Source organism: Schistocerca serialis, chromosome 7, assembly GCF_023864345.2.
Source record: "Schistocerca serialis cubense isolate TAMUIC-IGC-003099 chromosome 7, iqSchSeri2.2, whole genome shotgun sequence".
In the NCBI taxonomy this organism is placed as follows: domain Eukaryota; kingdom Metazoa; phylum Arthropoda; class Insecta; order Orthoptera; family Acrididae; genus Schistocerca; species Schistocerca serialis.
Genome location: NC_064644.1, coordinates 582,838,604 through 582,910,692, shown reverse-complemented (window position 1 = coordinate 582,910,692; position 72,089 = coordinate 582,838,604).

Sequence of the window (72,089 nt, the reverse complement as noted above, 5' to 3'; positions counted from 1 at the left end):
TCTGAGAGTTCCAAAGAATAAGTAGGTAACAGAATATGATTATAACTCTCTCCTAGAGATCCAAATGATTAAGTAGCCCACTTCCCTATCTGAAACGTCAACGATTTGGGTCTTAAAAACAAAATTGAAAACAAAACACAAAAAAACATTTTCAAGAGCTCCTGTTTATAACATGCATCTCATGAATGAAAATGTTTCGTGTATGATGCTACAGTCTAAAAATATTACGGCAGAGATCTTTCCTCTCAGTCTGCTGTGGCTGAGGATTCGACCACAGAGAAATACTTGTGACAAGCAGGATTATGAAGATGACTGCTGCTAGTTACATTCCCAGTAATTTGTGTTTTTAGATTCCTGTCTAACCGCATACTCGGAAATCGCTAAGGTCACTGTCGGTTGTTTTACTCAGAGCAATTTCATCTCCAACAATTTCATATTTCCTATTTTAAACACAAAGAAATCACGAAAACATTACTGAGGAAGTGTGCTCTAACATGTAAGTAATAACGAATATTGCAGAAAAATCTTAACTTACACGAATAACAATGTCTCAGAACGTGTTGCATATAAGAAGTAGAAAAAAAATTTTTGCTTCCACCCATGCGCGAACCCTTGCCCTCTCGTATCGCATTCGCGCGCGCTAACCACTTTTTCAATAATCTCATTTTGTTCTATATTGTTCTTTGAATTTGTTCAGGGTGGACATCCGATGACACCCGTTCAGGTGCTTTGTTGGTCCGTTCACTCAGTTTTTTTCTTACAGAGGGCAGCTAACCCTCTGACCGAACTGGCCACGCCAAACAACACACAGGCAGAGCGCAATCCTTGTGTTATTGTATAGAGGAACGTAGGCTGACTAGGTTGGCAAACGGTGCTGCGCAGGTCATAAATGCGTGATAGTTTGGAACGTTTCCAATATCATGCTTCACATAATTGCTTTCCATTGTTACTTGAAAGTTGTAAACACTTTTTGATAATTACTAACTAACCTATTTGTGGGAGAAAGTAGACAAAGGCACTAAGAACGTCAGTTCACACTCATGTAATATACGTAAGCAGAGCCGATGTCTTGATATTTATTTGCATAAAAATAACACGTATTTTGAGAGAATATTGACCGAAAACGTCTTTTCATGGATGTAGTCATTCACAGTATAAACGTAACTTAACCATATTTCTAACAAACGAAAATTATTATGAACTCACTTTCCAACCCGATGCGTCCTCTGGTGATTCTTTAGTAACACAAGCACTAAATCCAAAGTTAAAACCGCTAAATATGTTTAAAAGAAGAAGTAATAGGTGTACATAAACCACTGCTCACCGACCGACGGGACGAGACCGAAATCCAAAACCTCTCGGTACAATTGTCGTAAAATCGGTGGGAGGACCGTTCGGTAAAAAGTCTCAGAAGCTTCCTGAATAGGATATTTCGATAAAGAACCGAAAATGGCGTCACTACCGAGACTAACCTACTACACCGATCGGTATGAACGATACAGAATAGGGCCCCAGACCGCATTCAGAGGAGGGTGGTGGGTGTGGAGAGGGGGTGAGGTAAGATTGCCCGTTTGGCCATCCCAATTTATTTTTGCCGTGGTTTCCCTCTCCATCCATCAGCAATCCACTGTGATGTGTGTGACAACGACACTTCTCGTTGTACTACACATTTTTTGTTTATTTATTTATGACATACTCTATTACAGTTTTTGTAATATTAAATTATGTACTGTGTCTCTGTGTGTGGAGTGTAGTGTAGGGTTTGTGTTGTATGACGATGATGATGATGATGATGATGATGATGATGGTGGTGATAATGACGATGATGAGAGAAGGGAGAGGCTGAAACCCAGTGCCAATACTCGGCCTGCTGCTCGCGAATACTCCGAAGGGTGCCGCCAAGCTTAACGTCCCCACCTGACATACCGGTCACCATCAACAGTGTGACGTGCCCTCACTTAACATGAGCCACTGCAGAGAGGTTTGGTATTTAAATCAGGACACTGGCGCGAAGTCTGCTGATCAGAAACTTCACGCCACCACCTCTCCTTTCCTTGCCGACCAAAAACTGGTGGTGAAAATTTTTTACACCACCAGGATTCGAACCAGTTTACCCCAGGTCGAACGCCACCGTACAAACATGTATTAGTAACTTTTTTTTCGGATCTCACTTTGCTCATTATTGTTCGTTGCATTTGTTCGGGGCACCCAACCTTTTGACCAAACACTGCGCTACCGCGGCAGGGTGATATATCACATATGAGTGTTCTTACAGTACCATCCGCGAACGGATCGATGGAGGAAGACTTAATAACAATAAAATTCAGATATATATACTCAAGGAAGAGACCAATAATGCGCAAGCAACTAGAAGTAGCGACAAGATGGGAACCTCAGTGAAATACTTAGGGATAGCTTTGATCAAGATTCTAACATAGACTCCCCACACTGAAAGAAAAAGGAGGTAAACGAAGAAAGTAGTTGGAGCACTTGATCCATTCTTTTTAAGTAAGGGCAAAAGTACACTCGAACAAAGGCAGTGTGCAATTTAAGTGTTTTCTTTCTTTATGTATTTATTTTTAATTTTTTGACACTGGTTGATGATCTGCACGTGTTCTGTATTTCATGAGTCGCACGAGGCTGAATTTGCTTTCCACTTGTTTAAATTTTTCGTATTTGTTTTCCTGCGAATTTAGAAGTTCTCAAGTCTGATTTCAAGATTATTGACTAGGGATAAAAATGCCTTAAAAATATAAAGCGTCTACAAGTACTACACTAAATGTCTCGCGTGAACCATGAACGCCCCTACTTGGACGGGATGAATATTCTTTGTCCATTAACAAATGACACAATTAGTCTGACGAATCGATAGTTGCATCGCTTATTCACAGACAAGGAATGTTCTGTCCTGTCCATGTCTCAATGTATCTAACATGATGATGTGGATTCTCAGCTACGAAACCGGTCGTTAAGCAAATTTCTTACAAGAGCAGCCAAGCGGATATTATTCAAGATATGAACAGATAGCTACAGTAGGTTCGGAACATCGGACCTGCGAAATGGCACAAATGGGTACCACGAGCAGTATCTGAGGCACTACCAGAAAATTAATGTATAGGTTACAGCTAGACCCATTCAGCCTTACATAAGATCTAAAACTGAATCAAAATATCCATTAAAAACGACGTAGGAAAACAGATTCACAGAGGGGAAAGAGGACCTGAACGAGAGTCCAAATCGCCGGAGCTGTGCATAAGGTAGTGGCTTACTGCTGAAATTTCGAACGAGCACTTCCCAGGAAGCGTCGGACAACGTATTACTTCCTCCCACATACATCTCGCGAAGTGACCACTACAAGAAAATTCGAGAAATGACCGCTAATGCAGAGAGTTACTGACAATTATTCCTCCCACGCGCGATTCGCGAGTGGAACAGGAAAGGAGCTACCATTTAGTGTGCCAGAAGTACCATCCGCCACGCCCGTTTGTTGGGTTGCGGAGTATGATGTTGATCCACCTGAAAGTGTTGTAACAGAGAGAAAATTTAAATCTTAGGTTGTTCGACCCTAGAAGAACAGACCACTGAAGGGAACAAATATTCAGACACAAGTAAAAGCTTGTAATTCCTCTGATGTAGTACCTGCAGACCCTTTGGAGTTGTAGTACATTCCAAGATTTCGCCCTCAACACTCGCTACTGAAACGGTCTAAGTCTGCTTTCGCGGGAGACTTGAAGTTCATTTTCAAGTGTCCGTCATTTCTGGTTTTTCAGCATTTTTGTGACACACTCCCGCGATTCAAATAAACCTGTGAACAGTCGTGACGTCCCTCTTTGTATACATTCAGTATTCCCAGTTAGTGCGGATCGCGCACATTCGAGCATTGTTATAGGATCGATGGTGGTTTGTAAGTAATCTCCTTTCTAGTTTGGCTGCACTTTTCTTATACTGTAGCTACGACTGAGCCCATGCGATCGTTCTATTTCATATCCTCACAACTTGTTACAAACAGCCATTTGTTTTGGTTCAGTAGTACCAGTTGTTACTTATCGGTGTTGTACTCATAGGCTACTATTATTTGCCTCTTGTGAAGTGCACAAGTTCATATTTCCAAACCTTTTTGGAAGTAGTCAGTAATTACACTACTTTCAACTACTCTCAAGATCTCACCGAATATTTATGCAGATTATTTTCAGATATTAGATGATTATAGATAAATGGCCATCTCCATGAGGTCTGAATCTGCTAATAAAACTGTCTGGAATGAAATTAATATACAACATGAACAATAAATTCCCCGACAGTCTTCCCTGTTTCTTGCTGAATTTTCTTCTATATGTAACGATGGCTCTCCATCCAAGATAACTAACACAGATGGCGGAATGGTTCCTTTCAAAAGGACACCGCCGATTTCCTTCCCCATTTCGAGCTTATGCCGCTTCTCTTCTGACGTCTCAGACGGGACGTTAAATCCGAGTCATCTATCCTCTCTTTCTTAGAAACATCAATAAACAGCTTCCAGTAAGTTGGTCTGTGTTTTCATTTTGTCGCGTTGAACATCTTTATGAAATCGTTTTCTTGAATAGAAAAATGAGTTCAGCTTTTTCCTCTAGTACGATAGAATAAAACTTTTTTCCACAGCCATGGGACTCATTGTCACCCAGTCAGAATCATACATCAAGTGGCTTTTGTGATATCGCTAGTGCAGAACATAGACGAGAAAAAACATGGCTTATGAAAGAAGAACTAAAGGAAGGATGTGAGCTGGGAATATCAGGTACATGGTGAGTGTAGCACGGTCGCGCTAATTAAGGTTTCCTATAATGTAAGAGAAGAACAATGTTCCGTCATACAATGAAGGCTTTCACGACCCTATGGTACTGTTGTTGATAATTCTTCCGGGTTATATGGCCGTGGTGCATGGAATACTTCTATTCCTAACGTTTCGTCCAATACTACGTTGGACATCCTCAGAGGTATGGCTGGTCCTGCTGAGTCCTGCAGGACCAGCTATACCTCTGCGGATGTCCAACGTAGTATTGGACGAAACGTTAGGAACAGAAGAATTCTGTGGACCACGGCCATATAACCCGGAAGAATTATCAACAACAATGTTCCGTCAGTTATGCAGAAGAGAGAAAATCGTCGTGGAATGTGACGCTTAGATAAAGTTCTACTGAGTTCCGGGAAAAGATCAGAGATGAACTAGTGTTTGAATAGGAAAATTTTCTATACAATTTTCAGACCTTACCGAGTACAAAAGATTGTACACTATAACATGGCGGAATTGGGAATATTACAGAGTCATAAAACAATAGGAAAATATCATACTTTGCACATTAAAATGTTTAACGAATAAAAAGTAACAGAAAATAGAACCGAGACGTAATATTTAATCTCCAGTCGGGTATAGCGAAGAAGCGATAGTATTAACGTGAGATAATCCTATGAATCAAAGTAAACATATAGTTAAAGGAGAAGTTTTATATGGCATAAGCAACACTAGTGACAGAAAGGATCAAGAAGATGGTGCAGAAGCTAGAAAGAAGAGGTACACTGGACATATCGTTGACCGTAGTTGTTCTGATGCAGAGAAGGGTATTGAAGCCTAATTTTTGTAAGTACCCAGATGCAACGACGCAATGAGCTAGAAGCCATGGTAGTTGATGAGTTGTTGAAACTTCCTTCTTTAAATGAGTGTGGCTGTACTTAAATTGCTGAATGACTGAGACACTCACAATATCCTAGCGCAAGGCAATCTAACTGGAAAAAACAGATAATTAATTAATAAGAATAAACCTGACTAAAAAGAAATCCTAACAAACAATAACCTATACATTTCATTTAGCACTTACCTCACAAAAATCTTCACTACGCGAACTACTGCAATACAGCGAGCGTCAATACTGCCAGCTAAATAAAGGATTCTAACTATTAATGCCACTAACTACTAATAGGCATGTGGTTAGCAAAGCAAAGATTTTGTTGCAAACCAAATAACGTATTTTTTTTACCTTAACAATGTGACATCCAGTTCAGACACGAATATAAATCCTCATTGACATCTAGTACAAAGCTATATAATCATGAATAATATTCAGTCTCCAAGTCGAACATGTACCGATCGTTAGCGTACCCTAACACTTCAGACATCTAACATCCATCACTGCTGGCCGTTCACCTCCAACTGCCCAACGGTAATTACATCACTGCTGGCGACTAACTTACAACTGCCCAACACTACTAGCGATTAACTTCCAACAACGAGTCCAACCAGCCCCAGAGTCTCTTACAAAGAAAGCGCAGTCAGAGATCCAATTCAAAGCGCTACACAGCGCTGCCAACACAGAAACAGCCCACTTATATCTTTAGCAGACGTGAAGAGACGTTGCGCAGTTAGGTTTCGCCACACGCGAAGGGACGCTACACAGTCAGAGTTTCAGCAGAGGCAGAGCGACGCTGTCACATGCGGGAGATTTTATGTGCCATAAATGATGTATGTAAATATATATAAGTTCGATACAATGATTTATATTAGTATTTTTTGAGATAATGAGAGTACGATGTAATGATCTGAATTTTATAGACGAAATGAGCAATGGAAAGACTGAGTCGACCGCAATGCGTAAAGTCTGACGTAAAAGCATTATGTGGCCACAGTAGTTTAGAGTTGAGGAATAAAAGCAGATAACTGGGAGTGAACTGTTAAATATTGGTGGATTTCCCTTTTACAGCGTAATGTGCGAAAGCAAAAGATAACTGCATGAGGAACTGAAGCATTAACATGACCTTCTCCGAGTTCCCAACCAACTGAATCCTACACCATATTTGAAAACTTATAAAGCAACCATGGTATATTGAAAACAAGATATAAAGAAAAGCTAAAAATAAAGTTGTTATATGGAAGAACTAAATAATGAAAGAACCAGAATGAATAATTATGTGATGTCATGTAAATGAATTTTAACTGAATAATTAGTTACCTTCATTTCATTGGAAATAATCTTGATACAAGAGTAATAGTTTGAATAAATGTGATTGAATCTAAACGTATGTGATGAAAAGAGAGAGTAGCAGTTTGAGTAATTGTGATTGGTTCTTAATGTAACCTGAGGAAAAGGCAAAGTAGCAAGCTGATCACGCTGATACTAATCGTGAATGTTCAGGAGAGAGAATTGTATATCTATATGTATATGTATCTATGCAAACTGTGCCAATGATGATTGCCTTGTAAAGTTGTTCTGAGAGTGCTCAAACCGCGCGAGAGCCAGAGGTACGAGAAGAAACACAGACAGGCGATGGCACAGATTACTGGATGGGAGTTGAACCGGCAGCAGGCGCGTGCAGCTCACACCAAAACTGGGTCAGTATGCCGCACGCATGTGGCATGCGGCTGCAGTTTGTCACTCGGACCCGCTACCCAAGGGAGACCTGTGTGCCAATTGATCAGGTCGAGTACGGTGGATGGAGAGGCTTGGGATGCTGACCGCTGGGCTGGTGCGAGTCACCTGGAGGACTCCCCCCCACCTGCTGTCGGTGACGTGGGGAGCCTTGCGGCTTCGCCTCCACACAGACGAGCTGGCTGGTAGCTACGGCAGTGTCATTCACAGACGCACTTTTTGCAATGCCAAGGGACACTTAAGGTAGCCTGTTAACCACCTACTGAATGTTGCCCAGACCAAGTTCAGCCGTGCGTGGCTCGTGTTCCCACCATCATGTATTTTACACTCTGTTTTTAACGTACTTCCACCTCACAACGTTAATTTAAGTTACTTCTGTCACTGAGTTGCTGCTTTCCCTGACCTTGACCGGCGCTAGCAGCGCGTATCGATATATCCCCTCTCGTAGTAGCTTTGCTCGACTGCTATTACTTTCCGGTCTTTGTCTGTCGTAAGGCAGTTCAGGTTTCGAGTTTGGGCTGCCAGTCAGTTGGAACGTGTCTGGAGTGCAGTCCGGACCTGTCAGTCAGAGAGTTGCAATGCGGCACTAGTGCAGTCGGGTTGGAGCAGTCAGGTCTGCACCACATCGCTCGCCCGACCATTGCCGCCACGCATCACTTGAGCCTGGCCACGGTGTTGGTGGATCGTCGGTCTGTCGTCCTACCGGACGACGCGTTTTGGCTCGCCGATCGTTCATGAGTCGGCTGTGTGTGTGCGCATCGACTCCCGATCTATCTTCGTGCGTGCCTAGTTACTGTTGGGTATCGTTCAGGTCTTCGTGCAACTGTTTGTCAGGTTGTGTGTGTAGTTGGCGTTATTTCCACTCACGACTATTTTAGATGTTGTCGGCATTCTGAGGGCAGTCGGTCGGTTGCTGCGGACCAGGGAAGTGATCTCCACACGGTGCAGTCGGCTGGGTCCGCTCGCGGTCCCTGGGCAGTGTCGGAGCGTGTGTGGAGCTGTCCGATCACTACGAGCTTCGTGGTTCACCGACCCAGGACGTCAAAGTTGTGTAGTGGTTTCAACTACCCAAGCCACGGCCATTCATGTTGCATGGTTCGTTTCAGTGGTTCGCTGTTGGGGAGGTTATTCTGTGAGCAAAACCGAGTGTTTCTATTGCTAAAATTTAGCCGGCATGCGGAGCAATTAACTATACTGGTTGACTACAATCCAAGTCCACCAGCGGAATTTTCTGTCTTGTGGCCGTTAGTGTTCTGGTTACCTGCCCTGGCCGCTAACGTAATTTCAGGCAGCGTCCTTTCCTCACCTGTTGTCGCCATCCAACATGGTCTGTAGTTTAGACAGCTAATACATATTTCATTGTGGTTAATCACGTTAGTAACTTTTTGTGTTTGATTTCTCATGTAGCGATAGGTGGCAAGAAAGTCGCTTCTCGGGCGGTCTGTGGCTGTCCCTGGTTGGGTTCCGACGGATCAAGTGTAGTTGGGCTCACCACCTAAGTGAACGAGCGCAGACCGACCTCCCTGGAGGCCGCTGAGTGCCTTTCTCTTTATAGCTCTTCTGACCAGTGTTTGTCTGTTTATAATCTATCGTAGCCAATGATTTAAAAATTTATTGTTTTTACTGTATTTTATGTATTTTTGAATTTTGGAAAATCAATTGTGGGCCTTAAGCCGCTTAAAACCTTATTCTTGAAATTACCCTTTAACCAATAACATTGCGGCCTTGTACCTTAAAAGATTAACATAAGATATTTTAAAATTTTCAAAATTTAATTGGGGCCCTCAGCCGCTAGTATTGCACCTTGCATATGTTTATTCTATCTACTTTTGCCTTGAGGCTTTTCGGCCTAGCTGTGATACCATATATATTTTAATTATTTTATTGCTATTTTAACTGCATTTTTGTTTTTTTTTTTACTTTTAAGATTTCTTTTTGGAGGCCCCCCAGCCGTGAAATAATTGCCTTTTGAAACTCGTAGTTCTAAAGGTTTGGCTATGTGCCGTTTTGGTTTAAAGGTGCTATTAAACTATAATACTATACAATTCTGAGTGAACCTGAGCGACACCTTATTTGGCCCTTTTCACAATCCTAATCACCTGTTCTGAGGTCCGGGTTTAGCGGGCGTCTATATTTCATGCTGAAGAACAATACAGCTCTTTATAATGTCACACCAGTGAACTTATAAACTGTTGCTGGGTGAGAGCAGATTCCTGACCGCTTTGTTGTATCGGCTCTGGTCGCAGCCCACAACGTTAATGCAGAAGGACACGAGTCCTTCAATATTAAAAGACTTTGTCTAATTCACTTAGCGCCTGCCACTCCAAAATTCAGTGCACACAGCTGTGATCTGATCATAGACTTCAACTTACGTAACCAAATGAAGGTCACAAACACAGTGGGCAATTTAATTTTGACTAATAACGAAGGAAAAACGTTACACTGTATATTTTCATGTACCGCAACCAGACTGCCTTGTTTCAAACAGCCAAATGCAACAATAAAGTGAATAGACTTGCAATGAACAGGGATCACTGACCTTAAGCGTGTATCTCTCGTAGCCATACTGCAACATTGTGCTTCTCATATGACAGGTTAATTGTGCCACGAATTAGCTTAGTTTTTTTTCTTTTGGTGTGGCGATTCTTCAGGGATAAAGCTCTTATTTTGAACATGTCAGATAGATTTTTTTTTGGAGCAGACTGACTTGTATGTCTTACAAACCAATATTAGTAATGATTTACTAATTGCGTTATAATTTTATTTTGATAGTTACGATTTTTCTTTGAAGAACTGCTTAATGGATATGCTAAAGTCAACCAAACAATAACTAAAAGATGTAAATACTGAATGAAATGTTATTTACAGATTTTTACATTAATTCATTCTCAGTGACACAAGGTTTCTGCTATGTACAGTCGTGATTTGACTGTTATGGTGAACAGACATTATTTTTCACGACATTCCTGTTCGATGGAGATTTTACTGTGTGTAAATATTCTCTTATTTGCCTGTTTAACAAAACGATTTTTTGTGATGATTTATGCTTGAAGCTTTAGAAACTTTGTACAGCCAGTCTTATCTTGTCTATATGTTATCTTATGCTATGTGATAAAGTGTTAAAAGCCATCATGGTTGTTGTTGAGGTCTTCAGTGCGGAAACTGGTTTCATGCAGGTCTCCAAGCTAATCTATCCTGTGGAAGCTTCATCTCCCAGTACCTACTGCAACCTATATCCTTCTGATTTGTTTAGTGTATTCATCTCATGCTCTCCCTCTACGATTTTTATCGTCCACGCTGCCCTCTAATACCAAATTGGTGATCCCTTGATGCCTCAGAATATTCTCTAACAACCGATCCCTTCTTTTAGTCAAGTTGTGCCACAAATTCTATTCAATACCTCCTCATTGTGTGATCTACCCATCTAAGCTTCAGCATTCTTCTGTAGCACCACATATCGAAAGCTTCTATTCTCTTCTTGTCCAGACTATTTATCGTCCACGTTTCACTTCCATACATGGCTACACTCTATAGAAATACTTTCAGAAACGACTTCCTGACACTTAAATCTATAGTCGATGTTAACAAATTAATCTTCTTCAGAAACGCTTTCCTTGCCATTCCAGTCTACATCTTATATCCTCTCTACGTCGACCATCAACAGTTATTTTGCTCCCCAAACAGCAAAACTCATTTACTACTTTAAGTGTCTCATTTCGTAATCCAATTCCCGCAGCATCACCCGATTTAATTCGACTACATTCCATTATCCATCACAGTATCAGATATTATATTTTTCGTGGTAGTACGAACGATGTAAAGATCATACTGTTTGAAGTGTAAATGTTTAATAGGATCGAATGAATGAGTTTGTGTTTCAGTCCATCGATGTGTGAATGAGGGGACATCATACGGTTTATAAAGTCTTTTGATAGGAATGTGGATTAACCTAGGACCAGTTCGAACACAGATTTTGAAAAAGCATGAATGAGTAGTAGCTGGTGCAGCAATGTGAAGTATAAGTTCAGTTCACCAAAAAAGTTGTTGGATGAATGATGGATGGTATGAAGAGTTAAGTAGGATTGAAATTATAAAATATTAAACATGTTATCTTGGTAATATTCATGTCCCCAACAATGTCTGAATCAAGGTGGTGTTACGTGCCAATTTGTTCGTAAAGAGGCACATATAAAATGCAGATTCAAAATGAGAGACCCATTTGATCGTAAAATTTAAAAATTTCCACTTCTCAAATTTGATAGACAGCATACTACTGACTGTCGGTAACTGACTAATGTAACCTTTCCCTTTATTTCCTCTTGTTTAGGATTTGCATGTCTTATAGGACTGATAGAACACTGAAAGCACTCTGGACTGTGAAAGAACAGTAAAAGTCGGCACCACCCCTAAAGCCATTCCGCAGAAGGCCCCCTGAGGGCGATGTGAGAGTCATGGCCCATGCCCAGGCAGTTCTTTGTGACACTGATTTGGGGTGTCTAAAGCTTCGTATATACATAGATAGAATCTCCTTAACGAGAGCTCCCACTATCAACATTTTAAAACCCAGAAAGAGAGAAATGTTTTAACAGAAAGCACCAGTTTCTCTGAACATCACCGGACGCCACATATAAACATTTCGATGATTGAATGCCAGCCCATAGCTTTGGGCCTCTGAAGGCGTCAGACACAGCTACACGTATTGTCCACAAAAATAAATATTTACTTGATACAAGAATTGCAGGGTTTTGCTCACTTAAATAAACCGCATTTTAGAGAGAGAAGTTCAGCTGTGATGACAAAGATCGCATCATTGATCACACACACACACAAATACACTCACATAGACACACACACACACACACACACACACACACACACACACACACACACACACACACACACAAACACACACGTGCGCGCGCGCGTGTGCAGTAGCGAGAAGTTGAGCTGTGATGACAAAGATCGCATCATTGATCACACACACACAAACACTCATACGCACACACACACACACACACACACACACACAAACACAAACACACACGTGCGCGCGCGCGCGTGCAGTAGCGTGTGCAGAGAGAGAGAGAGAGAGAGAGAGAGAGAGAGAGAACCTAAATTATCCTAAGGACAAACAGACACATCCATGCCCGAGGGAGGACTCGAACCTCCGTCGGGACCAGCCGCACAGTCCATGACTGCAGCGCCCCAGAGCGCTCGGCTAATCCCGCGCGGCAGAGAGAGAGAGAGAGAGAGAGAGAGAGAGAGAGAGAGAGAGCGTCAAGCGACTGTTTCCTGTGTAAGATCGTACGTCGAACGTTATAGGCTAATCAAACTGAGAGAGAGAGAAGGAAACTAGCATGTTTTATCGACAATTTTATCGGTCGTCTCTTGGAAGATCTGGAGCCCAGATAATCTGGATTCAGTAATACACGAGTAAACGCGGCAGTACAAGGTTCGATCAGAGATCACATCTTCTCCTTTATCATCAGCTTCACCTGGGGCGTTGTCAGCACCGAGTGCATCCACCAGAGCTCATGTACTGAGGCACTCAAGAGACTTCGAGACTTTGCCGTTGGAGACGTTGTTGGTGCCTCCAATGACTGATTTTGCAGCGACTTCAACTTCCACCTACAACACTGCACTGAGATTGAGCCACAAGCGTGAGGCAATAAATAAAGAAAATAAATCAATTTTTTAAAATTTCGAACACTTCAAGCTTCAATTTGAAAGACCTTAATTTCGAACCAATAAACAGTTTTTTTTCAACGGCAATCAAAGGTGTAATCCCAGTTCTGTGGTACTATCTGTATCCAATTAACATCACGACCATAATTAGGCATTTTGCGATTGAAATGGGATTGATCTGTGCAATTATTAGTATGTTTTCCCCTGATCCCTACGTCAGATTGCCAAGGCCTTCTTATTTTATTGTTGGCATTGTTTGTCATTTGTTTCATTACTAATTTTATAGAAATTTATCAAAGTAATTGTGATTCGTGTCTAATTTAGAAGAAAGAAGTTTCCTCATTCATTATTTTGGAGGGAAGCCTAAATTTTGCGACGCCTGCCGGGCTTACAACTCATTTAAACTCGGGTCACCGGGCTATAGTTACCAGGCAGCCAGAAAGAATGCCCTGGCTGACGAAATTGTCTACACAGCTCTATTGGCTAATCGATTTTTAGAGGGCACAATCCACAAGAAAACCTTTTCAGTAAAACACTAGTGAGCCGTGGCGGCTCATATCGATAGTGCCACTCTGGTGGTTTATCTTTCCTGCCACGGTCAGGGCGGTAAGCAGCGTCCTCTGGGGCCTACGCGTGGAGTAACGAGGCGAGGTCCTGTGGGGGATGTGCTCCGGGACGTGGTGGAAGACGGTTTGTCGGGTTGACACAGCGAGTGTGGGACCGGACCTATCGCATGGAGATATACTAGTTGGCTCTGAACGGTAGGCGCCGTAGCAAGCAGCGGGTAGCGGGCGTCCTGTAATTTGTGTGAAGGAGTAACGATTTTTGCATTGGATGTCCCAGTGGTTCCCGAGAGTTGCTGTGGCTGATTTCGGAGAAGAGAAATGGTAAGAGCTCGTGTCTACGCTCTTTTCCGTACAATGTTGCTGCCTGCCGTTATAAACGGGTGAAAATCAGGCGCTTGTACTGACTATACGGGAACTGGTGATGTAAAATTACATTTGTGACTGAGTCTCACTTGTACTGTGACAATTTAGAGGCGAAAACTGTGGTGGTTTCGTTAGGTCTGGTTCGTTGCTGTGCAACTAAGGGAATCAGTTATTTGGGGTAGCTGAGGGAGCACCATTATGTTGGTCTAAGTGATACGTTCTCTACTTTTTGTCTATGGCTTTGCGAATCGAAATCGTGGGGGAGTAAACGTGCGAGTAATTTGCTACTGTATTGATGGTTACGTTGTAAAGACTGTTCTCTGGTGTGTTAAATCACGCGCTGATTTGTAGCCAATACAAGCAGAAGTTACCACTGCTACTTGCTTACGTGCTACTGTCCTTATGATTGGCGTTGTTTGTCTTTTGATTGTCGGTGTGCTCACGTTTAAAAAATAAATTACGGCTACTATTCATAAGGGTTGTCTACTAAGGAAATTGCTTAAGCTTTTATCATATGCTGGTCTGTTTGCCTATCACATTGGCTTTCTATGCAGTAACTGATGGAATGTGTATGGTGGTTCAAGATTGTAGGTTGACTAGTATTTGAACTGGTGTTGAGGTTAAGGGCGAGATCAGCATCCCGCAAACCCGCACGCTGCGCGTGGTTAAACGCGTGGTTAAATGTCCCACTATTGGGGAGCCGGCTCTCTGTTCTTGGATTTTGTAAGGATACGTGACGAGTGCATCGCTGTAGTTTTTCGCGTGCTAAATTGCGGGGTATCGGTGCCGTCCTAGGGCTAGACTTGTGATATATGTTATGTTGACAGGGAATTAACTGTACCAAACTTAAGAGAGCTTTTAGTTTGTTTCAGGTCTGTACATGGAATGATGTTGATATTTTGTCGATTGCTGAGGATTATGTAATTAATTTTGATCGCTGGTTCCTTAAAGGAAGTATTTCGTTTTAAAACATGTGTTCGGTCAGAGCCTATTTAAATATGATTTTAACTCATCATTCAAATTTTCTAGTCTTGCTTTCTTAAAAGACTTTCAGTTAAATGATTGCTATTTGCCTGTTTAAATGTTTGAGCGACTTAAAGGAAAAGAATATTATTTTGTAATTAGTACTGATTGTTCCCTTTTGGGTAATACCTGACTTATGTGTTCAATAAATGAGTGTCTAGTGAATGCTGATGCACTGTTCTATTGCTAGCCTACCCCTTCCACTCCACAGCCTATTGAGATGCTTTGTGTCGAAATTGTGTTCAGAACACCCCTCTGACATGACACCTCAATTTCTGTACTTGGCCCCCTCGAGTAATATCCAGAAGTATAATTAAGAAACATGAATAAAAGGAACGAACAAACAAGGTGCTTTTTATGTACACCATGTGATCAAATGTATCCGGACACCTGGCTGAAAATGACTTGGAAGTTCGTTACACCCTCCTTCGATAATGCTGGAATTCAATATGGTGTTGGCCCACCCTTAGCCTTGATGACAGCTCCCACGCTCGCAGGCATACTTTCAATCAGGTGCTGGAAGGTTTCTTGGGGAATGGCAGCCCATTCTTACGGAACGTTGCAGTGAGGGGAGGTATCGGTGTCGGTCGGTGAGGCCTGGCATGAAGTCGGCGTTCCAAAACATCCCAAAGGTGTTGAATAGGATTCAGGTCAGGACTTTGTGCAGGCCAGTGCATTACAGGGATATTATTGTCGTGTAACCACTCCGCCACAGGCCGTGCATTATGAACAGATGCTCGATCGTGTTGAAAAATGCAATCTCCATCCCCGCATTGCTCTTCAACACTGGGAAGCAAGAAGGTGATTAAAACATCAATGTACGACCGTGCTGTGGCAGTGCGACGCAAACCAACAACGGGTGCAAGCCGCTCCATGAAAATAACGACCACACCGTAACACCACCACCTCCGAATTTTAGTGTTGCACTACACACGCTGGCAACTGACGTTCCCCGGGCATTCGCCATACCCATAATCTGCCATCGGATCGCCACATTGTGTACCGTGATTCGTCACTCCACACAAAGTTCTTCCACTGTTCAACTGTCCAATGTTCACGCTCGACCATGAAATCCAAGTTTTCTCACCTGCCTCCTAACTATCATAGTACTTGCAGTGGATACTGATGCAGTTTGGAATTGCTGTGTGGTGGTCTGGATAGATGGCTGCTTATTACACATTAGACCCTCTTCAACTGTCGGCGGTCTCGGTCAGTCAACAGACGAGGTTGTCCTGTACGCTTTTATGGTGTACGTGTCCCTTCAAGTTTCCACTTCACTATCACAACAGAAACAGTGGACCTAGGGATGTTTAGGAGTGTGGAAATCTAGCGTGCAAACGTCTGACACAAGTGACACCCAATCACCTGACCACATTCGATGTCCCTGAGTTCCACGGAGTGCCGCATTCTGCTCTCTCAAGATGTCCAATAAGTACTCAGGCTGCTGATACGGAGTACCTGGCAGTAGGTGGTAGCACAGTGCACCTAATGTGAAAAATGTATGTTTTTGGAGGTGTCCAGATTCTTTTGATCAAATAGTGTAAGTGCTGTTTCCAGCGTTATATGGAAAATGATATCGCAGAGGCAGGCTAGGGGACGCACAGTCAAAATAAAGCTATTAGCTCATCGTAATAATCGATATTCTGTTAATTTAAATGTTTCTTCTTTATTTTTATGTCCGTGAAGCGTCCCCCAAAAATTAATTTATGAAGATAAAGAGATTTGTTAAAAAAAATAAAGCGATGTTACCAAAGCTACATTTCCCTTTTTCTAACTAACAGTAGTTGCTCACAGAATGAAATCTTCACTCTGCTGCAGGTTGTGCGCTGATATGAAACTTCCTGGCAGGTTAAAACTCTGTGCCACCATGAGACTCCAACTCGGGACATTTGCCTTTCGCGCGCAAGTGCTCTGCCAGCGTTTTCTTCTTTGAAAATCTCAGTTTGTTCATTATTACTCGTTGTACCCGTTGGGGCCGTTCTCCCACGAAACCCTTTCAAGTTCATCTTTGATCTACACACTCAGTTTTTTTTGTTACTAAGCCTCTGACCGAACACGGTGAGCTACCGTGCCGGCAACTACTTGAGCTACCGAAGCACGACTCACGCCCCGTCCTCACAGATTTACATCCACCAGTACATCGTCTTCTACCTTCCAAACCTCACAGAAGCTCTCCTGCGAAATTTGCGGAACTAGCACTCCCGGAAGAAAGGATATTGCGGAGACGTTGCTTAGCCACAGCCTTGGCGATGCTTCCACAATGAAATTTTCACTCTGCAGCGGTGTGTGCGCTGATATGACACTTCCTGGCAGATTATAACAGTGTGCCGGACCGAGAAGGTAGGAGACGAGGTACTGGCGGAAGTAAAGTTGATGAGGACGGGTCGTGAGCCGTGCTTGGGTAGCTCAGGTGGTAGAGCACTTGCCTGCGAAAAGCAAAGGTTCGAGTCTACTTCCGTTACATTGCCGGCACGGTAGCTCAGCGTGTTCGGTCTGAGAGGAGACTGGTCTCTGTAATAAAAAAAAAACTGAGTGCAGGGATCAACAACGAACTTCAACGGATGACATGTCACGTCCGCTACGACCGAATACAACGGACAAATTTAAAAAAAAATAAATAAAAAAAGTCTACATCCGACCGACAGTGTTAATCTGCCAGGAAGTTTCAGTAGTTGCTCAATTCACGAAATGCGTGATTAGAATTTTTTTACAGAAATATGTAGCTATTTAAGATTGATGAGTAACGCTAATTAATACCGTTTTTAACACATACACTGTAGTGAATAAGCATACAAGCGACCATACTTTTCAGGAAGCTATCTGAGGTACACTAAGTTTCGTTATCTTTTTCCAAAGAGTCTAAAAAAGGCAAACTGTTGCGGTGCCTAGTGCCTTTCAAAGCAGAAAAGGCACTATTCCCATGTATTTAGAGGCACACTATCCTGGCTAAGTTACACTACCTTGCTGTCTTTCCGGAATTGCAGAGCAGATGATTATCGGTCGGTTGAAAGCAGGTGTGGCCGGCCGCTGTGGCGATTTTAGGCGCTTCAGTCCGGAACCGAGCTGCTGCTACGGTCGCAATTTCGAATCCTGCCTCGGGCATGGATGTGTGTGATGTCCTTAGGTTAGTTAGGTTTAAGTACGAGGGCAGTTCAATAAGTAATGCAACACATTTTTTTTTCTCGGCCAATTTTGGTTGAAAAAACCGGAAATTTCTTGTGGAATATTTTCAGACATTCCCGCTTCGTCTCGTATAGTTTCATTGACTTCCGACAGGTGGCAGCGCTGTACGGAGCTGTTAAAATGGCGTCTGTAACGGATGTGCGTTGCAAAACAACGGGCAGTGGTCGAGTTTCTTTTGGCGGAAAACCAGGGCATCTCAGATATTCATAGGCGCTTGCAGAATGTCTACGGTGATCTGACAGTGGACAAAAGCACGGTGAGTCGTTGGGCAAAGCGTGTGTCATCATCGCCGCAAGGTCAAGCAAGACTGTCTGATCTCCCGCGTGCGGGCCGGCCGTTCACAGCTGTGACTCCTGCAATGGCGGAGCGTGCGAACACACTCGTTCGAGATGATCGACGGATCACCATCAAACAACTCAGTGCTCAACTTGACATCTCTGTTGGTAGTGCTGTCACAATTGTTCACCAGTTGGGATATTCAAAGGTTTGTTCCCGCTGAGTCCCTTGTTGTCTAACCGAACACCATAAAGAGCAAAGGAGAACCATCTGTGTGGAATTGCTTGCTCGTCATGTGGCTGAGGGTGACAATTTCTTGTCAAAGATTGTTACAGGCGATGAAACATGGGTTCATCACTTCGAACCTGAAACAAAACGGCAATCAATGGAGTGGCGCCACATCCACTCTCCTACCAAGAAAAAGTTTAAAGCCATACCCTCAGCCGGTAAAGTCATGGTTACAGTCTTCTGGGACGCTGAAGGGGTTATTCTGTTCGATGTCCTTCCCCATGGTCAAACGATCAACTCTGAAGTGTATTGTGCTACTCTTCAGAAATTGAAGAAACGACTTCAGCGTGTTCGTAGGCACAAAAATCTGAACGAACTTCTCCTTCTTCATGACAACGCAAGACCTCACACAAGTCTTCGCACCCGAGAGGAGCTCACAAAACTTCAGTGGACTGTTCTTCCTCATGCACCCTACAGCCCCGATCTCCCACCGTCGGATTTCCATGTGTTTGGCCCAATGAAGGACGCAATCCGTGGGAGGCACTACGCGGATGATGAAGAAGTTATTGATGCAGTACGACGTTGGCTCCGACATCGACCAGTGGAATGGTACCGTGCAGGCATACAGGCCCTCATTTCAAGGTGGCGTAAAGCCGTAGCACTGAATGGAGATAACGTTGAAAAATAGTGTTGTGTAGCTAAAAGATTGGGAAATAACCTGGTGTATTTCAATGCTGAATAAAACAACTCCTGTTTCAGAAAAAAAATGTGTTGCATTACTTATTGAACTGCCCTCGTAATTCTAAGTCTAGGGGACTGATGACCTCACATGTTAAGTCCCATAGTGGTTAGAGCCATTTGAACCATCTGAAAGCAGGTGTAACAGAGGCGGGAGTCAGAGATTCAATCCTGGCTGTTTTCTGCAGCTACGCTAGTGTCTATCCCTGCTGTATCGATAGTTGTGTCATGAATGCTCCACAAATCATCTACTGCAGTAACCGGTGACTGTACTTGTGATTCTCCGAATTCAGGCGCCTTCAGTGTCTGATTCTTCTATGAAATGGCACTGAACGTTCTAACAGTTGTAGTTACTGCCATGGGATATGGAAAATGGAGCCGCTTGAAGCGACGATCTAGAATCGTGTACAATGACTACGGTTTGGTCTTCTCAGTGTTCCGAAAGGGTCTTGGGTATTATTCTTGCAGATTCTGGGCCAAAGCGTTCCTACGTTACTCGATGAATACTACGGAACAGTCGGACTTCTTTCTGTAATCATTCCATAGACAGTAAATCAACACTCAACATGTTTTACAACAACAAGAGAAAATTGAAATACGAGTAATTAATCTTAGGCATAATCGATTATCTAAAATTAATTGTTTTGATGGAAATATAGAAATATACGTAATTAATTACCAGAACGATCTCGATTAATTGATTAATTGGGAGAAATCGCCCATTATTAAGACATATGACGCGCTGCCTCGTTCGTCGGACTCCGGTAGAAGGAGTATCTGCTTTAGACGAACTTGAGGAGGCTGGAGATGCCACCATGAGACGTCTGAGGAAATCGTTGCACAATTCAACTTTGCTTCAGACTGGATTGTCAGTAGCATTTGGGCACAGAGTTGTGCATACATTCAAACTGCAGGCTCACAAAATAAAAGTATTGCGGCAACTGATCAGTTCAGATACTGTCAACGTAAATGTTTAATGTGTATGATTCTGCATACACATCCGTACTCTGAAAACAACTGTGAAGTGCATGGCAGATATTATTTCCCGTCTTACTAGTTTTATGGCTTCTTCCTGTTGCACTCAAGTATAGAGCGCGGGGTGAATGACTGCTTAAACGCCCATGGGCTGCGATTAGTCTAATCTTGTCCTTTGGGGTGACAATTAAGCAGTTATAGTACATTCCTAGGTTCACCACTTAAAGCTGCATCTTCTATGCAGGCTTTTTCGGAATAATTTGTATCTGTCCTCAAGCTTGTGCTGTTTCAGTTTCTTCAGAATTTCCACGACACTTTCCTGGAAGTCAAGCAAACATCTGACATTGATGCTGCACTTTTTTGTGTACTTTCAGTACTCTCTGTTAATCTTATTTGGTATGTATCATACATGCGTCAATAGCGTTATAGCGTATGTATTTTGTGAGAAACCTTCTTTACAGACTGTTTACATTTCCACAGAATTCTATTAAAAAACCTGCTTTACTGACAACTGAGGTTCAGTGACCGCCCATTTCATTTATCCCCGTGTAAGAGTTGACTAATTCCATTAGTGACTCGTTAATACTGTAATTATAGATCATTTTTCTCATTTTGTGGAGTGCACAGTTTTAAATTCCAGAACATTTAAAGCAAACTGATAATCTTTGCACCAATTTGAAATTTTATTAAGATCGGACTGAATATTTGTTTAGCATTCCTTATGCAAAGTGAACCGTGTTCTCTCCCAACTGTGCATTTTCGTGAACTTGGCTGTCTATCTATGTTTGGTTTCCCGCCCTTCTTGAAGTTACGCCGTGGTTCTTCTTCCTTCTACGTGTGGCAGCAGCGATGTGTATCGATATTTGCACCGTGTACCATCTTTGGTTTTGTGCATATAGTTTCCGGCTAGGGACTCTGCAGGCAGTCGGTCGGTTGCTGCGGACCAGGGAAGTTACCTCCACACAGTGCAATCAGCTGGGTCCGCTGGCGGTCCCTGCGCAGTGTCGGAGCGTTTGTGGAGCTGTCCGAGCGGTACGAGCTTCGTGGTTCACCGCCCCAGGACGTCAAAGTTGAACAGTGGTTGCAAGTACCCAAGCACGACCATTCATGTTGTGTGGTTCGTTTTGGTGGTTCGCAGTTACGGAGGTTTTCCTGTGAGCAACACCGAGTGTTTGTACTGCCGACATTTAGCCGCCATGCGGCGGAATTAACAATATTGGCTGATTACAATTCAAGTATGCCAGCGGAATTTTCTGCCTTGTGGCCGTTAGTGTTCCGGTTACCTGCCCTGACCACTAACGTAATTTCAGACAGTGTCCTTTCCTCACTTGTTGTCACTGTCCAACAAGGTGTGTAGTTTTGACATCTTAATACACATACACATCTGATTGTGGATAATCATGCCCGTAACATTTGGTGTTTGAATTCTCATGTACCGATTGGTGGCAAGCAAGTCGTTTGTTGGTCGGTCTGTGGCTGTCCCTTGGTTGGGTTCCAACAGATCAAGTGTAGTTGGGCTCACCATCTGTCTCAACTAAGTGAACGAGGGCAGACTGACCCCCTGGAGGCTTCTGAGTGCTGTTGTCTTTACTGTCTTTCTCACCCGTGTTTAATTGTCTGTTTATAATCTATAGTAGCCAATGATAAACGAAAAATTCTTGTTTTACTCTGTTTTATGTAAGTAAGTTTGAATTCCGGCAAGTGGATATTTTTCTTTTAGTCTGGTTTAAGCTACTTAAAACTTACGGCTTATGGCTATATTTTTTTTTTAAATTTTGGAAACTTAACTGTATGCCTTCAGCCTTGAAACCTTATTCTTAAAATTACCCCTTAAGCAAAACATTGTGGCCTTCTGCCTTTGAAAGATTATGATAATTTATTTGAAAATCTTGAAAATTTTATTGTGGGCCTTGAGCTGTTTGTATTGCATCTTGTTAATGTTTGCCTATCCACTTTTGCCTTGAGGCTTTGGCCGGCCGAAGTGGCCGTGCGGTTAAAGGCGCTTCAGTCTGGAACCGCAAGACCGCTACGGTCGCAGGTTCGAATCCTGCCTCGGGCATGGATGTTTGTGATGTCCTTAGGTTAGTTAGGTTTAAGTAGTTCTAAGTTCTAGGAGACTAATGACCTCAGCAGTTGAGTCCCATAGTGCTCAGAGCCATTTGAACCATTTGAACCTTGAGGCTTTCCACACACACACACACACACACACACACACACATATATATATATATATATATATATATATATATATATATATATATATAATTTTTTATTTTAACTGCATTTTTATCTCGTTGATTAAGATTTCTTGTTTGGAGGCCTTCAGCCATGAAACAATTCGATTTTGAAACTCGTAGTCGTGAAACTGACCCCAAACTTATTTGGCCCTTTCCACAATCCTAATCACCTGTTCTGCCCAGCGGGTTAAGCGGGCGTTTTGAGAGATTGCATGCCCTCTTTTATATGTGGCCTCTCATTTTCATCCATTTTATTAATGTTCTATGTCATCGCACCATAGTAACAAACCGAATAAGGTTATTGTAATGAGAGTATTTGTACTGAGAGCTCAAAAACTCCTTTTCACTTGATTCCCATGCTTGCTGGTTTAGTTCCATGGGTGGCCTACGCGAGCCAAGCATCGGAGGACGTGGCACACGGGATTTCCGGTTGGGAACTGCACTTCCCTGAATTCTGTGGGGTTCGTACAATAGGCTTAAGCGCCTGGCGGAACGACTGACGTCGGTCGAGTTTCGCCTATTGTATGCAGGGCGAAACGACCTGCGAGACGTCTAAGTGTTGCCGCATTTTATGTGTTTACCGTTCTCGAGCGTCCGGAACGAAGATTCCGGGCACCGACTAACTGTATTGTCCTCTTGATTCGGAGAAAACTTGTGGACTGTGCCTTACTGAGTGTGACTGTCTGGCACCGGATTGCCGGTTGTCTAGGCAAGTTGTTTCCGTAGTCGGTCAAACGGCAAGTTCAGTGCCCTCAGCTGAGTAGCAGAGGCATGATTGGTCAACTTAAACTGAGGCTAGATGACGTCATAAAGCCCTGCTCAAATTGACGGGAACGGTCGCTATTGGCGCGAATGATGTTCAGTGTGGGGGAACTGAATGCTGATTCGTGTTTTTTTTTTTCCGAGGAGAGTAGGGAGTAGAGCAATATTGGCTTCACTCTTGCATTGCGCAGGCAGGGGATTCGGGGTCTGATCTTCCTCGTAGTCGGAAGATCTTGGTCGCTCGTTTTCGGAAGAACTTAGAATTCTCGGACAGCCTTCGCGGCCAGGGTTTGACACGGAGTCGCTGCACAGCAGAAGTCGGCGCCTACATCAAAAGGACGCTGCCTACCGACGACGTGCTGCAGATTTCAGGACTGGTACAGTATTTTGCGGCTCCGGCATTGTAGGACCTTATCAATTTTATACTGAATCTCTCGGCAGCATGCGCGTTCGCTTTGCTACAAGTCCACCTTGCTTGTTTCTCCATGTGATCCCATTTGAGCTCTCACTACTAATTGCGATACTGCTATATAGTCGGGAGGTTAATAATCGATTCATTAGGACTTCCAATCATTATCATCAACCTATTGCATCACAGAGAGTAGGAGCCCCTTGTTCTCGAGCCAACGCTTATTCTCATAATATTTCAGTATACCCTATCCTTTAACTTACTGTGTGTGTAGACAATCATGTACATTTATGTTGTGATGTATAATAAATCTCATTGTGGTATTTAATCCGCATATCATTTCATGGATATAGGCAGAATCCCATTTCCTGTTGTTTATTATGATAAAGTTCTCTTATTTTCTGTGTAGATTACGATTTTTATTAAGTTATTGTGAGTGTGCACTTCTTATTTTACCAACTAGCAGGGTCCACCATCATTTTCTTCCGTTACCGTTGCGCACATGATCAACCAGGTGGTATGTATGGAGGGGGGGGGGGGGGGTCGAGTGCATGTCCAGTTCCCATGCAAAATTCGTCTGAATGAAAGAGGTGCAAACTCTTCTCCACCCCGGCACCTCGCAGTTTCACAGAGCTTCCTTACAGATAATTGCCTCATTTGCGAAAAGGCTGACGTTACGAATAATATTCTCTGCAATTTCATTTATGTACAGTACGAGCAAGAAGCGTTGCAGCACATTTCACTGTGAGGCGCCTGAATTACATCCACGTCTGCCGATGATTCTCTATTCGCATTCACTGCATTCACTCGTTGCTAAGAAATCACCAGTCCAGTCGCGGATTTCGTTTGCTGTTTATGCTCTGTATTGATTTCCTGTTACTGAGTAAAACCGACGATCTGTGTTCTTCGACAAGTAGTCGTACAGAAATGGTACTGAAACCGTCGTCGAAATGTCGGTTTTACGCAGTGACTGTTATTTTACAATAAGATGCGATAAACGTTTCTAGACAACTGACTCTGCCTTCAGAAGCCTAAGCACTTACTCAGATACTGTTGCTCTACGTCAGAATTGCAACACGACGCCGCTATCTCTGCGTAATGGATACGTTGACTCTAAAAAGCTCTTTCTTCAGAGAGAAGCACTGGAGCATTTATCAGCGTAAGTCAACTCAGAGATTAATGAACTTTGGAATTTTGAAAATCCTCCACATTTAAATCAAGAGGCTCTCCATGAAGTGAAAACAGAATTCTGATACGAACGACGACAATATACTCCAACCTTTTCTGGAAACATAATAAGTAACGAAAAGACTTTTACTGTGACAATCGAAGAGTAAGGCTCTACCGAAAGGGTGGACGGATAAACTTTCGTGAAAAGAAACAAGAAAGAGAGACGGTTTAAGAATAAACCGGGTGAGGTACACTGTATCATAGTCATTTCGCTCAAGTATAATGAAGAGATAACAACTACACGTATATCACTGACAAGGTTCATGAGGCAACAGTCCACTTGATTCACAGTGCCGCCCCTACACAGCTCGCTCATGGTCAATAATGGAAAGAAGGAAGGTTTTTGTTTAGCGCGTGGTCGTCAACAAAGGAACTCTTGCTGATACTTCGCTGTTGTTATATACGATCTCAAAGGAAAGCGAGCGGCGCTGTAGCAAATGTTCTACTCAGCTAAAGGATTCAGAGTTTGGCAGATTCTGCTGACTGAGGACTACAGCGAGACGGGACGTATGAGAAAGCAAGCGAAAGAGGTGGAGGGGATGTGTAATATACTTGCCTCTCTAGCTAGTACTTCTGTTGCTACTAAGAACGCTAGGTGCGATCTGTTGAGTAAATAAAGAATAATTCAAATACAAGCCTCCTAAGCCCGATTACAGAAGCTGTTATAGTCTCATTAATATTAAGTGATAATTGAAACTACACACATTGGAGCTGGTTCCTTCATATCAGAGGGCTCGACGTCACCGAAGAACCTTTCGCGTTGGTAACCTATCACACCAGTACATCAGTTCAATTCCAGTTCCTTGTCTGTCATTCTTCGCTGATGTATTTGGATTCCAATCATTTTGTTTCGTATTTCATCATACATCATAACCACAACACACACACACACACACACACACACACACACACACACACACACACACACAGAACAATGCTAATGGAATACACACGTTTCACGCACAGCAATAACTAGGCGCTACTGGATACTTCCGCACGAGACCTGATTCTTCTGCGGTTATTGTAATCACAGAGATCGGCTTACATTATAATTCGTACGACATCGCATGAACCCGAGTTTTTGAAGGCTGCAGCTCATTATTGCGACTGGTGATCTCAGTGAAACATGTGTCAAACAGAATCGTTGTTACACTTAAGTGCGGTACTTAGCGTATTGAGCTTCTATGCTGTAGGCCGTAGGTTCGAATCTCGTCTACTACCACTGCTGTTTGTTATTTCTAAATCTAATCAAAAGAGTTTGAGTATCATTTTTATTCAGTTAATTGGTTTAAACGTAATTTCTAATTCTTTTCCACGCCATATTCATCGTCGTATTCACATTTTTATTTGCTGTTATTTTTTCGTGTTCAGAAACCAAATTCCAACCGGTACTGCTCATTGCTTGGCAACGCGGCAGCTCGCGTAGCCAACGACAGGATAGTTTCAGGCAACCAATGACAGCAGGAAATTAGTTTGCTTTCACCTCTGAAACTGAACTTTTTATCCTGAGTTTGCTAGTAGAGGTTAGCTTTGATAGCCGTGAAGAAGGCGATCGTGATTTCCGTTCTGCCGCAGACTGTTGACCACCGCTATCTACATCTACATCTACACTCCGCAAGCCACCTGACGGTGTGTGGCGGAGGGTACCTTGCGTACCTCTACCGGTTCTCCCTTCAATTCCAGTCTCGTACTGTTCGTGGAAAGGAGGATTGTCGGTATGCCTCTGTGTGGGCTCTAATCTCTGATTTTATCCTCATGGTCTTTTCGCGAGATATATGTAGGAGGGAGCAATATACTGCTTGACTCCTCGGTGAAGGTATGTTCTCGAAACTTCAACAAAAGCCTGTACCGAGCTACTGAGCGTCTCTCCTGCAGTCTTCCACTGATCTATCATCTCCGTAACTCTTTTGCGATTACTAAATGATCGTGTAACGAAGAGCGCTGCTCTCCGTTGGATCTTCTGTCTCTCTTCTATCAACCCTATCTGGTACGGATCCCACACAGCTGAGCAGTATTCATGCAGTGGGCGAACAAGCGTACTGTAACCTACTTCCTTTGTTTTCGGATTGCATTTCCTTAGGATTCTTCCCGTGAATCTGTCTGGTATCTGCTTTACCGACGATCAACTTTACATGATCATTCCATTTTAAATCACTCCTAATGCGTACTCCCAGATAATTTATGGAATTAGCTGCTTCCAGTTGCTGACCTGCTATATTGTAGCTAAATGATAAGGGATCTTTCTTTGTATGTATTCGCAGCACATTACACTTGTCTACATTCAGATTCAATTGCCGTTCCCTGCACCATGCGTCTATTCGCTGCAGATCCTCCTGCATTTCAGTACAATTTTCCATTGTTACAACCTCTCGATACACCACAGCATCATCTGCAAAAAGCCTCAGAGAACTTCCGATGTCATCCACAAGGTCATTTACGTATATTGTGAACAGCAACGGTCCTATGACACTCCCCTGCTGCACACCTGAAATCACTCTTACTTCGGAAGACTTCTCTCCATTGAGAATGACATGCTGCGTTCTGTTATACAGAAACTCTTCAATCGAATCACGCAATTGGTTCGATAGTCCATATGCTCTTACTTTGTTCATGTAACGACTGTGGGGAACTGTATCGAAAGCCTTGCGGAAGTCAAGAAACACGGCATCTACCTGGGAACCCGTGTCTATGGCCCTCTGGGTCTCGTGAACGAACAGCGCGAGCTGGGTTTCACGCGACCGTCTTTTTCGGGGTACCTTAAACATCACGACGTTGGGGTTAGCTTAGGACATGAGTTTAGATTCAGGAGTGCAAAACGCGTCGTCTATCACAGTTTAGTCATTGGTTACTTAAAATCGGCTGTACACAGACGATTTCGCATTTCCGTCGTACCTGGCGGCGGCTACTGCCAACGTTGCTCCGCGTTACACGTGACAGCATTTGTGAAGTGAGATGCTGTGTTTGTGTGGTACCTGTAACCGAGTGGCAGGCGGCGGCGGAAGTGGCAGTACCGTGGCAGCAAATGACAGACGTCAACTATCGTGTAATTTTAAACGGTCTGTAGCGGTTGTAACTACAGAGAGCGACACAGTTGATGAAGTACTGCAAGTCCTTGATAATCCGTCATGCTTGGGGATCTGTCAGTTCTGAATTATCAAACGTACCGGATTATCAAGGTCATTCTTGGTGATATGGTTTAAACATGGGGACGTAAGCAAAACCTACACTTTTAACGTACAGAAACTGGCATCCGTTATTTGTTAAACACAACAGGGAGGATTATAGCTGCTATAAAAAGTCTATATTACTTTTCTGTAAAAACAAAATTGAATTAAAAGTTGAATATGTACTGTTCTATTAAATCCATTTAAGGTTCAAAGCATTAGGAAAATTCGACGTACATGAATAATTATTTGTGAACCAATTACGAAATAAAATGAGCATTACTGATTTCGAAAGATGAAGAACAAGCTAATTAATAAATAATTATTACCTAGAATTTTGAACAGTTTAAATGGAATCTCTGTCTTTAGGAATTGCACAGATGGTGAGAAATATTCAGACTGCTATCTACCACTGATAGTTTAGTTGAAAATTTTGTTCTGAGCCCTCCATATCATTGCAGAAATGCTAACTTGTTTCTCGTGTTGAGCTCGTTTTGGACAAAAATTATTTAATAAAAGAAAACATTGCTTCTTTTAGGCTTTAGTGAAAATTTATTTCTTGCTTGGGACCTTTGTCCCGCTTCGACTATTGATTTGGCAGTGTTAGTTGCAGAGCAGAGTGTGGCCAGATTCCCTTCCTATTAAACATCTGAGGTCATCAGTCCCCTAGAACTTAGAACTACTGAAACCTAACTAACCTAAGGACATCACACACATCCATGCCCGAGGCAGGATTCGAACCTGCGACCGTAACGGTGGCGCGGGTCCGGACTGAAGCGCCTAGAACCGCTCGGCCACACCGGCCGGCGACAGTGTATGGTTACGACACGTAAAACATCTGTAACATTTCAAGAGAAACACGATTGTACTTCCATTGTTTTGAATATGATTCCAGTATCCCATAAAACACTCGTTGATGTGTTCGACACAACAATTCGGCGTTTGCTTAATAACAGTATCTCTACTGCCGGCTGTATCGTTTTCTTCCCTGGCGACTACCCTCAAATCCTACCAGCAATCGAAAAATGGACGAGAGCAGACTAAGTCAAAGCATTTGCAACTGACAAGTAGCAAAGCATGTTAATATAAATACAAAATCAATAAAATAAATGAAAAGTTACAATAGCGAAGGTAAAACCACACAAAAGATTTAAATTTAGAACTCAAAATTAATACATTGCTGGAAGTCCAGGAATGGTCCGCATAGATATCTTGGCAGTATCGATATCGATACAAGGGAAAAATCGTCGAGATTATCTGTTCTCGGGATGGTTGACCTATTGTCAATATGTAATTAAATGTGTATGGAACCCTAAGAGCACGAGCCCTGCTTGCTCTTGTCTGTATTTATTTTTATTGATTGACACATATGTTGCGCGGTTCCCGCCGCCCAGTCGTCAGTAACGTCATTACGCACTTTTCAGCTATTTAATATACCGAGGAAACAGCCGTTTTTGTTTTAGAGGTACAACCCACAGCGTAAAATGAACCACAGCAAGATCAGTTTGCGGTTAGAGATCGTTGACCTCGCACGAGTTGGCTCAGCGTCAACTGTGGCGTAGGAAGCGGGCTCGAAAATGTGTCGGCACTGAGTTGCAACTGCCCAGAAAGCGGCTGATGTGTGAGTATGGTCGTCCGTCAACCAGTGTGTGACAGCGTGTAATTTTGTGAGCGAGAGGCAGGTACTTGGACAAGATCGTTAGCGCGAATATGCATGCATGCAAATATGGTTGCGAAAGCGGTCTGACGCCAGTCCTCACCGAAGACGTTGGTGGGCTCTATAATGCTCTATACATAATTTATAACAAATGATTCTTTAAAGACAATTTAGCGTCATATCGTGGAAGTCTCTATGCTACGTCTTTGAGTCTACTCCGTGCGTAAGAGGATCACGTTTTTCTTTTTTCTTTTTGTGTCATCAGTCTTCTGACTGGTTTGATGCGGCCCGCCACAAATTCCTCTCCTGTGCGAAACTCTTCATCATATAGTAGCACTTGCAAAGAAGGCCCTCAATTATGGGCGGGATGTATTCTAATCTCATTCTTCCTGTGCAGTTTTGCACTCTACAGTTCCCTCTAGTACAATGGAAATTATTCCCTGACGTCTTAATAGATGTCCTACCATCCCGTCCTTTCTATTTGTCAACGTTTCCCACATATTCCTTTCCTCTCCGATTCTACACACAACCTCTTCATTCCGTATCTTAGTACCACATCTCACATCCTTCGATTCTCTTCTGTACCATTTTCCCACAGTCCATGTTTCACTATCATACAGCACTGTGATGCAATCTAACATTCTATGGAATGCCCTTTTTGCCAGTGCTAGTCTGCTTTTGATGTCCTCTTTGCTCCGTCCGTTATTGGTTATTTCGCTGCCTAGGTAGCAGAATTCATTAACATTATCTGCTTCATGACCATTAATCTTGATAAGTTTCTCGCTGTTCTTATTTATGCCACACTATGTGATCAAAAGTATCCGGCCACCCCTAGAAACATACGTTTTTCTTATTAGGTGCATTGTGCTGCCACCTACTGCCAGGTACTCCATATCAGCGACCTCAGCATTGATTACACATCGTGAGAGAGCAGAATGGGGCGCTCTGCGGAACTCACCGACTTCGAACGTGGTCAGGTGACTGGATGTCACTTGTCATACGCCTGTACGCGAGATTTCCACACTCCTAAACATCCCTACGTCCACTGTTTCCGACGTGATAGTGAAGTGGAAACGTGAAGGGATACGTACAGCACAAAAGTGTACAGTTCGACCTCGTATGTTGGCTGACAGACCACCGACAGTTGAGGAATGTCGTAATGTATAATAGGCAGACATCTATCCAGACATCTATCCACACCATTACACAGGAATTGCAAACTGCATCAGGTTCCACTGCAAGTACTATGACAGTTAGGCGGGAGGTGAGAAAATCTGTATTTCATGGTCGAGCTGCTGCTCATAAGCCACACATCACGCCGGTAAATGCCGAAGGCGCCTCGCTTGCTGTTAAGGATCGTAAACACTAGACGATTGAAAAACGTTATCTGGAGTGATGAATCACGGTACACAATGTGGCGATCCGATGGCAGGGTTTGGTTATGGCGAATGCCCGGTGAATGCCATCTGCCAGCTTGTGTAGTGCCAACAGTAAAATTCGGAGGCGGTTGTGTGACGGTGTGGTCGTGATTTTCATGAAGGGGGCTTACACTCCTTGTTGTTTTGCGTGGCGCTATCACAGCACAGGCCTACATTGATGTTTTAAGTACCTTCTTGCTACCCACTGTTGAAGAGCAATTCGGAGATGGCTATTGCATCGTTCAACACAATCGAGCACCGGTTCATAATGCACGGCCTGTGCCGGGATGGTTACACGTCAATAACATCCTGGTAATGGACTGGCCTACGCAGAGTCCTGACCTGAATCCTAGAACACGTTTGGGATGTTTTGGAAGGCCGAATTCGTGCCAGGCCTCACCGACCGACATCGATACCTCTTTTCAGTGCAACACTCCGTGAAGAAAGGGTTGCCATTCCCCAAGAAACCTTCTAGCGCCTCATTGAAGGTATGTCTGCGAGAGTGGGAGCTGTCAAGTCTAAGGGTTGGCCAACACCATACTGAATGCCCGCATTACCGATGGAGGGCGTCACGAACTTGTAAGTCATTTTCAGCCAGGTGTCCGGATACTTTTGGTCACACAGTGTACTTCTCATCACTTCTCGTTTTTATTCGATTTATTCTCAATACATATTCTATACTCATTAGACTGTTCATTCCGTTCAGTAGATCATGCAATTCTTCTTTACTTTCATACGGGATAGCAAAGCCATCAGCGAATCATATCATTAATATCCTTTCACCTTGAGTTTTCATTCTGCTCCTGAACCTGTCTTTTATTTCCATCATTGCTTCTTCGATTTACAGATTGAACAGTAGGGGAAAGACTATATCCCTCTCTTAGACCCTTTTTAACACGAGCGCTTCCGTCTTGGTCGTCCTCTCTCACTATTCCCTTCTGGCTCTTGTACATATTGTATATTGCCCGTCTCTCCCTATAGCTTACCCCTATTTTTCTCAGTATTTCGAACATGTTGCACCATATTACATTGCTGAACGCTTCTTCCAGGTCTAGAAATCCTGTCAACGTGTCTTGATTGTTCTTTAGTATTGGTTCCATTATCATCCGCAACGTCAGACTTGCATCTCTTGAGTCTTCACCTTTTCTAAAGCCAAACTGATCCTCATCTAACAGATCCTCAATTTTTTTTCCATTCTTCTGTATATTAACATAGTCAGCAACCTGAATGCATGAGCTGTTAAGCTGATTGTCAGACAACTCTCGCACTTGTCAGCTCTTACAGTCTTCGGAATTGTGTGGATGATATTATCCCGAATGTCAGGTGGTATGACTCCAGACTCATACATTCTACACACACCAAAGTGAATATCATATTTTTGTCACTTCCGCTATGATTTTAGGAATTCTGGTGGAATGTTATCTATCCCTTCTGCCTTATTATGTCCTCCAAAGCTCTCTTACATTCTGATTCTAATACTGGATTTTCTATATCTTCAAAATCGAATCTTGTTTCTTCTTCTATCACATCAGACTAGTCTTCTCCTTCATAGAGGCCTTGAATGTACTCTTTCCACCTATCAGCTCTCTCCTCGGCATTTGACAGTGGAATTCCCGTTGCACTCTTAATGTTACCACAGTTACGTCACGAAGCTTGTTTTGACTCTCCTGTAAGCTGAGTCCGTCCTTCCGAAAATCATTTCTTTCTCGATTTCTTCACGTTTTTCATGCAGCCATTTCGTGTTAGCTTCCCTGCACTTCCTATTTATTTCATTCCTCAGAGACTTGTATTTCCGTATTCCTGAATTTCCCCAAACATTTTTGACTTCCTACTTTCATCAATCAACTGAAGACATTCTTCTGTTACCCACGATTCCTTCGCTATTACCTTGTTTGTATCTATGTTTGTCCGCATCTCGTGTTCGTGCGGTAGCGTTCTCGCTTCCCACGCCCGGGTTCCCGGGTTCGATTCCCGGCGGGGTCAGGGATTTTCTCTGCCTCATGATGACTGGGCGTTGTGTGCTGTCCTTAGGTTAGTTAGGTTTAAGTAGTTCTAAGTTCTATGGGACTGATGGCCATAGATGTTAATTCCCATAGTGCTCAGAGCCATTTGAACCATTTTTTTTTTTGTATCTATGTTTAGGTTTCCTACTTCTGTTATTGCCCTTCTTAGAGATGCTGATTCCTCTTCAACTGCACTGCCTACTGAGCTATTCATTATTGCTGTATCTATAGCTTTAGAGAACTTCAAGTGCATGTCGTGATTCCTTAGTTCTTCCCTATCCCACTTCTTTGTATATTGATTTCCCTGACTAATCTCAATCTTCAGCCTATTCTGCATTACTACATTGTGATCTACTCCTGGATACCCCTTTCAATCCAATATCTGGTTTCGGAATCTCTGTCTAACCATGACGTAATCTAGTTTAAATATTCCCGTATCACCCAACCTTTTCCAAGTATACCTTCTCCTGTTGTTATTCTTGAACAGAGTATTCGCAATTACGAGCTGCAACTTATTACATAACTCAATTAGTCTTCCTCGTCTCTCATTCCTTCTCCTAAGCCCATATTCTCCCGTAAATTTTTCCTCTATTTCTTACCTTACAGCTGCATACCTGTCTGCCATGACTATTAGATTTTCATCTCCCTTTATGCACTTTATTACCTTTCCTCATATACTTTCTCCATCTTCATCTTGAGACGTCGAGATGTATACCTGAACGGTCTTTGTCAGTGTTGGCTTACTGGCAATTCTGTAAGGACAACCCTATAACTGAACTGTTCACAGTAACACACTCTCTGACCTACCTTCCTGTTCATAACAAATCCTATTTCCGATATGCCATTTTCTGACATTCCACGCATCGATTCGTAGTAGAACGTTATCCTTTCGTTGGTCATTAAGTCTTTTTCTCAGGGTCACTTACCCCCTCGGCTGTCCCCCTTCCCTGCCCCCCCCCCCCCCCCCGGACATCCGAATGTCGGATTATTCCGGAATATTATGTCAATGGAAAGATCATCATGACACTTTTTCAGATACAGGCCAAATGTGCTGTGGATACACGTTGTGTGTCTTTCATGCAGTGGTTTCCATTGCCTTCTACACCCTCATGGCCTTGATCCTTGCTGATTCTTCCGCCTTTAGGGGCAGTTTCCACCCCAAGGACAAGAGTGTCCTGAACCTCTGTCAGCTCCAGAATGAGATCTTCACTCTGCAGCGGAGTGTGCGCCGATATGAAACTTCCTGGCAGATTAAAACTATGTGCCGGACCGACACTCGAACTCGGGACCTTTGTATTCCGCGGGCAAGTGCTCTACCAACTGAGCTACCCAAGCACGACTCACGACCCGTCCTCACAGCTTCACTTCTGCCAGTACCTCGTCTCCTACCTTCCAAACTTCACAGACGCTCTCCTGCAGAGCTTGCAGAACTAGCACTCCTGGAAGAAAGGATATTGCGGAGACATGGCTTAGCCACAGCATGGGAGATGTTTCCGGAATGAGATTTTCACTCTGTAGCGGAGTGTGCGCTGATACGAAACTTCCTGGCATGTTAAAACTGTGTGCCGGATCGAGACTCTAACTCGGGTCCCGAGTTCGAGCCTCGGTCCGGCACACAGTTTTAATCTGCCAGGAAGTTTCTCTGTCAGCTCCTCCGCCCTCTTTCACAATACTGTTGGCAAAATGAGGGTGACATGTTGTGCCGGAAGTCTTCGGCCGCCGAAATTGATCACATAGAGGGAATAAACGACACGTTGTCCGCTCTCTCTTCGCTGGTTATCTGGAATGAAGACAGTCAAGCACATAAAAGAAATATTTACATGATTTGATGAATAATCAGTGGTTTAGACCACCGGGATAGTTAATATACGCTAACCTCCCAAGTGGTAACAGTTTAGCCGAAGTTGGCAACAAACACCAAATATCTTGAATTAGGAAGATATTGCCACCAACAGCTTCCAAATGCGCCATATGAACATATTTTGTGTTTTACAAAAAAAATTCTTGTTTCTCCTATAATATACGTAAATACCCGTATTGACAGTAAAGAGGGAGGCATTTCCGAAAAGAGTTACTCGGTAACCTAATTTCCTTAAGTTATTCAAAGTAATAAACTTCATGTAGGTCCCAAACGTATTGAAAACATCGTGTGCAACCCCCTATACAACACGCCATCTTGGAACCAACATTTCCGTTCAACTCATTTTTGCCGTTTACTAAGATTGCTGCGTCATTGCAGCTATGGTGAAACATTTTGAGAGAGACATAGACAGTCAATTCGTATAGAACCACACAGTACTATTACTAACATAACGGAACATAGTGCGCAATGTTGTAACTTCATCGACCGTGGTCATTCTCCATTGTGTAACTTTTATCTAAGTGTTCACAACGGAAATTTTACATAGAGCGACACTAAAATATTTTATTTTGCGCTGTGGTTATATTGCTTAATGTATTGCTACTAAAATTTATTTAGAAAATCCGTTTAAAAAATTTTATTCACCTTGCTGGAATAGTTTAGGCCATTCGATATGGCGGTTTCTATCGCATGAGGTACAGTAATTGAAGATACCTCACAGGGGACCCTGAGGAAATTCTTCTCATCTTAACATGGAAGCCAAAATAGTGTTCTGACTCGAGGTTCTTATGGTTCAAATGGCTCTGAGCACTATGGGACTTAACGTCTAAGGTCATCAGTTCCCTAGAACTTAGAACTACTTAAACCTAACTAACCTAAGGACATCACACACATCCATGCCCGAGGCAGGATTCGAACCTGCGACGTAGCGGTCGCGCGGTTCCAGAGTGGAGCGCCCAGAGCCGCTCGGCCATCCTGGCCGGCTCTGAGTCGAGGCTCAGAGCTACTTTCATTACTCTTCAGCGTGAGGATACATGCCCAAACAGGTATTATAGTGCTGCTGTTACTGGTGGAATGGGAAAACATCGAAGCACGTGGTCTGTCACCACCTCGACTGGATCCCGGCGATATCTTTGTCACTCACGCTAAAACAGCTATCCGCACATACCTCCAGGGTAACTAATTTATCCTTGATGCTAATTTATGCATGTAGCTGTATGTAGCCATAATTCGTGTTTTACGACAGCAGTTTCTACGTCCATATTATGTAGAATGATGTACACTCCTGGAAATTGAAATAAGAACACCGTGAATTCATTGTCCCAGGAAGGGGAAACTTTATTGACACATTCCTGGGGTCAGATACATCACATGATCACACTGACAGAACCACAGGTACATAGACACAGGCAACAGAGCATGCACAATGTCGGCACTAGTACAGTGTACATCCACCTTTCGCAGCAATGCAGGCTGCTATTCTCCCATGGAGACGATCGTAGAGATGCTGGATGTAGTCCTGTGGAACAGCTTGCCATGCCATTTCCACCTGGCGCCTCAGTTGGACCAGCGTTCGTGCTGGACGTGCAGACCGCGTGAGACGACGCTTCATCCAGTCCCAAACATGCTCAATGGGGGACAGATCCGGAGATCTTGCTGGCCAGGGTAGTTGACTTACACCTTCTAGAGCACGTTGGGTGGCACGGGATACATGCGGACGTGCATTGTCCTGTTGGAACAGCAAGTTCCCTTGCCGGTCTAGGAATGGTAGAACGATGGGTTCGATGACGGTTTGGATGTACCGTGCACTATTCAGTGTCCCCTCGACGATCACCAGTGGTGTACGGCCAGTGTAGGAGATCGCTCTCCACACCATGATGCCGGGTGTTGGCCCTGTGTGCCTCGGTCGTATGCAGTCCTGATTGTGGCGCTCACCTGCACGGCGCCAAACACGCATACGACCATCATTGGCACCAAGGCAGAAGCGACCCTCATCGCTGAAGACGACACGTCTCCATTCGTCTCTCCATTCACGCCTGTCGCGACACCACTGGAGGCGGGCTGCACGATGTTGGGGCGTGAGCGGAAGACGGCCTAACGGTGTGCGGGACCGTAGCCCAGCTTCATGGAGACGGTTTCGAATGGTCCTCGCCGATACCCCAGGAGCAACAGTGTCCCTAATTTGCTGGGAAGTGGCGGTGCGGTCCCCTACGGCACTGCGTAGGATCCTACGGTCTTGGCGTGCATCCGTGCGTCGCTGCGGTCCGGTCCCAGGTCGACGGGCACGTGCACCTTCCGCCGACCACTGGCGACAACATCGATGTACTGTGGAGACCTCACGACCCACGTGTTGAGCAATTCGGCGGTACGTCCACCCGGCCTCCCGCATGCCCACTATACGCCCTCGCTCAAAGTCCGTCAACTGCACATACGGTTCACGTGCACGCTGTCGCGGCATGCTACCAGTGTTAAAGACTGCGATGGAGCTCCGTATGCCACGGCAAACTGGCTGACACTGACGGCAGCGGTGCACAAATGCTGCGCAGCTAGCGCCATTCGACGGCCAACACCGCGGTTCCTGGTGTGTCCGCTGTGCCGTGCGTGTGATCATTGCTTATACAGTCCTCTCGCAGTGTCCGGAGCAAGTATGGTGGGTCTGACACACCGGTGTCAATGTGTTCTTTTTTCCATTTCCAGGAGTGTATTTCATGTTTTATTGACGACTATGTACATTTTCACATTTTATCGTTCCTTATAAGAATCCACTAATTATTGTGCTGGCTATATTAAAATCTGCAACGGCCTTGCCGCAGTGGATACACCGGTTCACGTCAGATCACCGAAGTTAAGCGTGGCCGGCACTTGGATGGATGACCATCCGGGCCGCCATGCGCTGTTGCCGTTTTTCGGGGTACACTCTAGTGATGGGGAGCTCGTGAATGAGTCGTTCAAATGAACGCTTCACTCCAGTGAAGTGTGAACTAACCGAGCAATTTCAATGAACTGGTACCTCAAACTCTTCACAGATAGCACACTCCACACTTTTTTCTAGTTCACTCCTCTCTTCGCCTGTCCCTCTCCCACTACATCGGCGCTACGTCACTCATCCTCCCTTCACTTCAATCCTCCCTCTACTGCCTGTCGACGAATCGCGCGGTGTTCGTGGGGAACGATAGGTTTAGGAGGGGTTGGGGCGGTAAGGGGCGACGGGAAAGCAGCGTCAGCTGTTTCCTGCAGTGCTGACATCATTACCCGTGACTATTTGTGCAGTTCAGTTGTGCTTCGCGTCTATGGGTAGCCTACCGTTGGCAGCGCTTGCAGACAAATGAATATTAAAGATACAAACGAAGAGGCTGGCTGTGTGAGCACGCACAGCCAACATAATAATAAAATGCTTACCTTGTGAGTCTGGAACTGAAGCATGCGTGGAATCCACGCTTGAAAGATGATCGTTCATGTAGGAATGTTTATCTCGTACACGTTATTGAAATAATTACACTAAATGTCAATTTGAGGATTGTCCTAACAAAATTAAAAAAATAGGTACATATTTATGAATAAACATCAACTGATTTGGGGAATGTTCAGAGATTTCCGTTTAAAAACATGATTTGTTCCACTTTTTTCCTGTCAGGCGATTTCTTCTGTCGGTTATAAGGTGTCCTCCCTTCGAGAACACTCTTTCACACGGCGTGGAGGTTGCAACAATACATAGTCATATTTTTGCAAGTTCAAAGAGCGAGGGGTATACTGACAGCCGTTCAGACCATAACTGAAGTGGATTGTCTTGTCTCTGTAGCAGGGGCTCTTGTAAATATTTGTCCACTTCCACTACTGCAGCAGCTCTCGGGTGTGGATTACTCTGCAGCCTGGAAAACACTTCATCAAATTCGAGCTAGAGACTAGAAGTAAATTCAGTGGTTGGAACTGAGATCGTTGCAGTAGCAGTGGATGTGTTCGTCACAAATTTCTCACAGTGCCTGACCAGGTTTAATTTCACCTTCTCAGCAGAATTTTTATCAGAAAAACCATGTAATTTGAACCGGGGATCCAATGAAGTCGCTTCTGCGAAAATGTAATTTTTCCTCTATATTTCGAAACTGTCGTTTTAGGTCTTCAGCTAACTTTTCGGCCATCTGTTGCACGTCTACGTGAATTTCAGTGTTAGTAATAAACCTGCAACACCATTTTTTCAACGAGCGACTAAGGAGTATAAATTTAGAAGCAGTGACAACATTTTCACTTGACATTTCCTCGGTGCAGTCTTTGAAAACTTTCAAGAGGTTACGGGCTTGTGTTACACTTGCAATGTCCTCTGCAGTCAGATTTGGAAGATCCGGATAATTCAGAGTGATAACTGTCATTAGGAAATTCTTAACATCGATTATTCTTCGCAGCATATCATAGGTTGAATTCCATCTTGTAACAGTGTCCTGTTTCAGTGTCAGAACTGGCTCTTTTAACGGTTCCTGCATATTTTTCAGTTTCATGCAGGCATGCGAACTTCTTTTAAAAAATTCAGCATTTTTTTTACTTTATTCGGAATGGGTTAAATGTTCGGAAAAACCATTCTGAACAAGTAAATTGAGTGTGTGTGCAAATCAGGGAATGTGTTTTCAGGCTGTGAGTCTTATAGCTGCCACGATATTAGCAGCATTGTCGCTAACAACACACACGACTTTTTCTTGAATACCCCATTCCCTTAAGACACGTCGCAGTTCTTCGGAGAGTTTTTCTGACGTGTGCCTTTCGTCGTATTTAAAGCACTCTAGGAGGGAAGACGCCAGCTCCAGGTCTTAAACGTAGTGTGCTGTCACCGACAAATAACTCTTTGTGGTTGAGGTCCAGCCATCCACTGTCAGCACAACCGCTTCCGCAGAATTAATTTTGACTCTCACAATTTCTTTCATCATGGCGTACTGTTGTTGTAGTAGTGTATTGGAAGTGGTCTTCCGAGCTGGCATTCTGTAAGCACCATTCAGTTTGCCTACAAAAATCAGGAAATATTTGCTTTCCACTATGTTGAAGGTCAAATAATCCTTTACAACAGTCTCAAGAAGTGTGAAACCTATCTCCTGATTTCTTTTGTTCGAAAGAGGTTTCGGAAAATACATGGGTAATGTTCCCTGATATTGATGTCTGCTGTCTGATATTGAAGTGATATTGTTATTTTCTGGCACCGACTGCTGTTCGCTTCTGGCATTTGCTGATGTTGGTTCCGGATTGTCCGGGTTATTTGTCTAAGAAATATCGGAAGATGCAGGAGCAGGGGGCGCTAAGCGTCCGACTGACAATGGCACTGTTGGATGCAGCACTCGAACATGACGCGCTAGATTAAATGTATTTCCTCCTTTATATGAAATACATGTAGAACAACAGTTGCACTTTGCTTTCCCACCACCTAAGTCGGCGAAGAAACCCCAAATTTCACTACTTTTACGTGATCGCGAGTTGCTAGCCATTGTATAAGAGTGAACAGCCACAAAAACTGCTTTCCGAATAAAATAAAGGGGGATTTTGCCTGAAACCGTACCAATGACTACAGGTGACAGTTCACATTTTGAATTTGGAGGGTTATTATTCTTAACAAAAATAAAATCTACAGTAAAACTTCTGAATAATTACTTAACGTACGTATATAGACTATGTGACAGTGGTAAATATACTCATTCTATTTTGGGTTAAATTTTGAAAGGAACACACAATTGGACTGCATTTCGTTGGTAGCCCGAGTTTTCAGTCCATGAATACAACAAATAATGTTTCACTTGGCAGATAAAGACTTTTTTGGGCGCTTCATGAGAAAATGTCGCGCAAGGTTAAATGTAATACCTTCTTTATATGTGACAGGCTCCTCTGTTTATCTTTCCTTTGTCACCTTCGACCATGCTCTATTTAAGTTACTCAGACGGTGTAAGAGCGTAAAACGTTGTGTTCACATTACTGCATAGTTCGGCCATCTGTTGGAAAAATTATGAAGTATTAAGAAGCTTTATTGTACGAGCGAGCGGCGAACTGGGCAACTTTGCCAGGCTTCCGTACTTCATGAATGAACTACTTCATTTGAACGCTTCACGTCAAAGAGTGAAATGAATGAAGTAGTTTACGGGAATGAACGAGTTCGACCCATCTCTACTTGGCCTCGTGATGCCAACTGATGAGCTAATCGACCGAATAGTAGCGGCTGTGGTCAAAGAAAACCATCATAACGATCGGCAGTGCGGTGTGCTGATCACACGCCCCTCCTATCAGCATCCTCAGCTGATGACACGGCGGTCGGATGGTCCCGATGGGCCACTTGTGGTCTGAAGACGGAGTGCTTTTATTTTAAAATCAGACCAAAACTACCACCAATGTATTATTGAAATTATTCACTTATCACAATTAATAATTCCTTTCACTTGCCAACAAATGACGTTCAAGGCAAACCACAGTGAAGACATAAAGTTTTTATTTGCAAGATTATCTACATATTCCGGCTCCGACTGAGATCTGTCGTACCAATGCACAAACTTCCCAATACCGTCCACATAGAAGGCAGCCTGTGCCGTCTGCCAGTTCTCTACTCTGACCTTCAGTTTGTTGTCTGTGCGAAAGCGTTGACTTGACAGCCAGGGATTCATGTGAACAGAAATGAGAATCAGAGGGAGCCGAGTCCAGGCTGTACGATGGGTGATCAAAACTTCGCAACGAAAACGCTGCTGAAGCGTCATCATTGCGCTTGCAGTGTGCGGACGAAAATTCTCGTGAAGAAGGGAACGCATCACAGTTACACTGTGTGGGATGCATTAAATCTACATCTACAGCTACGTGATTACTCTGATATTTGCAATAAAGTGCCTGGCAGAGGGTTCAATGTACTACGTTCAAGCTGTCTCTCTACCGTTCCACTCTCGCACGGCACGCGGGAAAAACGAGCACTTAATTTTTTCTGTGTGACCCCTGATTTCTCTTATTTTATCGTAATGATCATTCCTCCCTATGCAGGTGGGTGCCAACAGAATGTTTTCGCAATCGGAGGAGAAAACTGGTGACTGAAATTTCATGAGAAGATCGCGTCGCAACGAAAAATGCTTTTGTTTTAATGATTGCCACTCCAATTCACGTATCATGTCTGTGACACTATCTCCCCTATTTCGCGATAATACAAAACGAGCTGCCCTTCTTTGTACTTTTCCGATGTCATTCGTCAGTCCCACCTGATGCGGACCCCACACCGTACAGCAATACTCCAGAATAGGGCGGACAAGCATAGTGTAAGCAGTCTCTTTAGTAGACTTGTTGCACCTTCCAAGTGTTCTGCGAATGAATCGTATTCTTTGGTTTGCTCTACCCACAATATTATCTATGTGATCGTTCCAATTTAGGTTATTTGTAATTGAAATCCCTAAGTATGTAGCTGAATTTGTGTGACTTATCACGTAATCGAAATTTAGCTGATTTCTTTTAGTGCCAGTGGAGGCGGCTGAATAATACTCTTTGGCGCAGTCTCTGGCGCTGTGACTCAGTGTAGCCACCTTTTAAGAGAGAGATTGAATAGAACGTTTCTTTTCGTGGGAGACAACCAAAAGCCTTAATTTTTATTTTGCTATTTCCTATAGGATTCCGAAGATCCACAAGTAAAGAGTCGCTCTTAGGATGGCTGTGAGTAGCGTGCACTGTGATGCTTCATACAGCAAAACGCCTTGCTGCTCTGTAGAAGCCAGTCATCAGTGTGAGCATTACTTCAAGAACTCGATGGATTCCTTACGTCGATCAGAGCCAACACGTTTGAAAGATTTTCTATTAAGTTTTGATGTGGTCTCTCTCTGCACTCGCGTTCCTCTTCTGATTCATTACGATTAATTGAGGATAGGATTAGTATTGAATTAATGAACCTATTTCTACATGTACTGACTTCCGCTTACTGTTTATTCAGTGACCAGGACTTCAAGCTGGCAGTTGGAGCTGAAAAAGTGTCATGATGATCTTTCCATTGACATAATATTCCGGAATAATCCGACATTCGGATATATATATATATATATATATATATATATATATATATATATATATATATATATGTATGTATGTATGTATGAGAATTTAAATAAAAAGAAATAAATCAGTTTATATTTGGAAATTTATTTTAACATTGATCATTGAAATTTCAGCATATTAAACTTGATTCATAACTAAACTGGTGCCTTATTTAGGATTGTGAAAATGTGAGCTTGTAATCTTACGGAACACATCAAATATGGGGCCAAGATTGGGAGACTGCACACAACATTGCATTCATAAAATAACACACAAAGAACATTGAAACATATGCAAGAGGAAATTAACCACAACCAACCGATTCAATTTTCACCCAAAGAAGTTACGTTCGTAGCGCAATCCTGTCCGTCATGTAATTACCACACACTGGTATACTAAATTCATATTAACTCTCTGTGAAATCTTCCCAAAAAGAATAGCTGAGGGCTACTTTGATGATTACACCACATGCTTCACGTGGTCAACTTGGTTTACACACAGTGTAACTCCACAATAATTTTGATAATTAAAATAAATTACATAGAAACGCAATTTACAAAAGAAAAACCTCGAACTGGTTACTATCGTCTTACTATTCACCTGATGGGTCAAACAGTTGTATAAGCACGTGGTAGTGGTCTCACAAAGTACACCCCACGTGGGTTGAACATAAATAAAAGTTGCTATATTGAAAAATATTGTCAAGACGAGACGTTATAATCTCATGCACATTCGCATTTAAGATTGATGATCTTAGTTAGAGTAACAGATCGTCAACACGTGGTTCCACTTTGCTCACAATGTAGTGACTAAGCAACTACTGGAAGATATTCTGAACTTCACACTCGAATTACACTGCATTGCAATTTAAGATCACATCAGATATTTTAGATCTAAACTAGAAATAAAGGTTGAACTTCAGAAATCCATTGTCCTACAGACTTAGCAGAGATGCGCTTAGCCAGAGATCTCACCACTTCAGACGCTCGATGCAGACCGACCGCCCTGGGCACCTACCGAGGGTGCTTCACAGATACAAACGGAAGTGACCAGAGAGGCAGCTTCCTATACCAACATGACAAGGGACGGACAGGACCATACCAAGAATAGAAACCTCTTTGCTTTTAGAAAGCGTAGCTACCTGTTCCGACAGGCTTGTCTGCTACCATCAAACATGCAACTAGAAATACATTTGCTCATTCATCCCTTCACACAGAAGGAAGAGGGATGACAGTATCTTATCATGTTGTTGTTGTGGTCTACAGTCCTGAGACTGGTTTGATGCAGGTCTCCATGCTACTCTATCCTGTGCAAGCTTTTTCATCTCCCAGTACCTACTGCAACCTACATCCTTCTGAATCTGCTTAGTGTATTCATCTCTTGGTCTCCCTCTACGATTTTTACCCTCCACGCTGCCCTCCAATACTAAATTGGTGATCCCTTGATGCCTCAGAACATGTCCTACCCACCGATCCCTTCTTCTGGTCAAGTTGTGCCACAAACTTCTCTTCTCCCCAATCCTATTCAATACTTCCTCATTAGTTATGTGATCTACCCATCTAATCTTCAGCGTTCTTCTGTAGCACCACATTTCGAAGGCTTCTATTCTCTTCTTGTCCAAACTATTTATCGTCCATTTTTCACTTCCATACATGGCTACACTCCATACGAATACTTTCAGAAATGACTTCCTGACACTTAAATCAATACTGGATGTTAACAAATTTCTCTTCTTCAGAAACGCTTTCCTTGCCATTGCCAGCCTACATTTTATATCCTCTCTACTTCGACCATCATCAGTTATTTTGCTCCCCAAATAGCAAAACTCCTTTACTATTTTAAGTGCCGCATTTCCTAATCTAATTCCCTCAGCATCACCCGACTTAATTAGGCTACATTCCATTATCCTTGTTTTGCTTTTGTTGATGTTCATCTTATATCCTCCTTTCAAGACACCATCCATTCCATTCAACTGCTCTTCCAAGTCCTTTGCTGTCTCTGACAGAATTACAATGTCATCGGCGAACCTCAAAGATTTTATTTCTTCTCCATGAATTTTAATACCTACTCCGAATTTTTTTTTTGTTTCCTTTACTGCTTGCTCAATATACAGATTGAACAACATCGGGGAGAGGCTACAACCCTGTCTTACTCCCTTCCCAACCACTGCTTCCCTTTCATGTCCCTCGACTCTTATAACTGCCATCTGGTTTCTGTACAAATTGTAAATAGCCTTTCGCTCCCTGTATTTTACCCCTGCCACCTTTAGAATTTGAAAGAGAGTATTCCAGTCAACATTGTCAAAAGCTTTCTCTAAGTCTACAAATGCTACAAAAGTAGGTTTGCCTTTCCTTAATCTTTCTTCTAAGATAAGTCGTAAGGTCAGTATTGCCTCACGTGTTCCAGTGTTCCTACGGAATCCAAACTGATCTTCCCCGAGGTTGGCTTCTACTAGTTTTTCCATTCGTCTGTAAAGAATTCGTGTTAGTATTTTGCAGCTGTGACTTATTAAGCTGATAGTTCGGTAATTTTCACATCTGTCAACACCTGCTTTCTTTGGGATTGGAATTATTATATTCTTCTTGAAGTCTGAGGGTATTTCGCCTGTTTCATACATCTTGCTCACCAGATGGTAGAGTTTTGTCGGGACTGGCTCTCCCAAGGCCGTCAGTAGTTCCAATGGAATATTGTCTACTCTGGGGGCCTTGTTTCGACTCAGGTCTTTCAGTGCTCTGTCAAACTCTTCATGCAGTATCATATCTCCCATTTCATCTTCATCTACATCCTCTTCCATTTCCATAATATTGTCCTCAAGTACATCGCCCTTGTATAGACCCTCTATATACTCCTTCCACCTTTCTGCTTTCCCTTCTTTGCTTAGAACTGGGTTTCCATCTGAGCTCTTGATATTCATACAAGTCGTTCTCTTATCTCCAAAGGTCTCTTTAATTTTCCTGTAGGCGGTATCTATCTTACCCCTAGTGAGATAGGCCTCTACATCCTTACATTTGTCCTCTAGCCATCCCTGCTTAGCCATTTTGCACTTCCTGTCGATCTCATTTTTGAGACGTTTGTATTCTTTTTTGCCTGTTTCACTTACTGCATTTTTATATTTTCTCCTTTCATCAGTGAAATTCAATATTTCTTCTGTTACCCAAGGATTTCTACTAGCCCTCGTCTTTTTACCTACTTGATCCTCTGCTGCCTTCACTACTTCATCCCTCAAAGCTACCCATTCTTCTTCTACTGTATTTATTTCCCCCATTCCTCTCAATTGCTCCCTTATGCTCTCCCTGAATCTCTGTACAACCTCTGGTTCTTTTAGTTTATCCAGGTCCCATCTCCTTAAATTCCCACCTTTTTGCAGTTTCTTCAGTTTTAATCTACAGGTCATAACCAATAAATTGTGGTCAGAGTTCACATCTGCCCCTGGAAATGTCTTACAATTTAAAACCTGGTTCCTAAATCTCTGTCTTACCATTATATAATCTATCTGATACCTTTTAGTATCTCCAGGGTTCTTCCATGTATACAACCCTCTTTCATGATTCTTGAACCAAGTGTTAGCTATGATTAAGTTATGCTCTGTGCAAAATTCGACCAGTCGGCTTCCTATTTCATTTCTGTCCCCCAATCCATATTCACCTACTATGTTTCCTTCTCTCCCTTTTCCTACACTCGAATTCCAGTCACCTATGACTATTAAATTTTCGTCTCCCTTCACAATCTGAATAATTTATTTTATTTCATCATACATTTCTTCAATTTCTTCGTCATCTGCAGAGCTAGTTGGCATATAAACTTGTAATACTGTAGTACGCGTGGGCTTTGTATCTATCTTGGCCACAATAATGCGTTCACTATGCTGTTTGTAGTAGCTTACCCGCATTCCTATTTTCCTATTCATTATTAAACCTACTCCTGCATTACCCCTATTTGATTTAGTGTTTACAACCCTGTAGTCACCTGACCAGAAGTCTTGTTCCTCCTGCCACCGAACTTCACTAATTCCCACTATATCTAACTTTAACCTATGCATTTCCCTTTTTAAATTTTCTAACCTACCTGCCCGATTAAGGGATCTGACATTCCACGCTCCGATCCGTAGAACGCCAGTTTTCTTTCTCCTGATAACGATGTCCTCTTGAGTAGTCCCCGCCCGGAGATCCGAATGGGGGACTATTTTACCTCCGGAATATTTTACCCAAGAGGACGCCATCATCATGTAATCATACAGTAAAGCTGCATGCCCTCGGGAAAAATTACGGCTGTAGTTTCCCCTTGCTTTCAGCCGTTCGCAGTACCAGCACAGCAAGGCCGTTTTGGTTATTGTTACAAGGCCAGATCAGTCAATCATCCAGACTGTTGCCCTTGCAACTACTGAAAAGGCTGCTGCCCCTCTTCAGGAACCACACGTTTGTCTGGCCTCTCAACAGGTACCCCTCCGTTGTGGTTGCACCTACGGTACGGCTATCTGTATCGCTGAGGCACGCAAGCCTCCCCACCAACGGCAAGGTCCATGGTTCATGGGGGGATCTTATCATATACAGTTTATAAAAGAAAGCGGATGTAGGTTCTGTATGAGACTGTGTGACATGAATTACATATAAACTGTGTTTTAAAGTGTAGTAGTATGACAGATCCTTCTTGTTTATGTGTAAAAGCACCACGTTCCACTGCTCAGTCTCCTCCCAGATAGTCAGAAACACAACAGTAAATTTAGAAGAGGAATTTATGCCGTAAACGACAACAGATTTAGGAAATTAACATGAAAGGCATCCAACAGAGACCTTTGTCTCCCGTTGACTCCCTTTGACTCACGTGAGAGTCACCGCAAAGGCAACAGCCATGATCATGATTCACATCAGCCTATGTACGTTATGCCATTTATTCAAAGCATTATGCTTGACGTGCTTCTATAGCTCATCGTGTGAATCAAGTTTTGCCAGACACTTCCTCTCGCATTCAGCACGATGCGAGGAAACTTTTTGTTACTTTGAACATTTGTGGACGTTCTTTTCGCCTGCAGCTGCACACTGGTTCGTCAGTTTCTTTATTGAACAAATCAATGTATGACTTGCTTCGATCGCCCCATCTTCGCCGTTCACATTCCACACTGACTGCATTTACTGGACAGGAAATCTCAGTGCTTGGCGTGTGTAGTTTGCTAGCCACGTATGGTACAACGACCCGTACAGTGTCTTTCCATGTGCTGCGCTCTAGTGATGCTAAGAACATTTTTGGCATGGACGCATTTGAACTTTTTGGCCACGCAATTAGGGACAATGTACTCTGCATCAACACTAGTGACCTTGTAGACAGAGTTGCAGCACTATGCGATGATTTTGCTATTTTCTGATGGCCTTGGTTGTGCCACAGACTTTGCAGCCCATAATGTATGTTAAAGACAAAGCCATCTTTACTTTCCGTCGAGCACCCCCAGTACCGCAAACACTGCGCGACGCAGTAGCTGGTGAACTTACGCATTTGCAAGACAGTGGTGTCATTGAACCTGTTTCTGCTACGCCATGGGGTTCGGCTACAGTGTATGTGAAGAAACCAAATGGTCATCTCCATATTTGTGCTAACTTTAAGTCTACTGTAAATCCCCATACAGTGGTAGCTACGTTTCCCTTGCCGTGTCCTCAAGACATTTTTGATATCTTGGTGCGGGAAAATTCTTTTTTATGATTGATTGAATTTCAGATTCCGCTCGACGAACAGTCACAGTGCTATTTTGTGATCAACACCCATCTTGGATTGTTTAAGTTTTGCTGCCTTCCGTTCGGTTGTGCTTCGGCTCCTTGTAACGTGCCGTGCCGTATCCTTTTATTAGTGGCTCTTACTAGTTCACGTCACAACCGGATGTACCGGTATTGAAACATTTCCTCACCCAGTAGATAGTGCGTGGTGTTCTCGACCTACCTTACTTTGCTTATTCAATATTGTCTTCTCGGTAGCTGAGTCCGTCTCACCTAAATCACACTTAGGAAGACAGGATCCTAGATTATGTTTTCCAAAATCAAAAGTCAAGACCTTATTCATTGTTGAACATTTATGCCAACCACAGTGGGATTTATTTGATGTCACTCACACTCACAATATTCATGTGACCAGGCCTCTTACACTTAATCGTCACATTAGGAAGGTCAAAAACTTCCAGTCTGCAACACAGTTTACAATTACAATTTTTTGTTACGACCTGAAAAATTAACTGACTTGCGCACTTTTGCTCCAAGAGAATCTGACCGAGAACTAACTGAGAACTGCACCAGCTCGGACCTTATATAGACGAGCGCTTGAATATTTGACTATTTCTGTTAATATATTATAGTTTATAATTTCCCAGGGTTAAAATGATCCTTTCTAGCTGGTTTTGAAGTTAACTATTGGGTTTTATTATTCAAATAACATGAGTGAGCTGTATCAATTTAAATACGCGGAACTAACTTATGAATCCGCCGTGGGAATTCCCGACTTCTAACCACGGCAGCCCTTTTGAACAATAATTTTTACATATTCAAATTTACTTAATTCTTAATTAATGCACTTACAAAGTTGAGACTGGAGTTACTTTACGTAGAAAAATAAAGGTAGCAAAGGTATCGAAACAGATCTCGGAATTATTTGGTAGTTTGCACACAATTGGCTCTGAAAGTCATACAGGCTACAGATTTTAAGTCTTAATATCTATTTAACTACTAGACATTAGGTTAATTTAAACACTTTGCTGGAATAAGTAAAATTTTGGCTTTGTTTTGGATGCATTCTTATAGCTAAATTTGATCTATTAGCTCACTCGAATTTTACTTAATATGTATTGCACAATATACGTCATTGTTCATAACTGGTAATAGTATGCATTTCCAATAAAACTGATTAGCTGATTACTTTCAGAATAGATATTAGAATGTACTGAAATAATAGATTTTACTACGGGAATTTTTATTTAAACTATTTCTGAATTCTGTACTATGAGGCTGAAGGCCACAGAATCTGTAGTCGGAATCTGAGTAGTGAAAATGAAAGAAAAAAAATTAATAGTTCATTGCTTAATTAAGTTACTGAAGGAGTGTAAGACCAAAACAGGACAGCAGTGGGCAACCCTGCTTCGTTACATCCTGCCATTTTTAAGTCTTATTTGGAGCAGTTGTGTGCCACTGTCGCTGGTTGTTCCAATTATCTGGACAATATAATTGTATCAGGTCGCACCCCTGACGAACATTCGCAGAATTTACACGCCTTATTTCTCATTTCTGGTCCCTCCGGCACTGTCAAGCGTCGCCGGAACCAGATTCGTTTGTGCCATCCTCGGTCTTCTGCCGCTGGTTGTTTTCTGGCAGAATCGGACGCTTCGCGGTTTCCGCCGCCTAAGCCCACGACAGCGCCTCCGCCGCGGAAGCGCCTGCCGTCGCCGCCGCTGCCGGTCCGGTCACCTGCACCGGACGGGCGCCTCTCGCCGCCACCACGGCTCCGCCTCCGGCCGCCGTCGCCGCCGCCGTGTGCCTCCGTGGTGCCGGAACCGACGGACACTGGGGCTGCCGTCACGCCACCGCCGCCGCCGTCGCCCATGGAGGTCGTTGCTCCGCCTCCTCATGCGATCATAGCCAGTGGCGTTGCACGGCCTGGGCAGGTTTTCCACGGGGCGTTTTCCTCGCCCCCTCGCGAGCAATTTGCGGTCGCGGGTGGACAGCGCGCCCCGTCATTTCCGCTGTCCGCCCCCTCAATTGCGCCACCCTGGGTCCCTCCACCCGTCTTTGGAAGCCATACTCAACGACGGTGCGTCGTTTCAGGTGGGAGGGATGTATCGATAGCTACCATGCCACAGCGTAGGTGTCTGCTAGGTTGGAACTACGACCGACACTGACGGTAGCGCCCTCTAGCAGGCGCTGTGCTGATCTACAAGCTTCCCTGCAGATTCAGCCAATTTGATCAAGAGCAGATGGCCAGGACAGCTCGCTTGTTGTTGAGACTATGTACTACTTATGACGGGACTAAGACTTCGCACCTCATTGCAAAGTCATATAACCGTGTATTAACTTGAAATTTTCTGGCAGATAAAAATTGTGCCGGACCGAGACTCGAACTCGGGACCTTTGCCTCTCGCGGGCAAGTGCTCTACCAACTGAGCTACCCAACCACGACTCACGCCCCGTCCTCACAGCTTTACTTCTGCCAGTACCTCGTCTCCTACCTTCCAAACCTTACAGAAGCTCTCCTGCGAACCTTGCAGAACTAGCACTCCTGAAAGAAAGGATATCCCCCAGGCTGTGGCTAAGCCATGTCTCCGCAATATCCTTCCTTTCAGGAGTGCTAGTTCTCCAAGGTTCACAGGAGAGCTTCTGTAAAGTTTGGAAGGTAGGAGACGAGGTACTGACGGAAGTAAAGCTGTGAGGACGGGGCGTGAGTCGTGCTTGGGTAGCTCAGTTGGAGCCGGCGCGGTAGCTCAGCGTCTTCGGTCAGAGCGTTAGCTGCCCTCTGTAACAAAAAAAACTGAGTGAATGGATCAACGTAGAACTTAAACGAGTGCCATCAGATGTCTGCCCCGAACAAATTCAACGAAAAATATAGATCAAAATTCATTTAAAAAAAAAAAATGTTGGTAGAGCACTTGCCCGCGAAAGGCAAAGGTCACGAGTTCGAGTCTCGGTCCGGCACACAGTTTCAATCTGCCAGAAAGTTTCATAACAGCGCACACTCCGCTGCAGAGTGAAAATCTCATTCTGAATGTATTAACTTGTTTTTTGCCTATAGTAAATATTTATAAGTTGAACCGGAGTACCGACTTGTCTTACCTTTTCCTGCTCCTACTCACTTCGTACATTCGGCCAACCTTCCAGTTTTCAGGAGCAGACGCACGCGCCACCCTCCAGGCGGTATACAAAACAAACAAAGTTTGTGTGTTTGTGCAACTAGGAGCAACTGATTAGGGCCCTTTTTCACAACCTCTCTTTCCTGCGAATCCAGATTTCACTCGCTTCTCTATTTCCAATTATACCTATGCAAAACGGCTGCTGGATCACCTGTGTATTGACGTCAGCTCCGTGTCCAAGCGATGCGTTGTTGGCAAGTGGTACCTATATCCACAAGTGGTGACACTGTCAGTTGATGTTTTCTGGAAGAGACTTTGAATGTATACAGGGTGTTACAAAAAGGCACGGCCAAACTTTCAGGAAACATTCCTCACACACAAATAAAGAAAAGATGTTATATGGACATGTGTCCGGAAACGCTTAATTTCCATGTTAGAGCTCATTTTAGTTTCGTCAGTATGTACTGTACTTCCTCGATTCACCGCCAGTTGGCCCAATTGAAGGAAGGTAATGTTGACTTCGGTGCTTGTGTTGACATGCGACTCATTGCTCTACAGTACTAGCATCAAGCACATCAGTACGTAGCATCAACAGGTTACTGTTCACCACGAACTTGGTTTTGCAGTCAGTGCAATGTTTACAAATGCGGAGTTGGGAGATGCCCATTTGATGTATGGATTACCACGGGGCAATAGCCGTGGCGCGGTACGTTTGTATCGAGACAGATTTCCAGAACGAAGGTGTCCCGACAGGAAGACGTTCGAAGCAATTGATCGGCGCCTTAGGGAGCACGGAAAATTCCAGCCTATGAGTCGCGACTGTGGAAGACCTAGAACGACGAGGACACCAGCAATGGACAAGGCAATTCTTCGTGCAGTTGACGTCAGCGTCAGAGAAGTTGCTGCTGTACAAGGTAACGTTGACCACGTCACTGTATGGAGAGTGCTACGGGAGAACCAGTTGTTTCCGTACCATGTACAGCGTGTGCAGGGACTATAAGCAGCTGATTGGCCTCCACGGGTACACTTCTGCGAATGGTTCATCCAACAATGTGTCAATCCTCATTTCAGTGCAAATGCTCTCTTTACGGATAAGGCTTCATTCCAACGTGATCAAACTGTAAATTTGTGGGCTGCCGAGAATCCGCATGCAATTGTGCAATCACGTCATCAACACAGATTTTCTGTGAACGTTTGGGTAGGCATTTTTGGTGATGCCTTGATTGGGCCACATGTTCTTCCACCTACGCTCAATGGAGCACGTTATCATGATTTCATACGGGATACTCTACCTGTGCTGCTAGAACATGTGCCTTTACAAGTACGACACAAAATGTGGTTCATGCACGATGGAGCTCCTGCACATTTCAGTCGAAGTGTTCGTACGCTTCTCAACAACAGATTCGGTGACCGATGGATTGGTAGAGGCGGACCAATTCCATGGCCTCCACGCTCTCCTGACCTCAACCTTTTGATTTTCATTTATGGGGGCATTTGAAAGCTCTTGTCTACGCAACCCCGGTACCAAATGTAGAGACTCTTCGTGCTCGTATTGTGGACGGCTGTGATACAATACGCCATTCTTCAGGGCTGCATCAGCGCATCAGCGATTCCATGCGACGGAGGGTGGATGCATGTATCCTCGCTAACGGAGGACATTTTGAACATTTCCTGTAACAAAGTGTTTGAAGTCACGCTGGTACGTTCTGTTGCTGTGTGTTTCCATTCCATGATTAATGTGATTTGAAGAGAATTTATAAAATAACATGGAAAGTAAGCGTTTCCTGACACATGTCCACATAACATCTTTTCTTTATTTGCGTGTGAGGAATGTTTCCTGAAAGTTTGGCCGTGCCTTTTTGTAACACCCTGTATAAGGCAGGGCGAGTATTTAAATTTTGAAATGCGGTCGATCCTTCAGCAACGCGGCGGGATCTTGGCTCTCCCACCGGTGCAGAGCGCACGTCCGCCGTACGTCAGCTGCGGAAAGGCGCGTGTACGGCAGCGATGCGTATCAGGCGCCTGCCCGCCGGCTCGAGGCGAGCCACGCCCTGCACTGCTTCTGGCGGCTCGGCGAAAAGCGACTGAGTCAGCGGCGCCCGTGAACAGGCGGTGCACTGCAGCGTGTTCTACATCAGATGGGCGAACAGATGTAGTCAGCATGGCTACCCGGGAAGCATACGGCTGATTCAAATGATAATACGAGAGGGAAAACAGCAGCAATCAGAGTGAATATACAGCAGTGCTAGGCAAGACTTTATTGCACGCACTGAGAATGATTTTTCAGGGCAAAAGGTGACACGAGCAAGGGTAAGTAAATTAGGGTTTGAAATACAGGAGAGAATATCACAATGGGCGACAGAGCAGGCGTTATTATGTGACACGTCCGAACAACTACAAAAAGACGATAGTTACAGAGAAAGTTAACAACACTCAAAGAAAACATAAACAAGTGCAGTGGTAACGCTGCCACCTAGTACAGATGCAGCCAAAAGAGAAAACAGTTCCTGACACTAAAATTGCAGCACTGCTAATACTCTGTTCATAACGTCAAGAATAAAATAACAGGAAAAAGCCACCCCAAAGAGAAGATCCTTATAAAGAGGGTCAATAATGTAGTCATCCTGGAAACTGCTACAAGAAGGTGTAAGAGACACTGATGAGTGTGGACATTCTAAGAGATGGAGGCCTTTAATGATACTGACCGACATCCCAAGGCAAATAGTTGTAAAGACGCCAAAAGACAGTATACATACAGAACCTTGAAGATGAAATAACCAAGGATAGCTGCGAAAGTAGTCTTAGAGTAAGATTCAAGACAGGGTCAGTGGGAAGAGAAGAGGTCAATCAAGGTACTGAAGCGATCCGTGATGCTAGTACAGCCGTCATGAAGCGACGAAAAGTTTATCTTGCATTTTGTTCGGTTTCTGTGACAGACTATTTAGTTGTGAGGCGGTGTACTCAGTACAATGACCATGGTTATTTGGTAAGACATTGCGCTAAACGAGAAGTGACTTCATATAAGTTAAGGTAATGTAGCCGAATAGCATCGTCGGTAATCGGCAATATTTACACAGGTGTACAACCTGTAGTTTTCAAGGCAGCACGTTAGCGCTGTGCAAAGGAATTTACAACCTCCTTCTTCAGACTTGTTCCACAAAGATGACACACACGCACACACTGTAAATACTAGCGCGAACACGGAACCAAACATGACCGATGTCAGAAGACATCGATGGTGAAAAATAACCAAGGCAGCGTTAACCCTGTCCCTTTGGTTTTTCACAAACAAGAAAGCTCGATTTCACTCTGCATTTTAGAAAAACCTCCATCTATTTTTATAAGACTACTTGCTAATTTCATTTCAGCTGCTTGTTTATTAACAATATCCCACCAGCTGAAAGAGCATGACAGAATCTCCTTTTAGTTGTATTCCAAATGATGATCGGTACCAACACAATGTCCTACAACAGCAAACTTGCTAGCGAGTTGTAAGCGTGTGTAATACTTATGTTCAGCACACGGGCCCTCTGCCGTCCCGATTGTCGGACCGATATACGACATCCCACACATGCAAGGAATGCGATAGACACCCGCCTTACGCAAGCTATCATCGTCCTTTATGGAACGTAAAAGCACCCTAATCTTGGATGCATTCCCACGATTCAGCTGGTAGCTCTGAATTCATTTGTAAGCAATTTCTTCGACACCTCGACCCTCTGGAACAAATATATGTCCTCCAGGTGTTTAACTGTATTTGGCTCCAAGGCATTTTCCCCTCTCAATCTAGAGACAGTACTGTTATTCCTGTCCTTAAGCCTGGCAAGGATCAGTCATCCTGTGATAGTTACCAGCCAGTCAGCATGACCAGTGTACCTGCAAGTTACTAGAACAGATGGTGGCTTGTAGATTCAAATAGGTTCTTGAATCTCAGGACCTTTTATCACCTTACCAGTGTGGCTTTCTGAAGGGATGGTCACCGACTGGTCATTTGCTCTGATTGGAGATTGCAGATCACCGGGCCTTTTCTCAGTGCTGTGATCCTGTTGCAGTTTTCTTTGATCTTTATAAAACCAATGACACAACTTGGCGCCATCACAAGATTAGTCAACAGCGCAACACATCTCTGATTTTTCTTTCACGCCGTCCGGTATGCCCGAGCGGTTCTAGGCGCTACAGTCTGGAACCGCGCGACCGCTACGGTCACAGATTCGAACCCTGCCTCGGGCATGGATGTGTGTGATGTCACTAGGTTAGTTAGCTTTAAGTGGTTCTAAGTTCAAGGGTCTGATGACCTCAGATGTTAAATCCCACAGTGCTCAGAGCCATTTGAACCATTTTCTTTCACGAAAGTTGACCTGAAGATGAACTAACTCAGCTGACGAACTCTCAGGGTCTGAGATGACTGAGCCCCCTGAACCAAGGTACGAAGTACCCCTTCACGCTGAGCCAGATGGTGACTACTATCAGGCTGTAGATGCAAGTCCGTGTGAGTAGGCTTTCTATAAACGCCACGTCCCAACGTATCATCAACTTTGCTCCTGATCATACATCAAGGAAGGGAAGGCAGCTATCCTTTAGGTGTTCTGAAGAATCGTTCAAATTCTAAATGACATGTGGCCAGACAACAAAATTATTGTCTAAATACCTGAAAGAAATGCGCAGGTATCAAAGCCACCAAGGCACCTTCTTCGAAGTCTTCCTTGAACAAATTGGCAATAATAGGTGACAACAGGCTTCGCATCGCAACTCCATCTGCCGGCTTGAAGTCCTGGTCACTGAATAAACAGTAAGCGGAAGTCAGTACATGTAGAAATAGGTTCATTAATTCAACACTAGACCGATCCTCAATTAATCGTAATGAATCAGAAGAGGAACGCGAGTGCAGAGAGAGACCACATCAAAACTTAATAGAAAATCTTTCAAACGTGTTGGCTCTGATCGACGTAAGGAATCCATCGAGTTCTTAAAGTAATGATCACACCGATGACTGGCTTCTACAGAGCAGCAAGGCGTTTTGCTGTATGAAGCATCACAGTGCACCCTACTCAGTCATCCTAAGAGCGACTCTTTACTTGTGGATCTTCGGAAGCCTGTGGGAAACAGCAAAATAAGGATTAAGGCTTTTGGTTGTCTCCCGCGAAAAGAAACGTTCTATTCAATCTCTCTCTTGAAAGGTGGCTACACTGCGTCACAGCGCCAGAGACTGCGCCAAAGAGTGTTATTCCGCCGCCTCCACTGGCAGTGCTTGTTCAGAAGTTGCTGTGGGAAGCAGTGGTTCTGAGGTTGCCGTAGTCAGTGCCTGTTGAGAGGAGGTCGTTAGCAGTACTAGGTGTGAGCATGTCGTGTGCAGTTGTTCTGATGGGCTAGACAGCCGATGCTGTTCGAATGGGGATGTTGTAATGATCAGAGTGTATTCTTCGTCAATATATATGAAGGTAAAAAACATTTTTTTATTTTTTTTAAATTTCCTAATTAACAATGTCTCTTGGTTACAGGTTCAGTCAACAAAGCATCTGGCTTGTGTTCATGTATTAGAGTGTAAGTCTGGTTTCTATGTGCAATTATAGTATTTCTGTTTTTTTTAATTACTTCAGAGTAAATGGTCCTTAAAATACCTTGTCTTATTGAGGAAGAACCGTGCCAGATGTGTACGTTGAATCACACTTCCACACACAGAACAGTTACACTTGTGCTTTGTTGTTTCGTAGCTTTTGTTTCGTAGCTTTTATAGTTGCTGGGGACTTAATTAATTAATTGTGTTAATGGAAATTTCCTTTCATTCTTTGTTGTTATTCTATGCAGTCAGATTGCGGAGTAATACTAGTCAGGGCCAACCGGTTACGAGACTGCGTAACCGGACAGTCAGCTACTAATACAAAAAAATATTTGCGTTCTATATAATTAAGCCCCCATGCACGTGGCGACCGCTGCTTCGGATCGTCCCTTGGAATTCTTTTGATAGTAAAAATAGCAGACAGTAGTATAGTTATAGTAATTTTTGTTTAGTAATTGTAGTCTATATTGCATGTGCAGATTTGGTAATTGAACATTTGTAGTTGTCTTGTCATTCTTCTAATGGTATTTTTGCAGAATTTAATTTTTGATGTCTTGTACACGGGTTTGACAATTCTGTGCAATTATGAAGATTTCAATTGTTCGTTAATCGTGTTTGTCGGAAAGCATTTCGTGTGAATGGTATTGTTGGAGAGAAAGTGTCATTATGTGTAATTTTCGTATAGTGACGAGTTTTGTATGTTTTGTAAATGATTACGCGATCGATGAAAAAGGCAAAAATGATCGATAGTCAGAATGACGAAATTGTCGACATGGTGCACTCGCCAACACAGGAGAACAGTATGATGAATGATGAAGTTGAAAACAATTTAATAAGTCGGGAAAATAGTCCGCAACCATTTCAAAACTTTTCACAATCAAAAAATTTTCAGAATACGAGATTAACGACAGAAGATTCTGGAATAGTATGGTTTTGCGGGAAATGTTAGGGGGTGAAAAGAATTTCGAACCAGTCAATGTGGAGCAGTTGATGTGTGCAATATTAAATTTGGGATCTGAATTAAAAACAGTGGGATCACGGTTAGACTCACAAATAGGGACATGTTTTTAAAACATGAAAGATGAATTAAAGAAAGAAATTAGAGAAGAAGTACAACCGATTTTGAATGCTCACAATAATAGATCAATTTCAATAGAAATAAGACAAAAGGAACAGGATAGAGTGCAGGAAGAAAGAGATCGCGTGATAGTACAAAAATTTTCAGAGTTAAATTTACAACGTGCACACGATAAGGAAGAAATATTTGAAAGAATCGAGGAATCCGTGCCAAATGACAGATTAAATAACCTAATACAACAGTATGAACAGTTAACTACTAAATGTGTCAATCCTGAAACCCGAGTCGCGAAACTTACGGAAGACGTAAATAAACATAAAGAGAAAATAGGTGACTTATCGGAAACAGTTTAGGAGATTTCAGATAAATTGACAAATCTTAGTTTACATGGGGACAGAGATTCAGATGATACAGTTCCATTGCCATTTGTAGAAACCGAAGAGTACCAGAACATAAATAAACATGTTGAAAATCAGGGAAAATTGAATGAACGCGTTAAAAGGGAATTTGAGGCATTACGAAAGCAAGTCAAACAAATTGAAGGCGAAATCGTAGGAAAAGACAGTAGAAAAAATTTGGAATCACCGATAGCAGTGGGTTTTGAAGAAAATAATTTATTTCATTTACGAGATGCAACAAGAGAGCGCCAGGCGCGCGAACTTGACAATAATCGACTTTCCGACAGGGATAGACGCGGTAGGTCTTTGTCGCCACGAGGCGAAAACTAAGACTATAAACACTTTTTAACTGTCCTGAAACTTAAGATCTTTCGCAGTTCTACGAATGACATGCATCCATGTTCATGGTTAGATCAATTTATGTACGCACTTCCATCAAATTGGCCACTAACAAGGGGAGGCCGCCAATTGTGAAATTCAGATTCGATTCATAATGCGCATAATAAAAGCTCATGGCCAGAGGTGTAATGTGCCAAAGCACCAAGATGCACTTCTCAGCCGCTGTCGAGAAAATCGACAGTTAAAAGAAACCGTTGCCGTGAAATACTCTCAACGATTAATAATTATCCACAGCGTCGTGGCGCAGCCGTAAGCGCTCGGGTTCGTATCCGAAGATCGCCGGATCGAATCTCGCGCCATGCAATTTTTTTTAGTATTTGTTTTTTTAAGTTTATATATAATCAGTATTTTAATACCTCGGTAGGCAAGAATTTCAGTATTTTAAACATAGCTGCGCAACAGCAACGGTTCCACGTGATAGGATTAAAAACAGCCGACCAGTTGCAAAGGATAAAGTAATCTTTATCTAGGTTTCGATAGATTTAAATCTATCTTCTTCAGAAGGCGGCCTGAGGACAATGAACATCGTAATTTATATTAAAAGGTGTGAAACATAAGTAAAGAATAGAGTTTAATATATATTAGGAGAATCTTGTATTACAAAATATGAGAAGGACTCCTGGTACTTACGGTATTACATTAACATGGAGTGATATGTCATTGTCGTTTTTACAAACACCTGCATAGCTCCATTAGTCCAAATAAAATATAGCCCTGAGAATAGGGTTCGTCAGACAAATAAAAATAAGTACATGGAAGTTGGAGAGCGCATAAGCGACTGGGTAAAATCGGCCAGCGTAGTAGCACTGCAGCCAGGTCAGGTGGTGCTCAGGTCGCGAACTATGTGCCGATTGGCGTACTGAAGCAACATGTAATACATCCGTATTAATTGCGTCCTTAGATAGAGTGACAATAAATAAAAGGAAAGCATTTAACACTCCCGTTATGACATTGTGGGAGCCTTAGGAACAATAACGTAGATACATACATCAAGAAGGCAGGTGGCGCTTACGCCATAAGTTACATGCAGTGGCATATACAGCCAGAATATAAAAGTTATATTATCATATTAGTGAAGCACATATATATATATATATATATATATATATATATATATATATATATATATATATTTGAATTACAAAAAACTAATAATAAAAAAATTTTGCATGGCGCAAGATTCGATACGGCGACCTTCGGATTACGAACCCGAACGCTTACCGCTGCGCCACGACGCTGTAGTAAATTATTAGTTGTACAGAGTATTTCACCGCAACGGTTTCTTTTAACTGTCGATTTTCTCAACAATGGCTGAGAAGTGCATCTTGGTGCTTTGCCACATTACGCCTCTGGCCATGAGCTTTTATTATGCGCATTATGAAACGAATCTGAATTTCACAATTGGCGGCCTCCCCTTGTAAGTCACAAACCGGAATTTATGTGCGGCTATTTAAGTCCTCAGGGGATTCACTACACTAAGTGGATATGTGCCGTAGCATGCACAGGGCCCTGAGCTGTAGTGGTGCTATTTCCCATTTAGTTTTCTGCACTGCTGCCTACTCTTTTACTATTCTTTGTATCTATCAAAACAATTCTTCAACTATCAATCTACCTCGAAAAGGACTCGGTAAAGAATAACCGGATATGACTATATTACCCAAAAGTGATTTCGGAAATTACCATTTGGACTTACTGTATCTTCAGCAGCATTCATTCGTGGTTTAAACGAAATTTTTCCTGTTTATGTTCGTTACAATATTACTTCATATGTTGACGATATTCTTATTGCTAAACGTTCTTGGAGTGAGCATAACAAAATTTTGGATTCATTATTACGTATTTCTGCAAGGGTTGCCATTACAGTGAACTTGGAAAAATCTGAATTTGGTCGTTCTCAGCTGAAATTTCTTGGTCATATTATTTCTACAGAAGGATTCTTCCTGATCCAGAGAAACTAGACGCTATTCGTAATTATGCTGTTCCTACCACAAAACGTGACGTTCGTAGTTTCCTTGGTGTCTGTAATTTTCTTAGACGCTTTGTTAGATTGGACGATTTGGCCGCACCTCGTTTATGTGAACTATCTGGAAAGAATTCTAAATGGTGTTGGGATGAGGAAGCTCAATCAGAATTTGAACAACTTCGTGATGCTTTAGTTGCTGCTCCACTTCTTTCACATACGGATTTATCTAAAGATTTTTGTTTGGCGACGGACTCATCATACAAAGGCCTAGGTGCACACTTATTTCAAGAGATAGAAGAAAACGGCGTAGTAGTACAGAAAACTATTGCATTTGGAAGTCGTGTTCTCTCTAAATCAGAAAATAATTATTCGATTACGGAACTTGAAGCCTTGGCTGTTGTTTGGGCTTTCACAAAATTTCGGACATTTTTGTATGGGAGACATACTAAGGTTTACACCGATCATCGAGCTCTGGAATTTCTTACGTCAACAAAATTAACACATGAAAGATTGTCACGATGGGCGCTGTATCTACAGGAATTTGATTTTAGTATTGTTTACATACAGGGTTCTTCAAATATTATTGCTGATGCTTTATCACGTGCATCTATGGGTTTGAAACAAAGTGCTGAAGAGGACTGCAAAGAAAACAATTACTGTTTGATGTATATTCAAGGTGTTGCGTTTGAAAATTTTATTTCGTCTTCGCTCCAGGCAGGACATCGCTAAGGAGCAAAATAAGGATCCAATCTGGAAGGACATTAAGGAGAAGTGGAGGAGAAAGGAAAGCGTAGCGATTAGACAGTATTATTTAGTTCGCAATGATATTCTTTTTAAACGAAAATCGGTCGACGACTCTGTTTGGTTAGTTTGTATTCCTGATGAGTGGGTTAATAAATTGATTTGGTATACACATTTCGGTTATGCATACTTTGATCCCAGAAAATACTTTCATAAATTACGATAAAATTGCTACTTCAGTAATATGGAAAAACGTATTTGATCTGTTCTTGCTAATACAAATTACACTCCTGGAAATTGAAATAAGAACACCGTGAATTCATTGTCCCAGGAAGGGGAAACTTTATTGACACATTCCTGGGGTCAGATACATCACATGATCACACTGACAGAACCACAGGCACATAGACACAGGCAACAGAGCATGCACAATGTCGGCACTAGTACAGTGTATATCCACCTTTCGCAACAATGCAGGCTGCTATTCTCCCATGGAGACGATCGTAGAGATGCTGGATGTAGTCCTGTGGAACGGCTTGCCATGACATTTCCACCTGGCGCCTCAGTTGGACCAGCGTTCGTGCTGGACGTGCAGACCGCGTGAGACGACGCTTCATCCAGTCCCAAACATGCTCAATGGGGGACAGATCCGGAGATCTTGCTGGCCAGGGTAGTTGACTTACACCTTCTAGAACACGTTGGGTGGCACGGGATACATGCGGACGTGCATTGTCCTGTTGGAACAGCAAGTTCCCTTGCCGGTCTAGGAATGGTACAACGATGATTTCGATGACGGTTTGGATGTACCGTGCACTATTCAGTGTCCCCTCGACGATCACCAGTGGTGTACGGCCAGTGTAGGAGATCGCTCCCCACACCATGATGCCGGGTGTTGGCCCTGTGGGCCTCGGTCGTATGCAGTCCTGATTGTGGCGCTCACCTGCACGGCGCCAAACACGCATACGACCATCATTGGCACCAAGGCAGAAGCGACTCTCATCGCTGAAGACGACAAGTCTCCATTCGTCCCTCCATTCACGCCTGTCGCGACACCACTGGAGGCGGGCTGCACGATGTTGGGGCGTGAGCGGAAGACGGCCTAATGGTGTGCGGGACCGTAGCCCAGCTTCATGGAGACGGTTTCGAATGGTCCTCGCCGATACCCCAGGAGCAACAATGTCGCTAATTTGCTGGGAAGTGGCGGTGCGGTCCCCTACGGCACTGCGTAGGATCCTACGGTCTTGGTGTGCATCCGTGCGTCGCTGCGGTCCGGTCCCAGGTCGACGGGCACGTGCACCTTCCGCCGACCACTGGCGACAACATCGATGTACTGTGGAGACCTCACGCCCCACGTGTTGAGCAATTCGGCGGTACGTCCACCCGGCCTCCCGCATGCCCACTATACGCCCTCGCTCAAAGTCCATCAACTGCACATACGGTTCACGTCCACGCTGCCGCGGCATGCTACCAGTGTTAAAGACTGCGATGGAGCTCCGTATGCCACGGCAAACTGGCTGACACTGACGGCGGCGGTGCACAAATGCTGCGCAGCTAGCGCCATTCGACGGCCAACACCGCGGTTCCTGGTGTGTCTGCTGTGCCGTGCGTGTGATCATTGCTTGTACAGCCCTCTCGCAGTGTCCGGAGCAAGTATGGTGGGTCTGACACACCGGTGTCAATGTGTTCTTTTTCCCATTTCCAGGAGTGTATGTCAAAAGGCTAAGCCGCCAACTATATCTCACAGAGCACCATTGTTTCCTATCATTCCAGCGAAGTAAAAGGACATGGCTGCAGTCGATTTGTTCGGTCCAGTGGTTCGTTCTACTAATGGTTTTGCGTACATTTTGGTAGCAGTGGAATTGACATCAAAGTATGTGTGTTTTACACCTTTACGCAAAGCAACATCTCGTTCAGTATCAAACGCTTTCATCAAACATTTTCTTAAAGAAGTGGGTCATGTTGATAAGGTTATATCAGATAATGGATCACAGTTTCGCTCTAAAATTTGGCTTCGTACACTACGGCGTCGTAAGATTAAACCAATTTTCATTTCACTTTTTCACCCTCAATCTAACGCTTGAGAGAGATGGACGAAGGAAATCAATAAATTGTGTCGATTTTATTGTCATCAGAATCACGGAACTTGGGATCAGTATCTTCATATTTTTCAAAACATTCTGAATGAACTCCCTAACGATTCAACTTCTTTACCGACTATATTGATATTAAAAAATAAAGCACCGACAAATCGCATTTCTGCAATCGTTCCTTTTCCGCCTTCACAGAAACTGCGGCATTCTGAAGTTGTCAACCTGGCTCTACAAAATATTGCATCTGCGGCTGCTAGAAGAGAGAAATCAGCTAAACCTCCTGGTCGCTTAAAAACCTTGTCAGTTGGTGAAAAGGTGTTAATTAAGTCTCATCATTTGTCTCACAAAGGAAAGGGCTTGTGTCGCAAATTTTTTCTGCTTTATAACGGTCCATATAGAGTTCGCAAAATTATTCATGATAACACTGTCGAAGTGGAAACTCTTAAATCTCGACGCTCTAAGGGAATACATCATATATCGAGCGTTAAAATTTTGGTGGAACGACATACTTTTGAGAAACTAACAGTTATACGTAAACACACGGAGAATGCAAGGATTCCGCGCCGTGTTCTGGCAGCGGCACATACTCAAAGCAACAGTCCAGTCCGCGCGCCGCACAAGGCAGTCGTTGACGGCAAACAATTACTTCCTACGTCACGCGTACCTACAGCTGATTGAGAGCTCAATGCGAATGCACTGACAGCTGTAAACAAATACAGTCTAATTTCTCCGAATAAATTCAGTATAAAGCTATAGAGACTTGATAAATTATGTTATTAACGTTCAGTATTTTTCAGGATACGGTTTATAAAATATTTAAGACCTTCAGGTAAATTCTGTGTGTGTCCGACGTTAAGAGGACTTGCTATCGAGAAAATTTCCGGTAGAATGTAATTTCGAAGAAGAAAGTAATAAACTAAAAAGGTAACTATTAATTGAGTTTATTTTTCAGGTAACATATTTCCATTCAGGTACGTAGTTTACACGTAATTTGCTGCTCGCGATTACGTGATTCATACTTTGTGCTTAATTTCATGTTCTATGAATTTACTTGTGAAGCGACGTGCTTGCGTACATTAACTGATTTTGACAATGATTGATTAATGAACAGGGTTGTTACTTGTGTATATTACGCATCGCTTGGCTGCTATGCTTTTTCACTGATGTCACATTTTTTTATGTGCCTGCTGTGCTTATTTATTTAAATTATAATTGTCACCTGATTAATTGTACTGATGTGGTTATGTATGTAAGTTATACTTTGTGATTTACCTGCTTGCGCCTTCATGTTTACTTATTAAGATTACATATGAACATTTATTTGCTTATGCTGATATGATGCTAATGACCTGTTTATTATGTAAGATATACACTCCTGGAAATTGAAATAAGAACACCGTGAATTCATTCTCCCAGGAAGGGGAAACTTTATTGACACATTCCTGGGGTCAGATACATCACATGATCACACTGACAGAATCACAGGCACATAGACACAGGCAACAGAGCATGCACAATGTCGGCACTAGTACAGTGTATATCCACCTTTCGCAGCAATGCAGGCTGCTATTCTTCCATGGAGACGATCGTAGAGATGCTGGATGTAGTCCTGTGGAACGGCTTGCCATGCCATTTCCACCTGGCGAATCAGTTGGACCAGCGCTCGTGCTGGACGTGCAGACCGCGTGAGACGGCGCTTCATCCAGTCCCAAACATGCTCAATGGGGGACAGATCCGGAGATCTTGCTGGCCAGGGTAGTTGACTTACACCTTCTAGAGCACGTTGGGTGGCAAGGGATACATGAGGACGTGCATTGTCCTGTTGGAACAGCAAGTTCCCTTGCCGGTCTAGGAATGGTAGAACGATGGGTTCGATGACGGTTTGGATGTACCGTGCACTATTCAGTGTCCCCTCGACGATCACCAGTGGTGTATGGCCAGTGTAGGAGATCGCTCCCCACACCATGATGCCGGGTGTTGGCCCTGTGTGCCTCGGTCGTATGCAGTCCTGATTGTGGCGCTCACCTGCACGGCACCAAACACGCATACGACCATCATTGGCACCAAGGCAGAAGCGACTCTCATCGCTGAAGTCGACATGTCTCCATTCGTCCCTCCATTCACGCCTTTCGCGACACCACTGGAGGCGGGCTGCACGATGTTGGGGCGTGAGTGGAAGACGGCCTAACGGTGTGCGGGAGCGTAGCCCAGCTTCATGGAGACGGTTGCGAATGGTCCTCGCCGATACCCCAGGAGCAACAGTGTCCCTAATTTGCTGGGAAGTGGCGGTGCGGTCCCCTACGGCACTGCGTAGGATCCTACGGTCTTGGCGTGCATCCGTGCGTCGCTGCGGTCCGGTCCCAGGTCGACGGGCACGTGCACCTTCCGCCGACCACTGACGACAACATCGATGTACTGTGGAGACCTCACGCCCCACGTGTTGAGCAATTCGGCGGTACGTCCACCCGGCCTCCCGCATGCCCACTATACGCCCTCGCTCAAAGTCCGTCAACTGCACATACGGTTCACGTCCACGCTGTCGCGGCATGCTACCAGTGTTAATGACTGCGATGGAGCTCCGTATGCCACGGCAAACTGGCTGACACTGACGGCGGCGGTGCACAAATGCTGCGCAACTAGCGCCATTCGACGGCCAACACCGCGGTTCCTGGTTTGTCCGCTGTGCCGTGCGTGTGATCATTGCTTGTACAGCCCTCTCGCAGTGTCCGGAGCAAGTATGGTGGGTCTGACACACCGGTGTCAATGTGTTCTTTTTTCCATTTCCAGGAGTGTATATTTGCTGCTTTGCGTATGGACTGCATATTTACACATTTCTGTTTTGTTGTCATAACTACTCTTTAATTTGGTATATAGAAATGCTGATATACTGTGTACGAACATAGAGTTTAGGTTACACAATGGTATTAATTATAGATTGTTTGCTTGGCAGAGCCTCGTTGTAGGGATTGTGCTGCATCCACTTGTTGACATTCTGTTCTCTACTGATATATCTACTCGCTATTGCATGTTTTGCTTACGCTCAGTGCCTTATATTTTTAAGATAAGAAAATGAACTGCTAAAATTCTACGAACGACGTTGGTACAAGAAACTTCATTGAAGTCACATGAGCTGGAGGTTTTATTGAAGCTGTATAAATTTATGCTAATAGGAAGGAAGCTAACGACATGACATACCAACACTAGGTTTAGACCATTGAAAGTTATTACATTGCTCGTGAGCAATTGAAATAGCAAGTGACACTTGACACAAGAAATACTCCACATGTTTGCTTCTGTTTTGCCATGATTCTTGAAGTGGTGTACACACTGTGAAATATTACGATCATTCACACTCCGTACTCGTACTTACTTACTGAAAGTTATTCGAACTAAAGGCTGTTAGAGGTCATGTATGCATTTCTTTTATTTTATGATGGACAAGGTAACCAAAATGTATTTTATTAATTCATAATGAGTAGAAGATTTGGGTCAGATGGATTACACAGAGGCTTGTGTCCCCCCCCAGGGGGTCCACAACTCTTTTGTCGACACGTGCGTAGCGAGCACGGGACCCCGAGCTAATGTGGCCCTCCTTCCTTTCCGGGCTGCATACCTTCCCTTCCCTTTCCGCATCTCTCCCCGTCCCCCATCTTCGCCCCCCCCCCCCACACCTCTGGCTCTTTCCTTCACTTTCTCCCCCTCTGGGAGTATGGTTTGTGCCTACGTCCGGAGACGGACGCTCGAAACTTTTCCAACTTACTTGCTTTCTACACTTACAAGTCCTCGTCCTTCCTCTGTCCTTCTCTTTTCCTTCCCTCTTCTCCTTGCCCTTTTCTCCGCTGCGGCGTTTGAGACCCCCTTTTCTTTCCTTTCCCTTTCTCTTTTTTCCTCCCTGTGCGTGTCTGAAGGCCGACCCACGCACTTCCATGCGTAGCCGGTGACGGGGTAACGCGTAATTCCCCGCCCCGGGTAGACAGGTAGGACACGTACGTACCCCCTAGTAACGGCCAGGCCCAGGGAGGGGTGATTACCCGAGCTGATACCTTCCGAAAGTGCCGATTGGTCCCTCCGTCCGTTTGTCGGGAGATGTGACCTGAGGTGTGAACAATCACCTAAGGCGGGTGTGCCCTCAGAGAGGGCCCCCACAAGGGAGGAGCGCGCCATCGGAGACGCCGGTAATCATGGGGGATTCTTCCGCAATGGTTTCCTCACCTTCCACTATGTCTGCTCACAAACGTAAGTTCACTGAGTCTCAGCCACAGACGGTTCTTCCATCGTTGCCACAGTTCCTTGTTGTTTCTCGGTCTGACGAAGGTCACGACTTTTCCACGGTCAACCCTTTCATTATTCAGAAAGGTGTCGACGCAATTGCGGGTCCTGTAAAGTCTTGTTCCAGATTACGGAATGGCACCCTGTTGTTAGAAACACACAGTGCCCTCCAGGCCCAAAAATTGCTGCGTACTTCTCTGCTCCACACCTTCCCTGTCCGGGTGGAACCGCACCATACCTTAAATTCCTCGCGTGGAGTCGTTTATACACGCTCCCTCGATGGATTGTCTGACGAAGAAATTCAGCACTATCTGTCTGACCAAGGCGTCACGGCTGTTCATCGGGTTATGAAAAGGGTTGACTCGAACATCATTCCAACCCGCACTGTCTTCTTGACATTTGACAAAGTTCAACTCCCATCAAAAATCAAAGCAGGCTATGAGATAATTTCCGTTCGCCCTTATGTCCCAAACCCTACGCGTTGCTATCGATGTCAGCGGTTCAATCACACCAGCCAGTCCTGTTCCAATCCGGCCAAATGTGTTACGTGTGGCAGGGATGCCCATGAGGGTGCTTGTCCACCTCCATCCCCTCGCTGCATCAACTGTATGGGTGACCACGCTGCTTCCTCTCGAGATTGCCCTGTTTTTAAGGACGAAAAGCTGATCCAGGAAATAAGAGTGAAGGAAAAGGTATCGACCTTTGCTGCTCGAAAGTTACTCGCCAGTCGACAGCCCACCGTGCCTCAGAAAGGAAAATACAGCACTGTCCTTGCTTCTCCTCGGCCAACAAAGGAGGTGGCCACGCAGACTTGCGACCTCACATTTAGTACCACGGTCGTCAGATCGGCCAGCGCAAAGATCGCCCGTTCAACCTCACCTCTTTCGCCTGCCCACTCTATGGCTCACCCTTCGTCGGGTTCTACTAAATCTCGAGCCCAAAAGTCAGACGCCAAGTCTTCAAAAAAAGAGCATTCTCGTGAAGAGTTTTTACGTACTGCAACTTCACAACCATCGGTTCCTCCTTCATCTAAACATACCTCCAAGAAGGCTACGAAGAAACACAGTTCCTCTCCTTCTCCGCCAAGGCGTGTCCCATCTACAGCACCACCTGGCGGAAATCGCCCTCGGCCGTCTTCTGTGTCGCCGAGGCCCACTGTTGGTGGCCGGTCAACTGGCCGATCGTTGGTGGCAGGAGCTGCTCCTGACCAACCTATGGATCAGGATCTTCTGCCTTCGACTGAATGCCATTCCATGCTGTCGGTCGCAAGCTCTGAGCAGTCGTTGAGTTGACAGCACCCTTGGTCACGTTCCTCCATTTTATGTTCACCCTATGTCCATTATCCACTGGAATATCCGAGGCATTCGCGCCAATCGGGAGGAATTGTCGATCCTCTTACGATCCTACTCGCCGGTCATCTTCTGTCTTCAGGAAACAAAGCTGCGTCCCCATGACCGCTTTGTTCTCCCTCATTTTCAGTCCGTCCAATATGACCTCCCCTCTGTTGAAGGCACTCCAGCCCATGGAGGACTCATGATGCTGCTCCATGATACTCTCCATTATCACCCAATCCCCTTAAACACTTCCTTGCAAGCTGTCGCCGTCCGTCTTTCCCTTTCTGGATACACGTTCTCTCTTTGTACGGTATACATTCCATCGTCTACACCAATGGCACGAGCTGATCTCCTTCATCTTCTTGATCAGCTTCCACCCCCCTATTTGCTGGTTGGGGACTTCAATGCCCACCACCCGCTTTGGGGATCTCCACATCCTTGTCCACGTGGCTCACTATTGCTAGACGTCTTCCACCAAGCGGATCTAGTCTGCCTCAACACTGGGGTCCCCACATTTTTGTCTGCCTCCACGGCAAATTTATCCCATTTGGACCTTGCGGTCGGTACTGTTCCGCTAGCTCGGCGCTTCGAATGGTTCGCCCTTGATGATACACACTCGAGTGACCACTTTCCATGTGTTCTTCGACTGCAGCCTCAACTGCCATATATGCACTCGCGACGCTGGAAGTTTGCCCAAGCCGATTGGACACTTTTTTCGTCTCTAGCGACATTCGATGACCGTCGCTTTCCCAGCGTCGACGATCAGGTCACACATTTTACCGACGTTATTCTCACAGCTGCGGAACGTTCAATACCACGCACCTCTGAATTGCCCCGGCGCCCTCCAGTTCCTTGGTGGAACGAGGCATGCCGTGACGCAATACGTGAGCGGCGACGTGCTCTTCGCATTTTCCGTCACCATCCAACTTTGTCCAACTGTATCCGATATAAGCAGCTCCGTGCGCGATGCCGTCGCATCATCCGCGATAGCAAGAAGGCAAGCTGGAAATTCTTTACTAGCTCATTTAACACCTTCACTCCCTCCTCGGAAGTTTTGAGTCGGCTTCGACGGTTCTCAGGCGCGCCTAGTTTCTCCCCGGTCTCTGGGCTCACTGTCGCGCATGATACCTTAGTGGACCCCGTCGCAATTTCTAACTCATTGGGTCAGCACTTTGCTGAGATTTCGAGCTCTTCAAATTACCCGCTAGCGTTTCTCCCGAAGAAACGTGCAGCGGAAGTGCGACATCTTGCTTTCTCCTCTCAAAATCGCGAAAGCTACAATACTGTTTTCTCCATGCGCGAACTCCAACATGCACTCTCTTCTTCTCGCTCCTCCGCCCCAGGACCGGATGGTATCCATGTCCAAATGTTGCTGCATTTATCAACCCATAGCCTGCGTTACCTCCTTCGCCTTTATAATCGAATTTGGACCGACAGTACCTTTCCCAGGCGATGGCGGGAAGCTATTGTCGTTCCCGTTCCGAAACCTGGAAAGGACAAACATCTCCCGTCTAGCTATCGCCCCATTTCTCTCACGAGTAGTGTCTGTAAGGTTTTGGAGCGTATGGTGAATTACCGTTTAGCTTGGTGGCTGGAGTCCCGCAGTCTTTTAACACCAGCCCAATGCAGATTCCGAAAGCATCGTTCTGCTGTTGACCATCTTGTTGCTCTCTCCACTTATATCATGAACAATTTTCTCCGGAAACGCCAAACGGTAGCAATATTTTTTGATCTGGAGAGAGCGTACGATACCTGTTGGAGGACAGGCATCCTCCGCACACTGTTCTCTTGGGGCTTTAGAGGCCGGCTGCCCCTTTTTCTTCGCGAATTTATGGCAGAGCGCACATTTAGGGTGCGGGTGAACACTACTCTCTCCCGTACTTTCTCCCAAGAAAACGGGGTACCCCAGGGCTCCGTGCTGAGTGTTGTACTGTTTGCCATCGCCATTAATCCAATTATGGATTGTCTCCTTACTGATGTCTCGGGCTCCCTCTTTGTGGACGATTTTGCGATCTACTACAGCTCTCAACGGACCAGCCTTCTTGAAAGACGTCTTCAAGGATGTCTCGATCGCCTCCACTCGTGGAGCATCGAAACCGGCTTCCGTTTCTCACCCAGTAAGACCGTTTGTGTTAATTTTTGGCGACGTAAGGCGTTTCTTCCGCCCTCCTTACATTTAGGTCCTGTCAACCTTCCGTTTTCCGATGTCGCTAAATTCTTGGGTCTTATGTTTGACAGAAAACTGTGCTGGTCC